Consider the following 60048-nt stretch of genomic DNA (forward strand, 5'->3'; position numbering starts at 1 on the left):
GCTAGATTTAGAAAGAGTTAGGCCGGCGTATCAGTAGATACGCCGACCTAACTCGGAATCTGCGCCGTCCTAAGTTTAAGTGTATTCTCAAACAGAGATACACTTAAACCTAGCTAAGATACGACAGCCTGCGCCGTCGTATCTTAGGGTGCAATATTTAGGCTGGCCGCTAGGTGGCGCTTCCATTGAGTTCGGCATAGAATATGTAAATGACTAGATACGCCTATTCACGAACGTACGTGCGCCCGTCGCAGTAAAGATACGCCTTTTACGTATGGCATTTTCAGGCGTAAAGTTATTCCATCAAATAGCTGGACTAGTCAATGTTAAGTATGGCCGTCGTTCCCGCGTCGAAATTTGAAAATTTTACGTCGTTTGCGTAAGTCGTCCGTGAATAGGGCTGGACGTAATTTCACGTCGAAACCAATACGTCCTTGCGGCGTACTTTGGAGCAATGCACACTGGGATATGTACACGGACGGGCTTACGGGTTCTAATCCCTCTCCAGTCTCAAAACAAGAAAGGAAAACCCTTTGCCTATAGTTATACCTTGGTGAGCACGGTAGGTGATTGTTACATTGTTGGTCCGTCATCTCTGACCTTAGCAACTTTTTATACTCAGATTTTCACTTTGTTGTCTCCTCTCCAGTGATTGGGTGAAAGATTTTCCATGAACAGTATTCATTTCCTCTTGGGGCCTCTGATTGGAATATAATGTCATTGTGACACAATAACAATAGTAAAATTCTCTACTAGTGAAGGAGGGAAGAAATGATCTTGGTGTTATTACCACAGGCAGCCAGCAGGTGACACCAGACATCTATAACCCTGTATTCCAGGGACGATTAATGCCTGGATGAGAGGCTTGGGATAGATTGGCACATCCTTAGTACATTGGGATGCCATTCAAGATGAGGTGATGTGCGTTCCTCCACATTTATATACCACATTTTAAATTCTTGTTATAATTTTACTGTGAAAGACGTCTTTTTATCAATTCACACCTTTGCTGTTCCATATTTCCATGTTTTCATTCTTCTCCATCCAGTGGTGGACTGTACATCAGACAGACAGGCTGTGTTAACAAAAATCCTACAGAACCCTGTACTGAGGGATATAGGAAGGTTGCCATTGCTGAGCATTTCCTGAAAATGAGACTTGCCAGGCTTCCTTTGGCTTCAGTGCTTTCTGAGCCACCGTCCTGGAACAAGCATGCAGCCAGTGAAGTCAGAATCCTTGGACTGCCTACTTGTTTTGCACCAGTCATTCAGTAAGGAAGAAAGCCATTGGATACCTAAGGCAGCCAGGCGATTTGTACTTTCAGATGGAGGAGGGGTAAGAGACCATATCTCTCTCTTCTTAACACACCGAGGTAGGAACAGTAAGACGGGGTTCACATATGTGAGGCCACGGGTCCGGTGCCTGGGGTCCGGTGCCTGGAGTCTGTTGACTGGGGTCCGGTGCCTGGGGTCTGGTGCCTGGAGTCTGTTGCCTGTTGTCCGGTGCCTGGGGTCTGGTGCCTGGGGTCCGGTCCGGTGCCTGGAGTCTGTTGCCTGGAGTCTGTTGCCTGGGGTCTGGTGCCTGGGGTCCGGTGCCTGGGGTCTGTTGCCTGGAGTCTGTTGCCTGGGGTCCGGTGCCTGTTGTCCGGTGCCTGTTGTCCGGTGCCTGGGGTCCGGTGCCTGGGATCTGGTGCCTGGGGTCCGGTGCCTGGAGTCTGTTGCCTGGAGTCTGTTGCCTGGGGTCCGGTGCCTGTTGTCCGGTGCCTGTTGTCCGGTGCCTGGGATCTGGTGCCTGGGGTCCGGTGCCTGGAGTCTGTTGCCTGGAGTCTGTTGCCTGTTGTCCGTTGCCTGTTGTCCGTTGCCTGGAGTCCGTTGCCTGGAGTCCGTTGCCTGGAGTCCGTTGCCTGGAGTCCGTTGCCTGGAGTCCGTTGCCTGGAGTCCGTTGCCTGGAGTCCGTTGCCTGGAGTCCGTTGCCTGGAGTCTGTTGCCTGTTGTCCGGTGCCTGGAGTCTGTTGCCTGGGGTCTGGAGTCTGTTGCCTGGGGTTCGGTGCCTGTGGTCCGGTGCCTGGGGTCCGGTGCCTGGAGTCTGTTGCCTGGAGTCTGTTGCCTGGGGTTCGGTGCCTGTGGTCCGGTGCCTGGAGTCTGTTGCCTGGAGTCTGTTGCCTGGAGTCTGTTGCCTGGAGTCTGTTGCCTGGAGTCTGTTGCCTGGAGTCTGTTGCCTGGAGTCTGTTGCCTGGAGTCTGTTGCCTGGAGTCTGTTGCCTGGGGTCTGTTGCCTGGGGTCCGGTGCCTGGAGTCCGGTGCGTGTCTGGTCACCGGTTCAGGTGCGATTCGGGTCCGAAATTTTGCCTGAATTCACACCTAAACTGGACCCAGAGAACGCACACGACCCGTCTGCAATCCAGACCACGGCCGCCCCGGAGAGAGGCGGTCACACTCGCCTGTCATGCGAATCGTATGCGAGGAATCCGATTCCCACATAAGTGAACCCGGCCTAGAGGACCATCACTGTATGAAGCAGATCCCGCAGATGTAATGAAGAAACATTTCCTCGCCTCATATACAGTTTATATACAAATCACAGCTAGAAAGAAGATTGAGAATAATCACCACTAAATCATATTCATTAATAACAGTCACTAAAAATGGAACAATGGTAAATTCCTTTATGCTGCGATCATCCATTTAACCCGCTTTCTATGTATTAACCCTCTCAGTGCCTGACGGGCCCGCTTTCTATGTATTAACCCTCTCAGTGCCTGACGGGCCTGCTTTCTATGTATTAACCCTCTCAGTGCCTGACGGGCCCGCTTTCTATGTATTAACCCTCTCAGTGCCCGACGGGCCCGCTTTCTATGTATTAACCCACTCAGTGCCTGATGGGCCCGCTTTCTAGGTATTAACCCTCTCAGTGCCCGACGGGCCCGCTTTCTATGTATTAACCCTCTCAGTGCCCGACGGGCCCGCTTTCTACCGTGTTTCCCCGAAAATAAGACCTACCCCGAAAATAAGACCTACCCCGATTTTCAGAAAAACCTGCAATATAAGCCCTACCCCGAAAGTAAGACCTAGTTTAAAGTGCTGGTGAAATACTAGTGTTATACTACAGTGTTATATAGTGTAGACTGCGTGTGTGTGTGTGTGTTTATATGATCTAGTTGTGCCAAATACCTTCGGTATATCGCTGACCTCCCGCTCCTCTCAGCTGATCTTACGCGGCTCTCCTCTTCTCCTCTCCTCTCAGCTGTCAGGGGGGATCTCGGGCCCCCCTCCCTCTGTATTCTTTAGAGCTGGGAAGAGACCTCCGGCGGGCCATGGAAGCGCCGAGCGAGCGGCGCTCAGCTGATGTCACGCTGCTCTGCTCTCTGCAAGCTGTCAGTGGGGAATTTGGGCCCCCCTCCCTCTGCATTCCTTAGAGCAGGGAAGAGACCTCCGGCGGGCCATGGAAGCGCTGAGCGAGCGGCGCTCAGCTGATGTCACGCTGCTCTGCTCTCTGCAAGCTGTCAGTGGGGAATTTGGGCCCCCCTCCCTCTGCATTCCTTAGAGCAGGGAAGAGACCTCCGGCGGGCCATGGAAGCGCTGAGCGAGCGGCGCTCAGCTGATGTCACGCTGCTCTGCTCTCTGCAAGCTGTCAGTGGGGAATTTGGGCCCCCCTCCCTCTGCATTCCTTAGAGCTGGGAAGAGTCCTCCGTGGGCCATGGAAGCGCCGAGCAGGGTTCAGCTGATGTCATGCTGCTCTGCTCTTCTGCATGCTGTCAGCAGTGCTCGAAGAGGGAAAGAGAGCTCCAGGGGGTTACAGATGCACCCAGCACTTGAAGAAGGTATGTGGCACAATTGAATTGCAGACATACACATTTTGCAATATGTGGTGCTGTGAATTTTAGGAATTTACAAGCTTTTTTACACAGTTCCACAGGGGATTTCTGACAGGCAGAAGGGAGAGAAGACAGCCCCCGGCATGATAAGACCTACCCCGAAAATAAGCCCTAGTGTCTTTTTGGTTGCCCAAATTAATATAAGACCCGGGCTTATTTTCGGGGAAACACGGTATGTATTAACCCACTCAGTGCCTGATGGGCCCGCTTTCTAGGTATTAACCCTCTCAGTGCCTAACGGGCCCGCTTTCTATGTATTAACCCTCTCAGTGCCCGCTTTCTATGTATTAACCCTCTCAGTGCCCGACAGGCCCGCTTTCTATGTATTAACCCTCTCAGTGCCCGATGGGCCCGCTTTCTAGGTATTGACCCTCTCAGTGCCTGACGGGCCCGCTTTCTAGGTATTAACCCTCTCAGTGCCTGACGGGCCCGCTTTCTATGTATTAACCCTCTCAGTGCCCGACGGGCCCGCTTTCTATGTATTAACCCTCTCAGTGCCCGATGGGCCCGCTTTCTAGGTATTGACCCTCTCAGTGCCTGACGGGCCCGCTTTCTATGTATTAACCCTCTCAGTGCCTGACGGGCCCGCTTTCTATGTATCAATCCTCTCAGTGCCCGACGGGCCCGCTTTCTATGTATTAACCCTCTCAGTGCCTGACGGACCCGCTTTCTATGTATTAACCCTCTCAGTGCCTGACGGGCCCGCTTTCTATGTATTAACCCTCTCAGTGCCTGACGGGCCCGCTTTCTATGTATCAATCCTCTCAGTGCCAGACGGGCCTGCTTTCTATGTATTAACCCGCTCAGTGCCTGATGGGCCTGCTTTCTATGTATTAACCCTCTCAGTCCCTGACGGGCCCGCTTTCTATGTATTAACCCTCTCAGTGCCTGACGGGGCCCGCTTTCTATGTATTAACCCTCTCAGTGCCAGACAGGCCCACTGTGTATGTATTAACCCACTCAGTGCCTGACAGGCCCGCTTTCTGTATATTAACCTTTTCAGTGCCTGACGGGGCCCACTTTCTAGGCATTAACCCTCTCAGTGCCTGACGGGCCCGCTTTCTAGGTATTAACCCATTCAGTGCCTGACGGGCCTGCTTTCAGTATATTAACCTTTTCAGTACCTGGTGGGGCCCACTGTCTATGTATTAACCCACTCAGTTTGTGACGGGGGCCCACCTTCTGTATATTAACCTTTTTAGTGCCTGACGGGGCCTGCTTTTTGTGTATTAACCCTTTCAGTGTCTAACAGGGCCCACTTTCTATGTATTAACCCTTTCAGTGCCTGACGGGCCCGCTTTCTATGTATTAACCCTTTCAGTGCCTGACGGGCCCGCTTTCTATGTATTAACCCTCTCAGTGCCTGACGGGGCTCACTCTCTATGTATTAACCCTTTTAGTGCCTGGAAACTGTCTCATTGCCTGATGGGCCAGTTTTCTATGCACTAACCCTCTTATCGCCTGAAGGGGCCTGCTTTCCATGTAATAAATGTCTCGGGTCCTGACAGGGCCCGCTGTCTATGTATTAACCCTCTCAGTACCTGACAAGGATTAATGAGAGCTGCAGATTGATGCCATTTGAAACAACCTCAGCATGTTGGGGCTTATATGAGATTTTACTAATTGGCTTTACTTATTTATCTACAGCTGCGGGCAAATGTGAGTCATTTATGTAATCATTTTTCAGTTCAGCCAGTGCAATTAACCGAGGCCTGCCTTTGTATTTACACACACCAGCTGAAAGCTGAAATCAGGCTTACAGTTGGAGAGCTTGTTCTGCGTTGCTAATGGACAGAAACAGGAACTACTTAGTTGGGCTTACCAGAGGGAGAGCTCAGGGAGGGTGTCACCAGCGTGGGGATATCACTACTGGTTCAAAGAGGAGATCAGAGCGGCGGGGCAGTGACACCGAGTCTGCAGAGCCGCAGTGACACACTGGGGTGGATTTACTAAAGGCAGGGCAGCCATCACAAATTTTGGGGCCCCTTACACGGCTTTAGGCAGGGCCCCCCTGGAGCAGAGAACCGGGGAGGGGGGGGGGGTGCTGGCAAAAAACAACAACTGTAATCTCTTCTCTCCTAATGCAAAAGATAATAAGCGGGGGGGGGGGGGGGTCATGGGGACCATCGGGCCCCTTGCATGTGTAATGAAAAAAATAAATAACATTTAAAAAATAAAGAAAAAAACAGGAGGGGAGCCAGCCAGGCCTGTAAGGGGCCCTGTGGACCATCTGGCCCCTTACAGGTCTAATGCAAAAATATATATATATATATATATATATATATATATACAACGGGAGGGGGGCCAGCTGGGGAACATCGGGCCCCTTACAGGTGTAATGCAAAAAATATATATATATATATATATATATATATATATATATAAAAAACGGGAGGGGGGCCAGCCGGGCCCCTGGGGACCATCGGGCCATTTACAGGTGTAATGCAAAAAAATATATATAGAAAAAAACGGGAGAGGGGCCAGCCTGTGCCTTCAAGGGGCCCTGAGGACCGTCGGGCCCCCTACAGGTGTAATGCAAAAAAATATATATATATATATATAAAAAAACGGAAGGGGGGCCAGCCGGGCCCCTGGGGACCATCGGGCCCTTTACAGGTGTAATGCAAAAAAATATATATAGAAAAAACGGGAGAGGGGCCAGCCGGGCCTTCAAGGGGCCCTGGGGACCATCGGGCCCCTTTCAGGTGTAATGCAAAAAAATATATATATATATATATATAAAAACGGGAGGGGGGCCAGCCGGGCCCCTGGGGACCATCGGGCCCCTTACAGGTGTAATGCCTGTACCCCCCTGACTAAAGGCAAATAGACTGCAGTTGCCCTCCAGAGCTTAGTAAATGAGGTACAGCTTCACATTGCAGAGAGCACCCAATTACCTGTAAGGAAAATGTTAAAAAAATATGTTTTTGCTTGCACATGATTGGATGATGGAAGTCAGCAGAGCTTCCCCTCATGTACTAAGCTCTAAGGCAACTGCACTGACAGACTGCACAGTCTCTTGCTTTAGTAAATCAACCCCAGAGTCTCCACCTTGTGAGAAATGTTGTCACTCTTTTTATTATATACTTCCTAGAAAGAGAACCTGTCACTTCCTATTGCACAGCATATCGGAGTTCACATTGTGCTCAGACATAAAGGTATCTGTACAATCAGATTGGAACATCTGTGGTGAGCGTTAGGTTTATCTCCAGGTCAATCCACCTACAGTATATCACACCTGAGGGGAAAGGAGGAGTGACCCTTTAAGAGAGGATGGAGCCAAAACTGCGCTATCTGGAAATCTGACCCCCCCACCCCCCTCTTCAATCAGCGGTGCCGAGACCTCGCCGTGGTGTGAAACGTAGACTCCAGATAGAATACTCGGCTCCACTTTCACAGGAGCGGCGAGGTGACTCATGAAACCCGACAACCCCGATCCACTTACCGGACCGGCGAGAAAGAAGAGTCGCTGGGAACTAGTGACCTTCCCGGCCAATAAACTGCCTTATAATGTGGAAGTAATTGGGTCATAATTCAGATTTGACCTTTTCTCTGAATCTCATCTTTGCACATTTGCTGTTCCATATTTCCATGTTTTTATTTATTTCCCACTTAGTGGCGGATTGTACATCAGACAGGCAGGCTGTGTCAGTGATTAAAGAGAACCTGTAATGAGGGATATATGAAGGTTGCCATTGCTGAGCTCCTCCTAAAAATAACACTTGCCGGAATACGTCACAAGCCGTCATCCTGGAACAAGCAGGTAGCTAGAGAAGTAAGAGCCCTTGAAGAACAAACACTGGGGGGGCGCCATCAGGGGGGTACAGGCAGTACACCTAGGGGGCCCAGAGGTTCCCAGGGCAAACCCCCCCCCCCCCCTCCGCTTCTTAATTTTCTCAATTAGCAGCGGTACTTCCCCCCCGCTTCTTAATTCGCAGCAGTGCCCCCACACTTGCAATATTTGCCCACTCTTCTTTGCAGAACTGATCAAGTTCGGTTAGATTTGATGATGACCGTTTGTGGACTGCAGACCTCAAGTCATTCAACAGATTTTCAATGGGGTTTAAGTCTGGGCTCTGACTAGGCCATGCAAGGATATTCACCTTTTTCTCCTTCAACCACTGTGTGCTCATTTTTGCTGTGTGCTTTGGGTCATTGTCATGTTAGAAGGTAAACCTTCTTACTGAGGCTGGCAACCCTGATGGGGCCCCCTAGTGGCATGGGGCCCTCGGGCAGTACCCGAATGGTCAGTCCGCCCCTGAATATATATAATGACACAGATGATAACTAGAATGAAGACTTTGACGTCATTAACAAACACTAAAAAACATACTCATTAACCACTTAAGGACCGCCCCCTGCACATATACGTTGGCAGAATGGCACGGCTGGGCACAAGCACGTACCTGTACGTCCTCTTTAAGTGCCCAGCCGTGGGTCGCGGGCACGCGCCCACGACACATATCGAAGCTCCGTGACTGCGGCCGTGAGACCCGCGGACCCGATCGCCGCTGGAGTCCTGCGATCGGTCCCCGGAGCTGAAGAACGGGGAGAGCCGTGTGTAAACACACCTTCCCCGTTCTTCACTGTGGCGCTGTCATTGATCGTGTGTTCCCTGATATAGGGAAACATGATCAATGACATCACACGTCCAGCCCCGCCCCCCTACAGTTATAAACACATATGAGGTCACACTTAACCCCTTCAGCGCCCCCTAGTGGTTAACTCCTAAACTGCAATTATCATTTTCACAGTAAACAATGCATTTATATAGCATTTTTTGCTGTGAAAATGACAATGGTCCCAAAAATGTGTCAAAATTGTCCGATGTGTCCGCCATAATGTCGCAGCCATTAATAGTAAAAAAAAAAAATATTAATAAAAATGCAATAAAACTGTCCCCTATTTTGTAAACACTATACATTTTGCGAAAACCAATCGATAAACGCTTATTGCGATTTTTTTTTTACCAAAAATAGGTAGAAGAATACGTATCGGCCTAAACCGAGGAAAACATTTTTTTTTTATATATTTTTGGGGGATATTTATTATAGCAAAAAGGAAAATATATTGCATTTTTTTCAAAATTGTCGCTCTGTTTTTGTTTATAGCGCAAAAAATAAAAAACGCAGAAGTGATCAAATACCACCAACAGAAAGCTCTATTTGTGGGGAAAAAAGGACGTCAATTTTGTTTGGGAGCCACGTCGCACGACCGCGTAATTGTCAGTTAAATCGACGCAGTGCCGAATCGCAAAAACCGGCCAGATCCTTTACCTGCATTTTGGTCCGGGTCTTAAGTGGTTAATAACATTCACATATAAAAGAAAAAGAAAGATGATGAATTCCTTTAAAGTGGAGGTTCACCCGAAAAGTAAATTTTTAACCTTAGATTGAGGCTCATTTTGTCAAGGGGAATCGGGTGTTTTTTTTAAAATCGAAGCTGTACTTACCGTTTTAGAGAGCGATCTTCTCCGCCGCTTCCGGGTATGGGCTGCGGGACTGGGCGTTCCTATTTGATTGACAGTCTTCCGACAGACTTCCGACGGTCGCATACATCGCGTCACGATTTTCCGAAAGTAGCCGAACGTCGGTGCGCAGGCGCCGTATAGAGCCACACCGACGTTCGGCTTCTTTCGGCTACTCGTGACGCGATGTATGCGACCGTCGGAAGCCTGTCAATCAAATAGGAACGCCCATTCCCGAACACCATACCCGGAAGCGGCGGAGAAGATCGCTCTCTAAAACGGTAAGTACGGCTTCGATTTTAAAAAACTACCCGATTCCCCTTCACAAAATGAGCATCAGTCTAAGGTTAAAAAAAAAAAATTCGGGTGAACTCCCGCTTTAATTCTCCATCATCTACCTGAACCTTGATTATGTGCTTAGGGAGGACTGATCCTTTAAGTAATCTCTGACCCCTCCCCCACTTTCTCCTTCTCTGTAATATGAATTTAATCTTTTGCCCTTGGAAGAGGAATTTGTTGTTTCCAAAATAGCAAAAAGCAGAAAGTGCAGAGCAGACTGTGCAACTTCAATGGGGCCCGGAAACGCCAATGGTTAAGGCAGCAGCAGTGTCCAGGACATACATTTTGGATAAAATGAATATATAGTTTGGGGACATCAATACGATTATTATAAAATTATTAGTACTCTGTACAATTAGATGAAATATCCTTTGAGATGGAGGTAGGGGAAATGGGGGGGCCCCCTAATAGTTTTTGTTGTGCCAATGCATTTAATATTCATTCAGCCACCATGAATAATCGTTGTGTATAATAGATCTGTTCCCCATGGTCATCAGATCCATCTAGTGGCCATAATGTGGTATTTTCCTGATTGAGGTATCTCAGGAAAAAACCTCTGCGCCGTCGTATCTTAGGGTGCAATTTTTCCACTGGCCGCAAGGTGGCGCTTCCGTTGATTTCGGCGTAGAATATGTAAATGACTAGATACGCCGATTCATGAACGTACGCTTGCCCGTCGCAGTAAAGCTACGCTGTTTCCGTAAGTGATACGCTGCGTAAAGATAAAGCTGCCCCCTAGGTGGCGTAGCCAATGTTAAGTATGGCCGTCGTTCCCGCGTCTAAATTTGAAAATTTTACGTCGTTTGCGTAACTCGTCCGTGAATGGGGCTGGACGTAATTTACGTTCACGTCGAATTTGGAGCAATGCACACTGGGATATGTACACGGACGGCGCATGCGCCGTTCGTAAAAAACGTCAATCACGTCGGGTCACCAAACATATACATAAAACACGCCCCCCCCATTCTCATTTGAATTAGGCGCGCTTATGCCAGCCCTATTTACGCTACGCCGCCGTAACTTAGGAGGTAAGTGCTTTGTGAATACAGTACTTGCCTCTCTGACTTACGGCGGCGTAGCGTAAATACGATACACTACGCCGCCGTAAAAATGCGTGGATCTACCTGAATCCAGCCCATTATACACAATATAATGATAATTCGTGTTTATTCTTAAAGCCTTCGCACAGAAAGTATTTTATCAGTAGACTCCCATAGTCTCTGCAATGATGCAGCAGTCATGATGCTAAGTGATTAGCTGATTCTGGGTGATAATAAAATATTTGCTTATAGGAATTTGTAATACAGGAGCTCCCATTACTGTATTGTATTGTATTGTATTGTATTGTATTGCTCCAGTGCCTCCTATCACTCACACTGGCCATACACGCAGCAATTTGATTGGTTGATCACATCTTTGATTCTGTTTTTGTGTTAATTGAATGCAATCAAACACATAAAGGGATGAATTCGATTGACTGTGAGGTGATGGTATTGAAAGAGCTCTAATCAAACCTGGTGAAAAAAACTGATCACTTTTGCCCACATTTATGTAATTTTTACCGTTTTTTAAGTTGACATTTAATAAAATTTGTTTGAAATTGTCGATTTATTGAGCAGTTTTGAGTTCTGATGGTCAAAGAACCTGATGTGCCGCCAACTGCTGAATGATGGGAGTCCAGAAATAAACTGAAATAATATTTATTTGGAGCCTGAAGGCTTCGTAAAGCTTTGGGAGGAATAAATGAACTCGTCCTGGATCCGTGTTCTGCCCACACTCAGCATCCTATGAGGTGGGTACTGGCGACTGGCTGGTCGGTTTACTGTCCTTCAGACTTTAAGGGTACAAGACTGTGTCCAGTGGGAGTAGAAAATGCCCCGGAATCAGTAGGAGTAAAAAGATTACACAGTGCCTGTGGTCAGAAGGAGGAGGAATAGTGCCCCATCATTGGTATTAGTGGGAGAAATTGTGCCCCATAATTGGTATCAGTGGGAGGAATAGTGCCCCATCATTAGTACCAGTGGGAGGAATAGTGCCCCATCGTTGGTGTCACATATACATATTCATATACACACAATGTTTAAATATAAAAAAACACAATTTATTTGCTGCATAAACACAGTGGCGACAGATTGGATGAAGCCACGAGCGAATCATTCAGATACAGCGACTGAAAAATTACAAAGCATTACAGGAAAGCAAAACTTAAAGGGTAACTCCAGACACGGGGCACATGTATAAAGCAGTGAGTGTGACATTCTCTGGTGAAGAACCAATCACAGTCCTATAACACACATGGACCTGGAAGATTCACCTGCAGAGAATGTGGAGTGAATGTCTGATTTTCTGCTTTATAACTCCGCCCCTGAATCATGTTATATGATGCGGAAGTTTTGTCAGGGGTATTTATTCATTATCACCCATAGGGGGCGCTTAGGCACTGATGGCTCCCCAATGTCATTTTCTCCTCAGATGGAGCTTTACCACCAACCGTGACTCGAATATGACATTGCCAGTGTCAGGCTGGGTGGGTCTCCAGGCTCTTGCCAGTATATATATAAGGGGCGGAGTTGGGAATCCGTGGCCTGCAGTCTCCAGATTGGGTGTTCCCAGAATCCCAGGAATGCAGAGGATTTTACACTGCAGCCCCGGGCAGGGTGACTCCACCCCCTATGGGCCTTTCCAAGGCGGAGTTTACTGACTGACTGAAGTTTACCCTTTAAGTGTCTTTTTTAAAGTCAGAATTAGTAGAAATGATTGTATCACACCAACACTCCCTCGTAGATCAAAGAAACATATAAATCTGGTTCTAGCTATATCATCTCTATATATAAATATAATATTAACATGCTGTATAGGCAGTACAAACAGTAATTGTGGCAGTGACCCGTGTGTCTGCAAGAAGGACTGTCTGTGCTGCTGGTGGGAAGATGAAAGAGGACTGGGTTGGGTAGGATGGGATGAGCATTTTGTGTGGTGGTGATGCAGGTTGTACACCCCTCATCTAGTCTGTGGTGCATCGGGTGGTAATGCAGGTTGTACACCCCTCATCTAGTCTGTGGTGCATTGGGTGGTAATGCAGGTTGTACACCCCTCATCTAATCTGTGGTTTATTGGGTGGTAATGCAGGTTGTACACCCCTCATCTAATCTGTGGTGCATTGGGTGATAATGCAGGGTGTACACCCCTCATCTAATCTGTGGTTTATTGGGTGGTAATGCAGGTTGTACACCCCTCATCTAATCTGTGGTGCATTGGGTGATAATGCAGGGTGTACACCCCTCATCTAGTCTGTGGTGCATTGGGTGGTAATGCAGGTTGTACACCCCTCATCTAGTCTGTGGTGCATTGGATGGTAATGCAGGGTGTACACCCCTCATCTAGTCTGTGGTGCATTGGGTGGTAATGCAGGGTGTACACCCCTCATCTAGTCTGTGGTGCATTGGGTGGTAATGCAGGGTGTACACCCCTCATCTAGTCTGTGGTGCATTGGATGGTAATGCAGGGTGTACACCCCTCATCTAGTCTGTGGTGCATTGGGTGGTAACGCAGGGTGTACACCCCTCATCTAGTCTGTGGTGCATTGGATGGTAATGCAGGTTGTACACCCCTCATCTAGTCTGTGGTGCATTGGGTGGTAATGCAGGGTGTACACCCCTCATCTAGTCTGTGGTGCATTGGGTGGTAATGCAGGGTGTACACCCCTCATCTAGTCTGTGGTGCATTGGGCGGTGATGCAGGTTGTACACCCCTCATCTAGTCTGTGGTGCATTGGGCGGTGATGCAGGTTGTACACCCCTCATCCAGTCTGTGGTGCATTGGATGGTAATGCAGGTTGTACACCCCTCATCTAGTCTGTGGTGCATTGGGTGGTGATGCAGGTTGTACACCCCTCATCCAGTCTGTGGTGCATTGGGTGGTGATGCAGGTTGTACACCCCTCATCTAGTCTGTGGTACATTGGGTGGTGATGCAGGTTGTACACCCCTCATCCAGTCTGGTTTTGAGGACCGTGCAGCACTCATTATGAGATTACCTACAATTTTAAATGTTTTAAATAAAAGGGGGCACTGTACTAAATTAAAGAAGAACTCAGCCCTAATCATATACTTATTTTTTGCACGGAGTAGAGGAGGGTTTGATCCCTTTTCAGGTCCCCCCCCCCCCCCCCCCGCACACATATGACATTGAGGGCTGGCACAGCTGCCCCTCTGATTTACAGTGCATTTCCACATATTCCTATGAAGCAGCCACTAGAGGGTGCTGTCACCATCCTAACAGTACAAGCACTGTGTTGTTAGAGGCCCCCTAGTGGATGTTTTATAGGAATATATTGGGATGTACTTCAAAAAGGGCGACAAGGAGGGTCCAACTCACGGCACCAACCTTGGATATCATGACAGTACATTTCATAGACGTAATAGAGACCCAGCAGGCATCAAGGCCCAGGATTGACCCATTCAAAAAAATAAATATGAGTTTAACTTTAAAACCCAACTATAGACATTTTTGTCTTATTTCTGCGGGTGTCCCAGTTGGGCTGATTCACCTCACTTCCTGTCCTGGTGACACACACAGGAAGTAAAGGGTAAATCTCCCCAGAGGAGGCAAAGGCAGCCGTTTTAAAGTTAAAGACACAAGCAGATTGGGTAAATCTTGATCCTCTTGAATATATATCCTGTCTGCTGCAAATTGTCTGAGATTCTTTGGGAAGAAATGTGAGTGGGGCAGAGGATCAGCAATCACACAATCATGCATGGAACAATAGACAAATGGCCTGTGTCGAGGGGCTTGTGGTAATGTCAGTCCTGTTTGCAGCAGGTCAGAAGGAGGTCAGTTGTACCCGTCAATGAATTATGAATGATCTCAGAGAGTATCAAACTGATGCCATTGACACAAGCTGGTAGCCCCTCGGCACAGGCCCTGAGGCAGGTTGTGGCCCCTGGGGCCCCCGGCAAAATGGTGAGTTTGGTCTGTTCTGCTTGTGAACGTTCTCCATGATGTCAGCACTTGAAGGACGCCTGCACTTTCCTGCCGTTCAGCGGCTGGGGTGGGCGATAATTGTTCACCATGTGGATCCGTTCTTGTTCCTCCTCTGCGTTAAAAAGCAGCGTTTTCCGAAATCGTTCCATCTGCCAAAATAAAGGACAGACCTTTCTTAAAGGAAATCAGACTTTCTGTAAAAGTTTAACTTCATCCAAAACATCCTGAGGTTTGGGACGGAGTGCTGAAGGGGTTAGGCCCTCTGTAGGGGATCTATTTCTGATTTGTATGTCTATGTCCCCATTAGAGAGATTTCCATCACTTCCTGTCTCTGTAAGTACCCAGTACCAGGGCAAAAGGAAATCTCCCCAATTGAGACACAGACTCAACCTTCCTTACTCCATTAACAGGAAACAATTCTCTAAAATCAATTTGTATATTGTATTGTACTGCACACCAGGAATTGGAGTCATCTTGGCCCTTCTGTTGATCATGGTCGTCACCTCAGCTCCCGGGGGGATGTCCTTCACCCCCCCAGTGCCTCCTATCATCATCATCATCTATTATCTACATTCTTTCAAACTTCTTCCCGTAGGTAAGAGTGTTGGAACCATAGTTTTATGTTCCCTCTCTGCCTGTTATAATCAACTACCATTGATTACATATTTATTACCCACTATAGGTACTCCCAATGTATAGCTGCTCCTGATGAGTGGAAACAATCCACGAAACGCGTCAAGCTCTCCTATTTGATGCTATGCCATAGCAATCATATTTATATCATGGATTTGACCAGTTTGAATCATCAATTAATTTTATATATTATCAATTATGTTTTTACACAGTTTGAGTGTACTGTGGGTTCTTTACTAATTATGTGCTACTATGTTATGCTATTTATTTTATTATGATATATATTAATCATGCTTACCATAATTCTGTATCATATATATTTAATTACCATTAATGTTACTTACTGCAGGGGTTGACAACTTTGCTTGGAATCTAGGAGCCAGCTAAAAAAGTTAGGAGCGCAGAAGCGAACACATACGTGAGCAGCGCCCGCATATGTAAACGGTGTTAAAACCACACATGTGAGGTATCGCCGCGATTGGTAGAGCGAGAGCAATAATTCTAGCCCTAGACCTCCTCTGTAACTCAAAACATGCAACCTGTAGATTTTTTTTAAACGTCGCCTATGAAGATTTGTCGGCATTCCACGAGCGGACGCAATTTTGAAGCGTGACATGTTGGGTATGAATTTACTCGGCGTAACATTATCTTTCATAATATTAAAAAAATGGGGATAACTTTACTGTTGTCTTATTTTTTAATTTAAAAAAGTGTAATTTTTTCCCAAAAAAGTGCGCTTGTAAGACCACTGCGCAAATACGGCATGACAGAAAGTATTGCAATGATCGCCATTTTATTCTCCAGGGTGTTAGGATAAAAAATATATATAATGTTTGGGGGTTCTAATTAGAGGGAAGAAGATGGCAGTGAAAATAGTGAAAAATTACATTAGAATTGCTGTTTAACTTGTAATACCAACGGCTCACCACCAGATGGCACCAGCTCACAAAAAAAAAAAATATATATATATATATATATATATATTTTTTGCCCCCCTTCCAAGCCAAGTCGCCAGGACCCTATTTCTAGTCGCCATGGCAACCTGGTGCCCGGGATTTGTCGAGCCCTGACTTACTGTACTATACTCGTTTGTGTCAGTAATAAACAATTTATTTATATTGATTGATTCAATCTACCTTAGTGTTGTGTTTCATTAAAAGTCCCCTTGCCCCCCCCCCTAACCCCGACTTGTTCATTCCCCGACTTAGTTGGGGTAGGCGATACACTTTGGTGGGGGTGGGTCAGTTACGCCCTGTGACCTTTGACTTCTGGGAACCCACCTTCTGACCTTTGACCTCTGGGGGAGGTCCCTGTTCCAATTCCTGAGTCCTAGCCATATTCTTCAATTGTGGAGGTGTAGCACCCCAGGGCCTTCTGAACTCCACCCCCTCTTCTAACTTGTTAAGTGTGGAAAGTGTCCTGGTGGTTCTGTCGTGGAACGTTCCCATTAAGTGCATTACCAGTATCTATAACTTTCACTCCCACTAAATAATCTCCAGCCCCCCCCCCCCACCACCACCGCCCATACTGTACACGGCAGTGACCAGCACACCATTTACACAGTAAGCGCAGATAATCTTTTGTTCCTTTCACCTCATCACCTCCTCAATCTGAAGGTAAACAAACCATTGCACATTACTTTAGTCATTAAATCACAATCTGGTACAAAGTTTAATCTTCTCACAGCTGGGAAGGAAGGGTGCAGAAGGGTTCAGGAGGAGCGTTTTATAACTACAACTCACCACTGGGGGTCCCCAATGGCCAATAACCCAACTGCCATCTCTGGTGCCTTCAGATTCCAGTCCTATATTTACAGTAGAGCGAAGAAGGGGCAACTCTGGCTGATATGAATCCAAGGGGTGTATTCAAAGCCATAACACACCATATGACTACTAAGGGGCCCAGAGCTGCCGGACTTCACAGTCATTTAGAAACAGCACCTGGCAAATACATTTGGATAAAATGAATGTATATAAAATTTCGGAAGTTGTATATGTTTGCCATGAAAGTACGTGGTATTCCATTGCAACCGAATTGCCTTTACGAAGAAGATTATAGAGATGGGGGCCCCCTGATATGGCCCTTATATGAACAATTACAGTCTCCATATTTTTCAGTGTTGTGGTTCTCCTGTAGCTGCCACATCCCATCAGTTGGGAGCCCTACCTGATCAATGATCCAATAGCCCTGTCATAGGCAAGAGTGGTGGAGGGGGGGGGTAAATCTGTCTCCAGTTTTTGCTTATGGCCAGGGCCACCATCAGGAATTTTGTGGCCCCTTACACAGCTTCAGGCATGCCCCCTGGAGCAGAGAACTGGGGGGGGGGGGGTGCCGCCTGAAATTGAGAAGCGGGGGGGCTGCCTTTACAAAAAAAGAGGAAATAAAGAAAAATATATATATATAAAAAAAGGGGGGTAGTCATCCGGGGACCTCTGGGCCCTTTAATAAAAAGATACCTCTGGGCCCTTTAATAAAAAATAAATATATATAAAAAAATAAACATTTATAAAAAATACATAAAAAAAGGGGGGTTGCCATCCGGGGCCCTGGGGACCTCTGGGCCCTTTAATAAAAAGATACCTCTGGGCCCTTTAATAAAAAATAAATATATATAAAAAAATAAACATTTATAAAAAATACATTAAAAAAGGGGGGGTTGCCATCCGGGGCCCTGGGCACCTCTGAGCCCTTTAATAAAAAAATATATATAAAAAAAAAAAGAATATATATAATAACAATGTAAATTTTTTTATAAAAAAGGTGGGGTTGCCATCTGGGGGCCCTGGGTACCTCTGGGCCCTTTAATAATAATAATAAATATATATATATATATATATATATAAAAATATATATAACATTTTTATTTTTTTGTAAAAAAAAAGGGGGGGGGGTTGTCATCTGGGGCCCTGGGGACCTCCGGCCCCCTAAGAGAGGGTTGCCATCAGGGCCCCTGGGGACCTCCGGGCCCCTTACAGGAGTACTGCCGGTACCCACTTGATGGCGACCCTGCTTATGGCCATGAGGGGAATGCTGCTAAGTGGGTTGAGTGGGCCCCTCAATCTGTACGTCTCAAGTCAAAGTCTTGCCACCCTGCAGCTGCCACCACTGTCTCCATTCTCTCCCATAATCCCCTGAGACTGGAACTGCTCCTGTGAAGTCACTTGACAATCCTGCAGGAGGATAAAATTGCTGAACCACAATGGCTGCCCCCCCCCCCCTCTCTCTCTCACAATCCCACTGCTGGAAACAATTAGCTCTATAAACGTCTGCCCATTCCCATTGTCCCTCTGTGGCGGCCAGTCATGGAAAGGCATGGTCGCTCTCACCTGTTTTTCTGATACACTGATGGTCTCTTTAAGAACAATCCAGTTCACGGTCTCGTTGAGCGGCGGGGTGGTCAGGGACCCGGGGTAGTTCCAGTAGTCCAGGCTCTGTGGCAGGAGGCACTTGGGGTTGAAGTTGTCGAACTGTGCTTTGGTCCCCTGCAAGAGAACTCAATGTTAAATGGAACCACATCAAAATGTGTGAGAAGGGTAGAACAGTGGTGGTCAACTCACCTACTGTGGGGGCCTCACCTGTGGCCCTCACCAAAGGTGTGGAAATAATATTCAGTGTAAGCATACTGTACATGCCAACTGTCCTAGGTTTGCTGGGACAATCTCGCATCTCAGACCTCTGTCCCGGTGATGTTGTGTCCTGGGCAATTACGGGCACCGATGAGGTGGCACTGATGGGCACCGATGAGGTGGCACTGATAGGCGGCGCTGATGGGCACTCATAGGCGGCACTAATGGGCACTGATGGGTGGCACTAATGGGTACATATGGGTGGCACTGATGGGTACATATGGGTGGCACTGATGGGTGGCACAGATAGGTGGGCACTGAGAAGTGGCACTGATGGAAACTGAGGGGTGGCACTGATGGACACTGAGGGGTAACACTGATGGACACTGAGGGGTGGCACTTGTTTATTTACAATTTTTCTAATCAGTGCCCATGTTGCCAGTCAGTGCCCATTTTTGGGCACTGATTGGCATCTATTGTGCATATTTTTTACATGTGGATGGCCATGGGGGATGTACCTGGCCATCCACATGTTTCCTCCAATCCCTGGTGGTCCTGGCGGCTTCCCTGTGGTCTAGTGTGGGCAACCGAGGGGGGGCTGCGCTGATAAACAATCAGCGTGAACCCCCCCTGTCAGGAGAGCCGCCGATCGACTCTCCTCTACTCGCGTCTATCAGACGCGAGTGAGGAAGAGCCGATCAACAGCTCTTCCCGTTTACATCGTGATTAGCCGTGATTGGACACGGCTGATCACGTGGTAAAGAGCCTCCGCCGGAGGCTCTTTACCGAGATCAGAGATGCAGGGTGTCAGACTGACACCCCGCACCAACGATCGCCGCGCTGCGCGCCCCCACGGGCGCGCGCCGGCATGAAATCCTGCAGGACGTCAATAGACGTCCAGTCAGGATTTTTACAACCACTTCCCGGACGTTAATTGTCCATTGACTGGGCGGGAAGTGGTTAAAAAAAGGGTATTGTGAGAAGGAGATTACATCTGCAAGTAGGTGGGTTTCAAGTGGGCGTGTCAAGCATAGACTATGGGCGGGGGTGACAGTGTCCCAGGGACTGGGACTGATATGTTAGTAAGTATGGTTTAGGCAGTGCAACACAAACTGGGCAGAGACTGTGGGCATGGTGCAAGATACTGGGGACATGACAAGAAACCATAGCCTATTGCATTAGGGTGTGCACCTCAAGGCTCCAATACATATGCATGTGCGACATATTTACTGGCCTCTTCCCCACTATCCATCCTGGGAGGGAGCAAGGGATGGATAAGGAGATGAAATAGGGAAAGGGGGGGTGGCGGCAGTGGCATATATTGGAACCGATCCCCTGTATTTTGCTCCTGTAGCAGCTGAATGTCGGGGAGAGGAGGAGAAGCCTACTTTCAGCTGCTGCAGAAAAATACAGATCGGTTCCACTTTATCCCACCCCGCGCTGCCCTTTCTGTCCAGATTCTGAAGCTGGGCAAGGAAGGATCACGGTTTACCTGTCACCTGTCCACCATCGGCAGGTAGATCATGATTGACGGTTTGCCAACCTCAGGATTAGGGTGTGCCCAGGCACACCTGGCACACCCCCTGCAAGAAACCTGATAGGGATCATTATAGTTCCTTTACAAGCCAGCGCCCCCTACTGCTTCCCTTAAATAATTACTGGCACCATAAAGTCTAGTACACACGATTGGATTTTCCGACAACAAATGTGTGATGGCGGGGTTTTGTTGGAAAATCCGACCGTTCTTGCGCTCCATCGGACAATTGTTGTCAGATTTTCCGACAACAAATGTTTTATAGCATGCTTTAAAACTGTCCGACAACAAATGTGTGCCGTCGGATTATCTGATCGTGTGTACTGAAAAAATTGAGAACCGGCTCTCAATTTTTTGCTGGCGGAAATTCCGACAGCAAAAGTCCGATGGAGCGTACACGCGGTTGGAATTTCGGTTCAAAAGCTCACATCGGACTTTTGCTGGCGGACTTTCCAATCGTGTGTACGGGGCATAAGAGAACTAGGATTCCCATACACACAGAAGAGTCCTCCCTTCCCTTTCTGTTGTCTTTATATTTGAATACATTAAAGAAAGGAATCTCAGATATTGATGATCTGATTTCATTGGAACGGGGTTCCCTTTAAAGGTGTGGGGAACAGTGGGCCAGATTCACGTAGCCCGGGCACAACGTAACTGAACCAATTTAGGTTACACCGCCGCAAATTTTCTGGCTAAGTGCCCGATCCACAAAGCACTTACCTGGAAATTTGCGGCGTTGTATCCTAAATCCTTCCGGCACAAGGCGGGCCAATTCAAATGGGGCGGGTACCATTTAAATTAGGCGCGCTCCCGCGCCGGACGTACTGCGCATGCTCCCCACGCAAATTTCCAGACGTGCTTTGCGCAAAATTACGACGCGCCAACGTTTTGTGAATCGCGACGTGAAAAAAAGACTTGTGCCGGTAAAAAAATAATTTTTTAAAAAAATTCAAAAGCGACGCGGGAAAGACGTGTATACTTTTACATGGTGTACTAATTTTACACTTTGTAAAAGGTGCCCTATCTTTGCGACGGCAAACTAACACTTGCGGCGACGTAACGACGGGAAAAAGTTTAGTGGATAGCCCTAACTGCTAATTTGCATACAAGACGCTGGTTTACGACGCGAATCCCCCCCCCAGCGGCGGCCGCGGTACTGCATCCTAAGATCCGACAGTGTAAAACTATTACACCTGTCGGATCTTATGGATATCTATGCGTAACTGATTCTATGAATCAGTCGCATAGATAGAAACAGGGATACGACGGCGTATCAGCAGATACGCCGTCGTATCCCTTTTGTGAATCTGGCCCAGTGAGTATTTCTCACAGACCTCTGCTGTAAGGAGTCCACCGGCATCTTCAAAAGAAAAAAAAATCCATGATGGCCGCAATTAACCTGCGATCAGTGCAAGGTCCTGGCAATTAGGTCGTGCTTTAATCACAGTAGCAGCTGATAAGAGTTCCATCAATCCTACAAGGAAATTTCTTCTGTATCGCTCAACAAGGTGAAAGATGACGTTTAATCTGCTTATGTCTTTGCTTCCATGCCCCCCACCCCCCTCCTTATCAACATGCTAATTAAATTAATAAATAAAACCTTTCTATTTTAGACACTGTGATGTCATCACTTCTGGGAGGGGCTGGCAGGGTGCTAAGTTCACAGGTCTGTACACCCGCTGTGCCCATTGCGAGGGGTCCCACCATCTTTGTGTTGAGCTCCCAGGTCTGTACACCCACTGTGCCCATTGTGAGGGGTTCCCACCATCCCTTTGCTGAGTTTCCGAGGCTGTACACCTGCTGTGCCCATTATAAGGAGTTCCCACCATCCCTTTGCTGAGTTTCCGAGGCTGTACACCTGCTGTGCCCATTATAAGGGGTTCCCACCATCCCTGTGCTGAGTGCTCGGGTCTGTACACCCACTGTGCCCATTATAAGGGGTTCCCATCATCCCTGTGCTGAGTTCCTGGGTCTGTACACCTGCAATGCCCATTATAAGGGGTTCCCACCATCCCTGTGCTGAGTTCCTGGGTCTGTACACCTGCAATGCCCATTATAAGGGGTTCCCACCATCCCTGTGCTGAGTTCCTGGGTCTGTACACCTGCAATGCCCATTATGAGGGGTTCCCACCATCCCTGTGTTGAGTTCATGGATCTGTACACCTGCAATGTCCATTATGAGGGGTTCTCACTATTCCTGGGCTGAGTTCCTGGATCTGTACACTTTAGGGTGACCACGTGTCCCGGATTGCCCGGGACAGTCCCGCATTTTGCAGGTCTGTCCCGGGCACCTTAATTCCAGGACAATACAGTGTCCCGGAATGAAACTGACACAGCCACCCCCCGGGCCAATCTGATGCCCCCCAAAAAAGCCGCCACATCACCACTTTACTCACTGACAGTACTTGTCCTGGCCGGGAATGCCTGGAGGAGCACAATCCCGCCCCCTGCTTGTGATTGGAGAAATCATAAGTCCCGCCTCTTGTGTCCAATCACTGTGCTGTGATTCGTTACAGCACAAGCTGATTTTTGGGAAGGGAGGGTGTCCCTGAATGGTAGTTTGGAAATGTGGTCACCCTAGTACACCTGCTGTGCCCATTATAAGGGGTTCCCACCATCCCTGGGCTGAGTTCCCGGGTCTGTACACCTGCTGTGCCCATTATGAGGGGTTCCCACCATCCCTGGGCTGAGTTCCTGGATCTGTACACCTGCTGTGCCCATTATAAGGGGTTCCCACCATCCCTGTGCTGGGTTCCCGGGTCTGTACACCTGCTGTGCCCATTATGAAGGGGTTCTCACCATCCCTGGGCTGAGTTCCTGGGTCTGTACACCTCCTGTGCCCATTATAAGGGGTTCCCACCATTCATGTGCTGAGTTCCCGGGTCTGTACACCTGCAATGCCCATAATGAAGGGGTTCTCACCATCTCTGGGCTGAGTTCCTGGGTCTGTACACCTGTTGTGCCCAGGGCCGGATTAACAATGGGGCTGATGGAGCTGCAGCTCCAGGCCCCTTTCTCAAGATAGGCCCATTTGCCCAAAAAAAAAAAAAAAAAAATTTTTTTTTTTTTTTTTTTTTAAGATTTTTTTTTTCTAAGATCGAATTTGGGGGGTTGTAGCTCGATGACCAGAGGTCACAGAAACCCTACATTTGGGGGTAGGCATGGGAAGAGCTACCCCACAACTGGTTAAAATATGGGATGGCTATCATTTATGGTTGCGGAGATACAGGCCTGCTTGCACAGCCTGTCAGAAGCTACATTCAGAGCGGCCAATATAAATACAAGCTGACACACTACAGCAGACTGATAGGATCACAGTGCTTATAATAATTATTTGTATATTACTCATGGTAATTAACCCCTTGCCACCCAGGCCAATTCTGACACTTCTCTACTACATGTAAAAATCATCATTTGTTTTTTGCTAGAAAATTACTCTATGGTGGTCTTTGCACTTTTTATGTTGCAGGGTATAGAGCTGCACGATTCTGGCTAAAATGAGAATTGCAATTTTTTTGCTTAGAAGATAGATCATGATTCTCTCACGATTGTTGCGGCGTAACATCATCTTTCACATAAAAAAAAAAAAAAACTGTTTTGTTTTTATGGTTTTTATTATTCATTGAAGTGGGCAAATGCAGTGTGACATAACATATTGCAGCAATAGCCATTGTATTCCCTAGAGTCTCTGCTAAAATATATATAATGTTTGGCAGTTCCAAGTAATTTTCTAGCAAATAATATTGCTTTCTAACTTAAGAAACAAGTGTTGGACTTTAAGTGGTTAAATTTAGTTACAATGTTAGTTAGTTACAATGTTTCATTTTGTTTACAAACTTCGCAGACTGCCCAGATTTGTTCTTTAGGGCTCTTTCACACGTCCGTTCCGTTCGTCCGTTTTTTGGACGTCCGTTAACGGACCGCAATGCTTCCCTATGGGCTAGCGTCCGTTAGCGGATGAGCATCCGCTAACGTCCGTTAGCATCCGTCTGCGTTCAGTTCCGTTTTTTTGGACGGAAGAAAACCCTATTTTTCTTCCGTCTAAAAAACGGAACGGACGAAAAACGGACGTTAACGGATGATCCGTTTATCATCCGTTCCGCTAACATCCGTTTTTCTATGTAAAAAGCCCCAAAAAAAAAAAAAAAACGGATGGAAAAACTGATGCAAAAACTGATGCAAAAACTGATGAAAAACTGATGAAAAACTGACGAAAAACTGACAAAAAACTGACAAAAAACTGATGGAAAAACGGATCAACTGATGAAAAAAAAACTGATCTGAAAAACTGAACGGACGTGTGAAAGAGCCCTAACACACAGAAGTGTATCCCTTTGATCTAAGAAGGAAGTGTCAGTTACAATGTTTCCTGTTAAAAATTTGGCAGACTGCCCAGATATTTTCTTTTGACAGCTGAAAGTCTCTCCACTTGTTATATGAAAGAATCAGCAAACTCTGCATTGAAGATCGTCAGGGGGGTTGAATCGAGATCACGATTTTTTTAACGATTAATTGTGCAGCTCTAGCACGGTATTTGCACAGCAATTTTTCAAACATGTTTTTTTGGAAAAAAATGTTACATTCATTAAAAAAACAGTTAGTTAGTTAAGTTAGCACAATTTTTTTTGGTATCCTAAGCGATGCTTTACATTTTTTTAGGTTACATGTTTAGAGTTACAGAGGAGGTCTAGTACTAGAATTATTGTTCTCGCTCTAACGATCGTGGCGTATGTAACCTGTGTGTATCTGGCTCTGATACTACCAGTGCCTACCCAGCCACTGACTAGTATCTCTCCCCAGCCTGTCCCCACACACCCTCTTACCTGCTGACCTGTGGATGGGGGAATCACTCCTGCAGTGTTATTGTGTTCTGCCAGTGCGTACAATGATCAGTGTTGCTAACTTTAGCTGGCAGCACTGATTGTTTTAAGAAAAAAAAAAAAAAAAGGCTGGTTGTACTCAAGTTGATTAATAGATTGACTTGTGTAAAACCAGCTAGCCCATACATAGATTGACTATGGCTGGTCTCTGCATAATTGGCGTAATTTCAATCCATGTATGACCTGCTTAACCACTACTCAGTCCCTAAATATCCTTCCACTCCTGTACATAGTGCTCACTGTCATACTCTCCACACTCCTCTCCTGTACATAGTGCCCACTGTCATACTCTCCACACTTCTCTCCTATACATAGTACCCACTGTCATACCCTACACACTCCTCTCCTGTACATAGTGCCCACTGTCATACCCTCCACATTCCTCTCCTATACATAGCGCCCACTGTCCTACCCTTCACACTCCTCTCCTGTACATAGAGCCCACTTTCATACCCTCCACACTCCTCTCTTATACATAGAGCCCACTTTCATACCGTCTACATTCCTCTCCTGTACATACTGCCCACTGTCATACCCTCCACACTCCTCTCCTGTACATACTGCCCCATCAACAGTGCCTGCTGTCATACACTTCTCTCCTGTACTTAGTGCCCACTGTCGCACCCTCCACACTCCTCTCCTGTACATACTGCTCACTGTCATACCCTCCACACTCCTCTCCTATACATAGTGCCCACTGTCATACCCTCCACACTCCTCTCCTATACATAGTGTTCACTGTCATACCCTCCACACTCCTCTCCTATACATAGAGCCCACTTTCATACCGTCTACATTCCTCTCCTGTACATACTGCCCACTGTCATACCCTCCACACTCCTCTCCTGTACATACTGCCCTATCATACCCTCCACACTTCTCTCTGGTACGTACTACCCTCTGTCATACCCCCTCACTCTTCCTGTACATACTGCCCATTGTCATACCCTTCACACTCCTCTCCTGTACATAGTGCTTTTTTCCGTACCCTTTGTACAGGAGTACATAGTGCCCACTGTTAGACCCTCCACATTCCTCTCCCTCACCTGCACATACTTCCCACTTATATACCGTCCATACTCCTCCCCTATGTCGCTTACCCACAAAAACAGTTCTTTAAAATTATACTGAATATCCTCAATGTTACCAGCTCTAGATTGGACACACTTTTGTTAGTTCAACTAAAGGAAATATCAGTTCTCATATTTGTTCTGCCCCATTATTAGTACTCATTTAATTTTGTGATTACTACTATGATGTATAGAGGAACATCGGGGATCTCAGCTACTCTAAATATAGCACTTATATAAAAAAGTGGCCCTGAAAATATTTTTTAAATGTTGGCAACTGTGCACTTAGGCACTGCCCAAGGGCCACCGTCCACCGGGTCAGTAGGGGGCCCCATGAGAGGCTCCTGGGATCCTGTGATAATAAAGCTGTAGTAAACTTTCCTGACATTACTACTTTTTAGAGGCCCTGGGGTAGGTTATGCCACAACGTACAAGTATGCACAGCATATTAGAACATTAGTGTACACTTCAATTTTCAGACTGAGCCCTCCAGTGCTGCGATGAATCAGGCGGGGCCTGGACACTTCCATCTTCACCCGGTCTTCCTTCTGGGTTCTGTGCCTTTGGTCACTTGCCTTGGCTGGGCTGCGTTCATGTCATTCCCACACATTTATTTATTATTTATTACACCCCATTCACACCTCCGCGACCAAACGCCTGACGCCGGCCGCTCGTGCCGCTGGAGGGGAGAATTCCCATTGCTGTCTATGAGATGGTTCACATCTCATAGACGCCATACACCTGCGGCATGAAAAAAAGTCCCGGACCCTTTTTTTCAGGCGGCATTGGCTATCGGCCATACAAAGCAATAGGAAGGATTTGTAAAAAAAAAGTTACACTATTCGCTGCAAAATACGCCGCGTACGCGGCGTTACTTGTCGCGGAGGTGTGAATGCAGCCTAAAAGGCCCCACCAAAATCCTCAGCACCAGGCCCATGATGTTCTTAATCTGGCCCTGGTTGTGCCCATTAGTAACAGGACCTACATACAACAAAAATGCCTCTTCTGCCTGTCCCTCAGCCCCCTTATGACCATTCCTGTCCTAGCAGAGCCGCCACGCTCGGCTGATGACAATACAGAGAACAATGTATACATTGAATATAAATCCCGCTCCTTCTTCCTATGCCCCCCCCCCCCCCTCTATATGTGTCACCTGAGATGTATGGGAGTTGTGTTCCTCCGCTCACACACAATGTCTTTCACAGAAAACGACAAAGAATGGACTTTCCGTGCAGAAGACAATTCTCTGTAATGTTAGCAAACCATCAGAACAAAAACTCCCATTTATCGCAAATACCGTCCATGGAGCGCACAATGCGGCGCGCACAAAGACCCTGACATCACCCGATTGTTCAGGGCGGGGGGGGGGGTGAAATCAGAGACGGGAACATCCAATAAGAGGAAAGTTGTGAATTCTCTTCTATATGTTTCCATACACAGAGCAGTATAGAGAACACGGCTCACATATCAGCTCCATCTATAGCTGAACCTGGAAGGCTGGAAGTGGTGGAAGGTTTACAATAGGCGGATTTCATGGATAGTGACTCAATGCTGCTATCACCGGCGGCTCCCAGTGTAAATATCACTGACCCAGCTGAGATTAGAAGATTTACCTTTCCTGCCGAGATATGACGAGGTGACAACTCACAGCCAGGTGTACCGGCGGCCATTGTCCACTCACTGCCCACCTGACCCCACCGCTCCGGAATCCAATGTCTTTATAAAAAATAGACCATTAAATCTGATCTTCGGCCTTCCCTTCAGTCTTGCACAGTTGTACCGGCTCCTTTCCTGGTCTGAAGTGGCTTCCTCTGATGTAGGGTTGCCACCTTTTCTTCAAGTCAAACCCGAACACTTTAGCGGCCCACGGTATTTTTTTTATAGTATAACCAATACATATATTTTGCTATTAAACACCATTTATGATCATATGAAGTTAATACCAAGAGTCCCCCTTTACATCAGAGTCCTCAGAGTTCCCCTTTTACATCTGAACTCACAGAGTTCCCTTTCAATGTAAGGGGGGACTCTGCAGACTCTGATATAAGGGGGAACTCTGGGGGCTCCAATAGAAGGGATGCTCTGGAAACCATGATCTAAGGGGGAACACTGGGAACTCCGATATACAGGAGGACTCTGATGTAAGGGGGAACACTGAGAACTCTGATGTACGGAGAAGACTCTGATGTAAGGGGGAAAGCTGTGGCCTCTGGTGTAAAGGGGAACTCCGATGTAAGGGGTGCTCTGAGAACCCTGATTCACCTTTGTGTACTCAATCAGAGGCAGGAGAGAAAAGGGAGAGGGGGGGAGACATTCAAAGACAGGGATGGATGGTGAGCTCACTCACCCCCTGGCAGTCAGCACCTCTCATCCAGATGTATCTGAGGCTGCTGGACTTCAAATTTCCAGCCCCAACTTTCCTTTTCTGAGGCACAGCACTGAGGATTGGAGTGTGGGCAGACACAGAGGGGACGGGGTGGGGGAGGGGTAAATAGGTGTAGATCGAGCCCTCTCTCAGGCAGTGTGAAAGAGACAACTGTAGCCATAAACCCTGCTGGCAAGCCATAGTCCAGGCTAAATAATGTGTCTGGGTTTCAGGCTTTCTGAAACCCGGACACTTGATTCCAAACCCGAACTGTCCGGGTGAATCCTGGACAGGTGGCAACCCTACTCTGATTTCACTGCACACTGTGAGCTTCTCACAATGTACATTAGAAGCTGTAGCAAGTCAAAAAGAGCCCGCCTCATTTCCTGGCTGGTGGACATCCAGCATCCTCTAGATCAGGGGTGTCAAACTCAATTTCATTGTGGCCCACATCAGCATTAGGATTTCCCTCAAATGGGCCGGTTGTATCTGTAAGATTAGATGTCCAGCATATCCCCTCCCCTTACATTAGATGTCATGAGCCACCCCACCATGAGAAGATGATACCCCCACTCTCCCTTACATCACAGTGCACCCCCCTTTCCTTATGCTGCTGCTGGGAAGAAGCTGGATGCATTGCTTGAAAGCAGAAAGTAAGGGTCTGGAGGAGGACCAGAGGAGGGCTAAAAGCTCTCCTGCGGCTGCAGGAGAGGTGCGAGGGCCACATGAAATGGCCTAGAGGGCCGGATGACAACCCTCCTTTTTTTTTATAAAAAAAAAATCTTTTTTTTTTATATAGTTTTTTTATTTATATTGATATTTTTATATAGATAGATAGATAATTATTATTAAAGGTCTCAGCGGTCCCCAAGGCCCCATGTGGAAAACCCCCTTATATATATATATATTATTAAAGGGCTCAGAGGTTCCCAGGGCCCCAGATGACAACCCTCCTTTTTTTTTATTCATTTGTTTTAAAAAATATATATATATTTTTTAATATATTTTTCTTTTATTTTTTATTAAAGGGACAATTTTTTTTTCTTTTATTTTTTAGAGGTCCCCAGGGCCCCGGATGGCAACCCCCCCTTTTTTTTTATTTATTTTGTATTAAAAAATATATTTTTTTTTTAATATATTTTTATTTTATTTTTTATTAAAGGGCCAATTTTTTGAGAGATCCCCAGGGCCCGGGATGACAACCCTCATTTTTTTTATAAATATTTTTTTATTTCTTTTTATTAAAGGGCCCAGGTGGCTACCCCCCATTTATTATATATTTTTTTGTAAAGAGCCCCCCCGCTTCTCAATTAGATTCGTGGCAGCCCCCCCCCCCCCGCTTCTCAATCAATCCCAGGTGGCAGCACCCCCCCCCCCCGGTTCTCTGCACCAGGAGGGCCCATGCCTGAAGCTGTGTAAGGGGCCCTCATAATTCCTTATAAAGAAAAATTACCAATTTGCTAAATTTTATAACAGACATAAAGAAAAAATTGTTTTTTTCCCCCAAAATTTCAGTCTTTTTTTTATTTATAGCGCAAAAAAAAAAAGGTGATCAAACACCACCAAAAGAAAGCTCTATGCTAACCATAAGACAACATTAGCAGAAGTTGCCCAAAGGGTGGCGCTAAAGAGCAGAAAAACCACATAGTTTAGTGTATGTTGGCTGAAAAAGTTCTGCCGTCTGTATGCATACCAAGTTCGCGGCCAACGCACTTCGGACAAAATTCCACATCTTTGTCCGATGGAAATCCGATTGTGTGTATGAGGCTTAAGGCTGAATTAACATCGAAGCATTCTGTGAACGTGAGCGAATGTTTTATGGAACATGTGAAAAAGGCCGATCACGCTTGTGGTGCCAGTCATCGTTAAAGGTGCCCTAATAGATGCACGGATAAAAAAAATGTATGAGGCTCAAACCCCCAAAAGGTACATGAGCTTCTTTGGCGCATCCTAGGTGTGAACCAAGCCTTAGTCGTCTCTTCTGAACATTTCCTCCAACTGTGTCATCTGATTTACAGATCTATTGCTAAATTGTGCCGTGTGCCTGAAATTCCATTTTAAAGGACCAAAAAAAAACACCACTCACCTTAAATCTCACCATGTAGAGCGCGTCGGTGAGCCGGTTCAGGCTCGGGTGCTCCTCCCCTATCTGAAAACAAGAGAAGTTCTTTATTAGATCTCGGCGTTTAACAGAAGTCATCTGTCTGTGTGTCCTGTGATTGGACAGAAATACTCACTTCCAGGAAGACCCCGATGACAACCAAGCCGTCGGGCGCACCGGCTGCGTCTGCGAAAGTGGGGTACGATTTTGCGTTCCAGTGAACCAGGTGGAGCTGCGGGAGAGAGGATCAAACCAGGTCAGTCTGATGTGCGTCAGAGTCCCGTCCAATCAGACGACAGCTTGAAGTAGTAAGTAAACCCTCACTTTTCTAAAACAACCCATTCCGTTTAAAATAGAAATGAAAGGCAAAACATGTGTGTATAAACATGAATACAGATTTTTTTCCCTTTAAAAAAAAAAAGTGATCACATTCCCTCTGTTCTCAGCTGCTTAAGGAGCTCTGAGAGCTGGGGAATGAGAACCAGCAGCACACTGATCTTCCCAGTGATTAGCTGTGCAGGGGGGCATGTCAGCGCAAGTCTGATCTTTGGATAGACTACGGGGTAGATTCAGGTACGAGATACGACGGCGTATCTCCAGATACGCCGTCGTATCTCTGAGTGTGCGGCGTCGTATCTATGAGCCTGATTCATAGAATCAGTTACGCATAGGTTTGACTAAGATCCGACTGGCGTAAGTCTCTTACGCCGTCGTATCTTAGTTGCAAATTTTACGCTGGCCGCTAAGTGGCGTTTCCGTATATTTACGCGTCGAATATGCAAATTAGGTAGATACGCCGATTCAGAAACGTACGTTTGCCCGGCGCATTTTTTTACGTCGTTTACGTTCGGCTTTTTCCGGTGTATAGTTACCCCTGCTATATGAGGCGTATCCTATGTTAAGTATGGACGTCGTTCAGTTTTGAAAATTTTACGTCGTTTGCGTAAGTCGTTCGCGAATAGGGCTGGACGTAATTTACGTTCACGTCAAAAGCGGCGGAATTTCGAGCATGCACACTGGGATTTTTTCACGAACGGCGCAAAATACGTCAAATACGTGGGGTCACAGTAAATTTAAATAAAACACGCCCACACCATCCACATTTGAATTACGCGGGCTTACGCCGGACCACATACGTTACGTCGCCGTAACATAGGGCGCAAGTTCTTTCTGAATACAGAACTTGCGCCCTAAATTACGGCGGCGTAACGTATCCGTTACGCCGGGCGGAGAGATACACCAATGTATCTGAATCCGGCCCTGAGTTCTCAGCAGAGCCAGAAAACTGACCCCGCTGTGCTTTCATGCCTAGTGTGGTCAGTTTTTAATAGGAAAACTGAGGGGCTGGCAGGAAGATCAAGGATTTTACACAAAGGAGGCAATACAAAGAGAACAGGAGACTTTCTCATACAAGTACATGGTACAGTAAGGAACATATCAGGAATATTAAAATGTTGGATTGACATATTAATCAACTGTGACTTTGTTGCCAATTGGGAATGAGTGAAAACTAACCAAAATATTTCACCGTTTTGGCCAAAGGCCAAATCAAGGGATTTGAAGGAGGAGGTAAGTTAGAGGGCCAGTGGGCAGCAAATGACTCCTGGAGGTTTTTCCCATGTAATGTTTTAAATGTTTTTTGTTTTTTTTTACATTTTTTGTGGACACAAAAATCAAATATCTATAATATTTATGAATAAACAAGCAATAAATATATATAAATGAACTTTTAACAAAGCAACTTCATACTTGCACACACTTCAATCCTGGTCCCCATGGGCAGAGTTAGTCCTCCTCAAGTCCTCCCCTAAGGACCGACTCAGACCCCACCTACCTACTGAAAGACCCACCTAAACCATGCCTCTAATTGTGCTGGGACCACCCACTCACAGCCCTTGATCACTGTGGGCCAGATTCTCGTAGAATCGCCTATCTTTAGGCGGACGTAGCGCATCTGAGATACACTACGCCGCCGTAACTTAGAGCGGCATGTCCCGTATTCTCAAAGAACTTGCGCTTTAAGTTACGCCGGCGTAGTGTAACTGGGCCAGCGTAAGCCCACCTAATTCAAATGTGGAAGTGGTGGGCGTGTTTTATGGAAATTAATCGTGACCCCACGTAATTGACGCTTTTTTAGAAACGGCATGCTCAGTATCACGTCGAATTTTCAAATTAAATTGCGCTCGCTCAATGCCTAGTCGACGTGAACGTAACTTACGTCCAGCCCCATTCACGGACGACTTACGCAAATGACGTAAAACGTGAAAAATTCGACGTTGTTCCGACGTCCATACCTAACATTGGTACGCCTCATTGAGCAGGGGTAACTTTACGCCCAAAAAAGCCTAACGTAAACGACGTAAAAAAAAGCGCCGGCCGCACGTACGTTTGGAGAATCGGTGTATCTAGCTCATTACCATATTCAACGTGTAAATCGACGGAAGCGCCACCTAGCGGCCAGCGTAAATATGCAACTTAGATACGACGGCGTAAGAGACTTACGCTGGTCGGATCTAAGACAAATCTATGCGTAACTGATTCTAAGAATCAGGCGCATAGATACGACGCCTCAAACTCAGAGTTACGACGGTGTATCTGGAGATACGCCGGCGTAACTCCTACGAGAATCTGGGCCTGTATGTGCAGTACCTCACATAAGGGTGACACTGTGATCCCGGGACATGGCCCGAGACACGCATCATTGGGATTGAGATCAGAGATTGTGGGACTGTCCCAGCAAATGTGGGACATTTGGCATCTCTGGGCCAGATTCAAGAAGCAATTGCGCCCGTGTAACCATAGGTTACACAGCGCAATTGCTTACTTGCCCTGGCATAGCGAATGCTCCTGATTCAGGAACATCGCTACGCCGACTGCAGCCTAAAATCTGCGTGGCATAAGGCTCTTATGCCACGCAGATTTTTGGTTGCATTCTTGCGTTGGCCGCTAAGGGGCGCTCCCATTGTGATCTGTGTATAGTATGCAAATTGCATACTAACACGATTCACAACGTTGCGCGAGCCCTGCGTACGCAAATTACGTAGTTTGCGTACGTCGGGTTTCGCATAAGGTTACACATCCTAATAGCAGGCGCAGCCAATGCTATAGGATAGCCACGTTCCCGCGTTGCGAGATTTAAAATCTACGTTGTTTGCGTAAGTGAATCGTGAATAGCGCTGGACGCCATTCACGCTCACTTTGAAGCAAATGACGTCCTTGCGACGTCATTTGCCGCAATGCACGTCGGGAAAGTTTCCTGACGGAGCATGCTCTCTACGCTCGACGCGGGAGCGCGCCTAATTTAAATGATTCCCGCCCCCGGCAGGATCATTTACATTGCGCGCGCTTACGCCGGGCAATTTTGCCGGCGCGCCCTCGCAATTTACGGAGCTACTGCTCCGTGAATCGAGGGCAGCGCAAAATATTTGCGGGGCGCAGGGCAAAATCGTTGCCCTGCGCCTCCGCAAATAGAGCGCAGATCTCTTTGAATCTGGGCCTATGCCTCTACTCATCCCAACCAAGGGGTGAAGGATTTGTGTTAGGGGGGACATTTTTTGGGGGAGGGGGTTTATGCTGAGGGCATATGGGGAGAGAAAGGATTTGAGCTGGGGGGGGGCAAATATTTGTGCCAGGAGAAGGGGTTTCAGCAGGGGTGAAGATTTGTACTGGGAGGAAAGGGGGATTAGTGCTTAGGGGGAGCATGAAGATTAGTGCTCGATTTTTTTGATTTTTTTTTTGGGGGGGGGGGGGGGGTTGTCCCAGAAAATCATAGTACATACATACAGTTGGTATGTATGTACTAAGAGAGAAGCATTTATTTTTCCAGTGTTTATAGCAAATTCTTTAGCCAATCACAGCCATCCCCTCCCGCTTCCATCAGTGCCTAGTAGGGGTCAGAATTTTGCCCGTTCCTCACCTCACAGGGGTAAGACTTCCCATCCACCGTATGTTCCGATCCCTCATGGCGCTGGGTGCCCCAGTGGAAATGGAACTGCTTCAGCCTATACGAGTCATTAAGGGGTCCTCCGCTGAGCACTGCATGAAAAAAAAAGAAAAATTTAAAGTTGCAAAATATATATATATATAAAATCTGAGGAGGTTTCTTGATGTAACATCGCGCCCAGATATGTGTGTTTGACTCGTTGGTTTCCCTTTGCAATGAGAGGGCTAGATTCAGATAGCCCGGCGTAATTTTCTGCGGGCGTAACGTATCTCAGATACGTTACGCCGCCGTAAATTAGGGCGCAAGTTCCGTATTCAAAAAGAACTTGCGCCCTAAGTTACGGCGGCGTAACGTATGTGGTCCGGCGTAAGCCCGTCTAATTCAAATGTGGATGACGTGGGCGTGTTTTATTTAAATTAATTGTAACCCCACGTATTTGACCTTTTTTACGAACGGCGCATGCGCTGTTCGTGAAAGAATCCCAGTGCGCATGCTCGAAATTACGCCGCAAATCGTCAATGCTTTAGACGTGAACGTAACTTACGTACAGCCCTATTCTCGAACGACTTACGCAAACGACGTAATCGACGGAAAATTTGACGCTGGCCCGACGTCCATACTTAACATAGGATACGCCTCATATAGCAGGGGTAACTTTACGCCGGAAAAAGCCTAACGTAAACGATGTAAAGAAATGCACCGGGCGGACGTACATTTCTGAATCGGCGTATCTACCTAATTAGCATATTCCTTGGGTAAATCGACGGAAGCGCAACCTAGCGGCCAGCGTAAATATGCAACTAAGATACGACGGCGTAAGATACTTACGCCATTCAGATCTTAGCCAAATTTTGGCGTATCTTACTTTCTGAATACAGAAAGAAGATACGCCGGCGCAGCTTTGAATTTACGCTGCGTATCAATAGATACGCCAACGTAAATTCTTTCTGAATCTAGCCCATAGTGTAACACAATGGTGGAGCTGTACTAAGACTGGAGCACTCAGAGTCTGGTGAAGCTGTGCATGGTAGCCAATTGGCTTCTAACTATCAGCTTATTCAATAAAGTTTTGGCAATAAAACATGGAAGCTGATTGGTTTCTATGCAGAGCTGCACCACATTTTGCACTCTCCAGTTTTGGTAAATCCCCCCCGATGACAGGGAGGGAAGGTGGAGGCTGCAGTCTATGGAGAGCTGAGAATGAGGACAGCACTGGATCCACCCATAACTGAAATACCAGTGTGATTGGACATATGGGCCCGGATTCACAAAGCACTTACGCCGATGTATCTCCAGATACGCCGCGTAAGTGTAAGTTTGCGCCGTCATATCTATGCGCCGTGCCCATAAACTGAGATACGCCTGAAAATAGGCTTCATCCGACCGACGTAACTTTCCTACGCCATCGTATCGTGGGCGCATATTTACGCTAGGCGCATTTGCCGCTCCCATAGATTTCCTATGCACATATGCAAATGAGGGAGATACGCCGATTCACAAACGTAGTTGCGCCCGGCGCATAATATACGCGGTTTGCGTAAGTCGTACGTCCGGCGTAAAGTTATTCCCCATATAGGAGGCGCAACTCATGCAAAGGTATGGACCAGGGAACACAAGCCGTCATATCTTTTGTCGTTTACGTTGTACGTGAATAGGGCTGGGCGTAGGTTACGTTCACGTCGTAGGCAGTGATCCGTCGTATCTTAGGGAGTAGTTCCGACGTGATTCTGCGCATGCGCACTGGGATGCGTCCACTGGACGGCGCATGCGCCGTACGTTATTCGTATCTTTATGACGCTCAATTCATCATTTGCATGGGGTCACGCCTCATTAGCATGGCTCACGCCCACTTCCACCTACTCTGGCTTACGCCGAGGAAACCCAGCGCATAAATATGCGCCGATGTATGTGAATGCGGGCCATGTTTTCTAATGCTGTAATGGCTCTGTGACATGTGATTGGTGACTGGTCCCAGGCAGTGATTATCTTCCTCCAATCAGAAAATACAAATGAATCAAATCTTGTTCAGCTCTGTGGTTTATCCACCCGTTGGGTAAATAATGGGCTCCGCGGTGAATGTAATCAGTCTTGGCGATCTCTGGATAAAGTGACTCAGGATTTGGCGATGGCGTTTTTCGCTGTGGATGGAGGCGGCGTCTCCGGGTGTGTGAGATAACAGCGCTCATACTGTGCGATATACTATGGAAAAACGTGAAAATTCACAGCGGCATCACACGAGGCCAATGCCGCTTACCATATAGACGCCGGCCAAACTCTGGAATAACAAAGGCAGAACAATCTATCTGTAATGATTTAACTAAAGTTTACCACAGTTATAGTCTTGGGGCCAATCTATTACCGCCGCACACCGAGGCATTGCATAATGATGCATTGTTGCAAAAAATTTGCAGGACAGCTTGGTGTGTCGGAAGCTCATTGATTTCATCTGATAATTAACTTGACTGTCACTTGGATCTGTCATAATGCCTTGATTTTTGGAAATGTCCTCCCCTCCTGTGCTCTATGTTGGATTAATTGGATCCTGTCTAAATTGGTCCTAATATGCGTGTGTATGAATGTGAGCAAGGAACCTTAGATTGTAAGCTCCTTGAGGGCAGGGACTCATGTGAATGTACAATATATATATGTAAAGTGCTGGTGCTATATAAGTACCTGTAAAAAAAAAAAAAAAAAAAAAATAGCAAGTAACAGACACACCCCTAATCACAAGGGTCCTCATTGAGATGTGCAATGCTGGGGGAGAGGGGGCGTGTCTGACCAGAGAGGGGGGTGTCTAACTAGAGAGAGGGGGTGGGTCTGACCAGAGAGGGGAGTGTCTAACTAGAGAGGGAGGTGTGTCTAACTAGAGAGAGGGGGGTGGGTCTGACCAGTGAGGGGAGTGTCTGACCAGAGAGGGCAGTGTCTAACCAGGTCTGTTAGGTTCCAGGACTCTGGTTCCTATTGGACTTCCTGCTCTCCACTCCTCTGCTCTATGTTGGTACACAAGTAACAGACTCACCTCTAATCAAGAGGGTCCTCACTGAGACATGTAATGCTGGGAAAGAGAGAGAGCATGTCTGACCCGAAAGGGGGTGTGTCTTACCAGAGAGAAGGGGCAGGTCAAACCAGAGAGGGGAGTGTCTGACCAGACCTGTTAGGTTACAGAGTGCACTGGGCAGTATGGTCAGACTCTGGTGCCTATAGGACTTCCTGCACTTCCAGCTCTCCCTTCCTGTGCTCTATGTTGGCACACAAGTAACAGACTCACCTCTAATGACAAGGCTCCTCACTGAGACATGTTGTAATGCTGGGGTGTAATCCTATGGAAGAGAGGGAGCATGTCTGACCAGAAAGGGGTTGTGTTTGAACACAGGGGGGTGTGTCTGACCAGATAGAGGGGGGCAGGTCTGAACAGAGAGGGGAGTGTTTGACCAGACCTGTTAGGTTACAGAGTGCACTGGGCAGTATGGTCAGACTCTGGTGCCTTTAGTACTTCCTGCCCTCCCCTCCTGTACTCTATGTTGGCACACAAGTAACAGACACACCCCTGATCACAAGGAACCTCATTGAGATGTGCAATGCTGGGGAAGAGAGGGTGTGTGTTCAACCAGAGAGGGGGTGTACCTGACCAGAGAGTGGGGGTGGGTCTGAACAGAGAGGGGAGGGGATGGGTCTGAACAGAGAGTGGAGTGTCTGACCAGTGAGAGGGGGTGTGTCTGAACAGAGAGGGGAGTGTCTGACCAGAGAGAGGGGAGTGTCTGACCAGAGAGAGGGGGTGGGTCTGAACAGAGAGGGGAGTGTCTGATCAGTGAGAGGGGATGGGTCTGAATAGAGAGGGGAGTGTCTGACCAGTGAGAGGGGATGGGTCTGAACAGAGAGGGGAGTGTCTGACCAGAGAGAGGGGGTGGGTCTGAACAGAGAGGGGAGTGTCTGATCAGTGAGAGGGGATGGGTCTGAATAGAGAGGGGAGTGTCTGACCAGTGAGAGGGGATGGGTCTGAACAGAGAGGGGAGTGTCTGACCAGAGAGAGGGGGTGGGTCTGAACAGAGAGGGGAGTGTGATCAGTGAGAGGGGATGGGTCTGAATAGAGAGGGGAGTGTCTGACCAGTGAGAGGGGATGGGTCTGACCAGAGAGGGGAGTGTCTGACCAGGCCTTTTAGGTTCCAACTGGACTTCCTGCACTTCCTGTTCTCCCCTCCTGTGCTCTAGTTTGGCACACAAGTAACAGACTCACCTCTAATTAGGAGGGTCCTCACTGAGACATGTAATGCTGGTGAAGAGAAGGGTCCTCACTGAGATATATGTATGTTGGGATAGAGATGGGCGTGACTGGCCAGAAAGGGAGCTGTCTGACTAGAGAGGGGGTGAGTCTGACCAGAGAGAGGGGGCAGGTCTAACCAGAGAGGGGAGTGTCTGACCAGAGAGAGGGGGGCAGGTCTGACCAGAGAGGGGAGTGTCTGACCAGACCTGTTGGGTTACACAGTGTACTGGGCAGTATGATCAGACCCTGGTTCCTATTGGACTTCCTGCACTTCCTGCTCTCCCCTCCTGTGCTCTATGTTGGCACACAAGTAACAGACCCAACTCTAATCAGGAGGGTCCTCACTGAGATATATGTATGTTGGGATAGAGATGGGCGTGACTGGCCAGAAAGGGAGCTGTCTGAGTAGAGAGGGGGTGAGTCTGACCAGAGAGAGGGGGGCAGGTCTGGCCAGAGAGTGCACTGGGCACTGTGGGCAGTATGATCAGACTCTGGTGCCGATAGGACTTCCAGCAAAAAGGATTGGATCTCCCGAAACCTTCTCTCGAAATATGGACTGTCAGTGCAAATATAAACAGTATGAGACCTCGGCCAATCATTGGTCTGTGTGTGACTTCGCTATGTTGCAGTATGAAGGAGGTATATGATATTAAACATAATATTTTAGGTTATCTTCTTCTGTAAGCCCTGATGAAGGGAAGTGTTGAGCCCCGAAATGCGATGGTCTTGTGAAAACTTTTCATCTGCATCCATGAAGGTGATTGGCCCCTCTGATTTCATGATATGGGGTGGCCCTTTAATCAGCGGTCCTGTGCTCTCACCTGTCTTGTCATCATTGTCATCGAACTCCACCATGACAGAGTGGCCATTGTTGGAGAGGCTGATGGACGTGGACTGGTCATAGGACACCACCAGAGGTTTCAGGCTGGGGTTGAAGACGGCCTGATTGGCCACGATATTGATGGGGGACTGGCGGTTTCCCTGGGCGATGGGGAAGTAGCGGTGCCACTCAGAGGGACCTGGAGATGGGGAAAGGTAGACAGTTAGTGACAAATCCACTCTACAAAGGCACCAGTATTATTATAGCTGCTATCAGTTTCTTCTCTAGGGATCCCAGCTCCGCCTCCTGACTAATGTCTCAACTCAACCTGATTTGTCACTCAAGTGATGTCATCACTGGGTCTCTGTGCTTCTCTATCCAATGCAGGCAGACGGTCTGAGTCGCCGAGAGGGTGCTGTACATAGCTTCCTGTAAACATCACAGCCTTAGTAGTGTCTGATGTAGGCAGTGGGCTGGCTCTTAGGAGGAGTTATGCAAATACCAAAATGCCTTAATAGATGGGTGTCAGTCACTCTGCTCTCTCCGCCTATCAGCATCCTTCTTGTCAGCCCATAAACTGATTGGCTCCTTGTACTGCTTCAACCCTCTCCCAGTCAGAGCTCTAATGTACAGGGACTTCAGGAGGCTGATACCAGCTCACATTCAGGTACTAAGGCCCGGATTCTCAGTGGAGATACGATCTCCAGATACGCCGTCGTATCTCTGCGTTGTGCCGTCGTATCTATGCGCCTGATTCTTAGAATCAGTTACGCATAGATATCTGTTAGATCCGACAGGCGTAAGTCTCTTACGCCGTCGGATCGTAACTGCATTTTTACGCTGGCCGCTAGGGGCGTGTACGCTGATTTACGCGTCGAAATATGTAAATCAGCTAGATACGCGAATTCCCGAACGTACGCCCGGCCAACGCAGTAAAGTTACGCCGTTTACGTTAGGCTTTTCCCGGCGTATAGTTACCCCTGCTATATGGTGGCGTAAGTGCGGCGTAACAATGTTAAAGCGGGGGTTCACCCTAAAAAAAAAAACATTATTTTTTTCTAGCATGCCATCAAGCATACTAACGCGATCTACAGTACGCCTTTCTTTTATTTTTTGGCGCCATACTTACAGTTTTCTGCCGAAGTGAAGTTTCAGACTCCCCGCGGGGAATGGGCGTTCCTATGCAGAGGGAAGATGATTGATGGCCACTATGGCGCGTCACGCTTCCCGAAGATAGCCGAAATAGGACTTGCCTCTTCACAGCGCCTGCGCAGTCAGCTCCGATTTCTGTGCGCAGGCGCCGTGAAGAGGCAAGTCCTATTTCGGCTATCTCCGGGAAGCGTGACGCGCCATAGCCGGCCGTCAATCATCTTCCCTCTGCATAGGAACGCCCATTCCTCGCGGGGAGTCTGAAACTTCACTACGGCAGAAAACTGTAAGTACGGCGCCAAAAAATAAAAGAAAGGCATACTGTAGCTCGCGCTAGTATGCTTGATGGCATGCTAGAAATTTGTTTTTAGGGTGAAACACCGCTTTAAGTATGGCCGTCGTTCCCGCGTCGAAATTTGAAAAAGTTACGTCGTTTGCGTAAGTCGTCCGTGAATGGGGCTGGACGTCATTTACGTTCACGTCGAAACCAATGACGTCCTTGCGGCGTACTTTGGAGCAATGCACACCGGGAAATTCCATGGACGGCGCATGCGCCGTTCGGGAAAAACGTCAATCACGTCGGGTCACAGAAGATTTACATAAAACACGCCCCCCTGATCCAAATTTGAATTAGGCGGGCTTACGCCGGCCGATTTACGCTACGCCGCCGCAACTTACGGAGCAAGTGCTTTGAGAATACAGCACTTGCCCATCTAAGTTGCGGAGGCGTAACGTAAAGCGGATACGTTACGCCCGCGCAAAGTTACGCGATCGTACGAGAATCTGGCCCTAAGTCTTATGACAGGTCAAAGAGCAACGCCGACTTTGTGGTGCAGCACCGATTTGAAAAAGTAGTTCTTGCACTGCTTGAGACGAATTCCAGTGCGACTTGCATAGACGTCTGTGCATAAAGTCACACAGATGTCAGCCAAGTTACACCTGAAGTCGCACTGACGCTGTCGTGCGATTTCAAGTGAAGTTGCAGGATTTTAAAGCCGCATTCAGTGTGAATCAGGGCTTACGCTGCTTGTATATAAAGTTACAAACTGAGGTATTCATGACTACAGCTTTGCATTATTTGTGTCTCATATCTGCCTGGGTTCAGAACAGGAATCGCATGTGATTCTTTGCAGTGCAATTTGAGCCCATTCATTTTGTATGGGCTTAATTCGCACCGCGCCGCATGAAAAAGGTGCAGGCGTCTTTAGTGCAGGAAATGCTCAGGATTTGCTGCAATCCCTCATCTGCAATCCCGAGTGCTTTCACACTGAGGCCCCGCGCTGGCAGGGCATCAAAAAAAGTCCTGCAAGGAGCTTCTTTGCAGCGCTTTAGGAGCGATGAACACACCGCGCCTAAAGCACCCCTGCCCATTGAAATCAATGGGAAGCGCCTGCAAAGCGGCGCTTTGTGGGCGCTTTTAACCCTTTATTCGGCCACTAGCAAGGGTAAAAAGCGCCCCACTAGGGCTCGAAAACGCTGTTAAAGCGCCGCTAGTTTTAGAAGCGCTTTACCAGCGTTTTTTGGGGCACTGGCAGTGTGAAAGGGCTCCTAAGGTAGAAACAAAGGGGAACATTGGGTTTAATTTACTAAAACTGGAGCACTCGGAATCTGGTGCAGCTGTGCGTCTTGGCTGCCTTCTGGAAACTGTGGGCCAGATTCAGAGAGAATTTACGACGGCGTATCTATTGATACGCCGCGTAAATTCAAATCTGCGCCGGCGTATCTTCTTTCTGTATTCAGAAAGCTAGATACGCCGAAATTTGCCTAGGATCCAACTGGCGTCTCTTACGCCGTCGTATCTTAGTTGCATATTTACGCTGGCCGTTAGGTGGCGCTTCCGTCGATTTTTGCAAGGAATATGCTAATTCGGTAGATACGCCGATTCACAAACGTATGTACGCCCGACGCTTTTTTTTACGTCGTTTACGTTAGGCTTTTTCCGGCGTAAGGTTACTCCTGCTATATGAAGCGTACGCAATGTTAAGTATGGACGTTCGTAAAAAACGTCAAATACGTGGGGTCACACTAAATTTGAATAAAACACGCCCCCATCATCCAAATTTGAATTAGGCTGGGTTCACACTACGATTTTCCCGTCCGTCAGCCGCATACGATTTCAGTATTGAAAACGTACGGGCCCGGACGGGAAAACGTATAGATAGACAATGCATTGCAAATCGTATGCACTCAGATGCATCCGGGTGCGTACGATTTGCTGGCAAAACGTTTTTTAAACGTACGCAAAACCGTGTTCAACCACGGTTTTGCGGCCGTTTTTAAAACAGTATGGCAAACGCATACGTTTTTCTTTAACATTTACGTCAATGGAAAACGCACATATGTGCGGTTCCATACGTTCCCGTCCGTTTCAGCCGCATACGGTTTTTCATATAAATCGTATGCGGCTGACGGACGGGAAAATCGTAGTGTGAACCCAGCCTAAGGCGGGCTTACGCCGGACCACATACGTTACGCCGCCGTAACTTAGGGCGCAAGTTCTTTCTGAATACGGAACTTGCGCCCTAATTTACGGCGGCGTAACGTAGATACATTACGCCCGCACAACATTACGCAGGGCTATCTGAATCTGGCCCTGTGTGTATCCCAGAAAGCAGCCGCCCATTCACGAGACTCGCACATGCGCAGAAGGGAACGGGCAGTGAAGCCGCAAGGCTCCGCTGCCTGTTTCCCTCAGTAAGGATGGTGGTTCCCGGGATATGCCAGGATCAAGTGATCGGCCTCGGGGGGGGGGGGCGACATCGCGGGCGCCTAGGACAGGTAAGTGTCCTTATCAAAAGTCAGCAGCTACAGTGTTTGTAGCTGCTGACTTTAAAAGAAAAAGAAAATGGCGGGTGGAACTCCGCTTTAAGGTGTAAAATGCGGCCACACACCTGTAATCAGCGCAGAGGAGTCACAGCAATAAAATATAAAAATATATATTATAAATATTAAATATAGTAATAAAAAAATATAATAATAATAATAACAACGATAGCAAAATAATAATAAAATAATAATAACAAACAAAATAATAACAATAACAATAACAACAGTATAATGTATTAATAATAATAAAAAAAAGCAATATAATAATAAAATAATAAAATACAGTTAATGGCAGTAATAAATTAGGACAATGTGCATGATGCTCTTTGTCTCATTATATATATATATATATATATATATATATATATATATATATATATATATATATATATATATATATATATATATATATATATATATATTATACATATTGTTATTTTGTGGGGGGGGGATATAGGGAATAGATAAAGGAAAAGATAAATAATGTTTCCCAAACTGCACCTTGGGTAATGCAAATGTTGCGCTGACATTATATATTGGGATGGCCGCTGATGGAAGGCGATAAACAAATCACTCTTCAGGAGGTTTTATTATAGGTTTACAAGTTTGCATGAGTCTGTTATGAATTTTATGGCGTATGACTTCCTATTTTCCGGCGGAGCGCCCGCTGTTATCGTCGCTCACACCTGTGCAGGTGAAATTCGCGTTCTGCGTGTCTGTATAAGAAAATCGCCGCGGTCGTTCACCGAGGACGTAATATCATCCTCTGCCCAGGGTGAGAAGAGGAGCAGAGGAAAGTCTCATTTCCTGAGCTCCTCAGATCGGATATCGTGGTGTAAAGGGATCTCTTATGGGGTCATCCTACGAAGGAGGACAGGAAAGTGTTCGGGGAGACAATACGCAGAACTCCCATCCCCCGTCTTTAATACAATAAATCGATAGAAATAATATATAATCAGTTCCTATAGAAATACACAGTATCCCCATCAATGAGAAAATCTTCCTAACACATACCAGAGACTGCTGCCTTGTTACAAGAGACTGTTGGAGGCTGCTACCATGCCAGAGAAGACCACTAGAAACTTCTGTCTTATGACAGGTGACTGTTACAGTGATACAAGAGAAGGCTTTAGACTGCATGGGGCAGATTCACGTACAGCCGCGCAAAATTGTGCGGGCGTAACGTATCTGATTTACGTTACGCCACCGCAACTTACACGGGCAAGTGCTGTATTCTCAAAGCACTTGCTCCGTAAGTTGCGGCAGCGTAGCGTAAATCACCCGGCGGGATTCAAATTCGGCGGGTAGGGGGCGTATATCATTTAAATCAAGCGCGTCCCCGCGCTGAACGAACTGCGCATGCGCCGTCCATAAAATATCCCAGTGTGCATTGCTCCAAATGACGTCGCAAGGACGTCATTGGTTTCGACGTGAACGTAAATGACGTCCAGCCCCATTCACGGACGACTTACGCAAACAATGTAAGTTTTTAAAATTTCGACGCGGGAACAACGACCATACTTAATATTGGCTGCGCCTCATATAGCAGGGGCAACTTTACGCCGGGAAAAGCCTAACGTAAACGTTGTAACTTTACTGCGTCGGCTAATTTGCATACTCGACGCGGAATTCGATGGAAGCGCCACCTAGCGGTTAAAAAAAAATGCAGTTTAGATCCAACGGCGTAAGAGACTTACGCCTGTCGGATCTAATGGATATCTATGCGTAACTGATTCTAAGAATCAGACGCATAGATACGACGGCGCAACGCAGAGATACGACTGCGCAACGCAGAGATACGACGGCGTATCTGGACATATGCCGTCGTATCTCGGTTGTGAATCTGGGCCCTTGTGTCTATAAGAGGCTGCTACTATGCCACAGAAGACTGCTAGAGACAGCTGCCTTGTTACAAGAGGCTGTTAGAGGCTATTATTGAGTCAAAGAAGACTACTGGAAACTGTTGCTTTGTTACAGGAGACTGTTGAAAGCTGCTACCATGTTATAAGAGAAGGCTAGAGACTGTTGGCATATTTAAGGAAATTATTAGAGTCTGCCATCATGTCACAGATGACTGCTAGAGACCAAGGACTTGCTACAGGAGACTGCTAGAGGTTGCTATCATGTCAAAGAGAATTAAAAGCAACTGTTGCCTAATGACAAGAAACTGTTAAAGAAGTTACAAAAGAAAGCTAAAGACCACTGTTGTGTAAAAGGAGACTATTAAAGGCTGCTGCCATGTTACAAGAGAAGGTTAGAGACTGCTGTCATGTTTAAAGGATACTATTAGAGCCTGCTGCCATGTCACAGAAAACTACTAGAGACTGCTGCCTTGTTACAGAAGACTGTTAGAGGTTGCTATCATGTCAAACTGTTGCCTTATGACAGGAAATTGTTAGAAGCTGCTACCATGTTGCAAGAGAAAACTAGAGACTGGTGGCATGTTAAAGGTGACTATTAGAGGATGCTACTATGTCACAGAACACTACTGGAGACTGCTGCCTTTTGACAAGAGACTGCTAGAGATTATTGCCATTTTACAGGAAAGTGATGAAGATTTCTGATATAATATGAATAATGTGATTGTTAGAGATTGTTGTCATTCTGCAGGAGACTGCTAGAGATTGTGTGCTTGTTACAGGAGACGGCTGAGTCTACTGACATGTTACAGGAGAATGTTAGAGACAGTTGCCGTGTTACAGGAGACTGCTGGAGACAGTTTGCTATGCTAAAGAAGACTTTGAGAGATTGCGATCATGTCAAAAGAGACTGCTAGAAATGGCTGTCATGTTACAAGAGACTGATAAAAAATGACTACCAAGTTACAGGAGCCTGTTAGAGACAGCTGGCATGTTACAAGAGACTATTAGAGACCAATGAAATTGCATGAAATCCCTAGAGACGTATGTCAAGTTACAAGAGACTGTTAGAGATGGTTGCAATGTTACAGTATCTGAAATTGTTAGAGACTTGTGTTAAGGTAGAAGAGACTGCTAGAGACTGCTGCTATATTGCAGAAAAAATTGGAGTTGTTGGAAGAGACTGCCTCCAAGTTACAAGAGCCTGTTAGAGACTGCTGCCACATTACATAAAACCTTAGAGACTTTTGACATGTTATAGGAAAGTGTTAGAGATTCATGTTAAGTTACAAGAGACTGCCTGCAAGTTAGCTGTTAGAGACTGCTCCCACATTACATGAAACCCCTAGAGACTGTTAGAGACTGCTCCCACATTACATGAAACCCCTAGAGACTGTTAGAGACTGCTCCCACATTACATGAAACCCCTAGAGACTGTTAGAGACTGCTCCCACATTACATGAAACCCCTAGAGACCGTTAGAGACTGCTCCCACATTACATGAAACCCCTAGAGACTGTTAGAGACTGCTCCCACATTACATGAAACCCCTAGAGACTGTTAGAGACTGCTCCCACATTACATGAAACCCCTAGAGACTGTTAGAGACTGCTCCCACATTACATGAAACCCCTAGAGACCGTTAGAGACTGCTCCCACATTACATGAAACCCCTAGAGACTGTTAGAGACTGCTCCCACATTACATGAAACCCCTAGAGACTGTTAGAGACTGCTCCCACATTACATGAAACCCCTAGAGACTGTTAGAGACTGCTCCCACATTACATGAAACCCCTAGAGACTGTTAGAGACTGCTCCCACATTACATGAAACCCCTAGAGACTGTTAGAGACTGCTCCCACATTACATGAAACCCCTAGAGACTGTTAGAGATTGCTACCATGTTACCGGAAGCGCTAGAGATTCATGTCAAGTTACAAGAGACTGCTCCCACATCTCTATCTGCACATCACACAGCTCAGATCTTCACCTTTATCCCCGTTGTCTCTTCTCCCCTGTCAGTGATGGTCACGAGTTCCTTCCTTCAGATTTATACAACAAGCTTTATTTGTGTTTTTTGTGGATTGTAAATATCTTTTTATTGGGATACAAATGTGTTTACAATCCACAAAAACACAAACGGGGCAGACATTGACCTTTCTCCTCATTATCACATCATGAAACTCGGCTATTAACCTGCAGCAAAGTTTACATTGCAACCTGCAGAATGTGGTGTGAACATCGCGATCCACAGAGCCATGTATGGGGTGAGCACCGCCGCCCGCTACCGGGGACTTAACCCCTCGCCGACTGCGTGCTGAAGGAGTGACTTCACTTCACTGCTTCATCCAATCAATGGGATACTAGAGGGATCACCGGCAGGAGGAAGAAGGTCCTGATTCCTCTATATAGATCTTCATGTCACTAGAGGGATCACCAGGGGGATGAAAGAGGTCCAGATTCCTCTATAGATCTTCATATCACTAGGAGAAGGTCCTAATTCCTCTATATAGATCTTAATATCACTAGAGGGATCACAAGCAGGAGGAAGAAGGTCCGGATTCCTCTATATAGATCTTTATATCACTAGAGGGATCACCAGAAGGAGGAAGGAGGTTCTGATTCCTCTATATAGATCTTTATATCACTAGTGTGGTCACCAGGGGGATGGAAGAGGTCCAGATTCCTCTATAGATCTTCATATCACTAGGAGAAGGTCCTAATTCCTCTATATAGATCTTCATATCACTAGGAGAAGGTCCTGATTCCTCTATATAGATCTTTATATCACTAGAGGGATCACCAGCAGAAAAAAAAGAAGGTCCTGATTCCTCTATTTAAAAATGTAACTATCTCCTTCCTCTTGCTGGTGACCCATCTAGTGATCTAAATAGGAGGATCAGGACCTCCTTCCTCCTGTTGGATATCTTTCTAGTAATTTAAAGATCTATAGAGGGATCCCGGAAGGAGGTCCTGATTACTATATATAGATCTTTATATCACTAGAGGGATCACCAGCAGAACGAATGAGGTCCCGATTCCTCTACATATGACTTTAGTGATCTCCTTCCTCCTGCTGGTGACCCCTCTAGTGATATAAAGATCTAGAGGAATCAGGACCTCCTACCTCCATTAGGTGATCCCTCTAGTGATATAAAGATCTATATAGAGGAATCAGGACCTCCTACCACCATCAGTGACTCCTCTGGTGATATAGAGATCTATATAGAGGAATCAGGACCTCCCCTCCTGCTTGTGATCCCTCTAGTGATATAAAGATCTAAATAGGGGAAACAGGACCACCTTCCTCGTGTTGGCGATCTAAAGATCTATATAGAGGAAGTATCTCCTCCTTCCTCATGCAGGTGATCCTCTAGCGATATAAAGATCTAAATAGAGGAATCAGGATCTCATTCCTCCTGCTGGTGATCCCTCTAGTGTTATAAAGATCTATATGGAAGAATCAGGACCTCCTTCACCCTGCTGGTGATCCTTCTAGTAATATAAAGATCTATATAGAAAAATCAGGACCTCTAGCCTCCTGCTGGTGATCCCTCTAATGATATAAAGATCTATTCGGAAAAATCAGAACAATTTTCTCCTGCTAGTGATCCCTCTAGTTATATAAAGATCTATAGAGGGTTCCCCTAAAGAAGAGTTCTGGTCCTGGTTCTATATAGATCTTTACATCACTAGATCACCAGAAGGATGAAGGAGCTCCTAATTCATCTACATAATTCATCTACATAATTCATCTACATAAGACTTTAGTTATCTCCTTCCTCCTGCTGGTGATCCTTCTAGTGATAAAAAAGATCTATATTGAGGAATCAGGACCTCTATCCTCCTGCTGGTGATCCCTCTAGTTATATAAAGATCTATAGAGGGTTCCCCCACACAGGAGGTCCTGATTCTATATAGATCTTTACATCACTAGATCACGAGAAGGATGAAGGAGCTCCTAATTCATCGACATAATTAATCGACATAAGACTTTATTTTTCGCCTTCCTCCTGCTGGTGATCCCTCTAGTGATATAAAGATCTACTGTATATATGGTAACCAGGACCTCTTTCCTCCTGCTTGTGATCCCTCTAGTGATATAATGATCTAGAGGAATCAGGACTTCCTACCTCCATCAGGTGACTCCTCTGGTGATATAAAGAAAAATCAGAACCGCTAGCCTCCTGCTGGTGATCCCTCTAATGATATACAGATCTATTCAGAAAAATCAGAACTATTTTCTCCTGCTAGTGATCCCTCTAGTTATATAAAGATCTATAGAGGGTTCCCCTACAGAGGAGGTCCTGGTTCTATATAGATCTTTATATCACTAGATCACCAGAAGGATGAAGGAGCTCCTAAGTCATCTACATAATTCATCTACATAAGACTTTAGTTATCTCCTTCCTCCTGCTGGTGATCCCTCTAGTGATATAAAGATCTAGAGGAATCAGGACCTCCTACCACCATCAGTGACTCCTCTGGTAATATAAAGATCTATATAGAGGAATCAGGACCTCTTACCTCCATCGGGTGACTCCTCTGGTGATATAAAGATCTATATAGAGGAATCAGGATCTCTTCCCTCTTGTTTGTGATCCCTCTAGTGATATAAAGATCCATATAGAGGAATCAGGACCTCCTTCCTCCTGCTTGTGATCCCTCTAGTGATATAAAGATCCATATAGAGGAATCAGGACCTCCTTCCTCCTGCTTGTGATCCCTCTAGTGATATAAAGATCTATATAGAGGAATCAGGACCTCCTTCCTCCTGCTGGTGATCCCTCTAGTGATATAAAGATCTATATAGAGGAATCAGGACCTTGTTTCTCCGGCTGGTGAGCCCTCTAGTGATATAAAGATCTATATAGAGGAATCAGGACCTCCTTTCTCCTGCTTGTGATCCCTCTAGTGATATAAAGATCTATATAGAGGAATCAGGACCTCCTTTCTCCGGCTGGTGATCCCTCTAGTGATATAAAGATCTATATAGAGAAATCAGGACCTCCTTTCTCCGGCTGGTGATCCTTCTAGTGATATAAAGATCTATATAGAGAAATCAGGACCTCCTTTCTCCGGCTGGTGATCCCTCTAGTGATATAAAGATCTATATAGAGGAATCAGGACCTCCTTTCTCCTGCTTGGGATCCCTCTAGTGATATAAAGATCTATATAGAGGAATCAGGACCTCCTTCCTCCTGCTTGGGATCCCTCTAGTGATTTAAAGATCTCTTTAGAGGAATCAGGACCTCCTTCCTCCATCAGGTGATACATCCCAGAATTATTTTCACTTTCCCCATTGCCGGGACACCCTGTTTTGCTCATTTTGCAATCATCTGAAATAAGCCCCCCAAGTCTTTTTTCTCTGCAGCTCTGGCCAGCACCGTACCCCAATAATCATGGGATTATTTTCCTCTAGTTGCATTCTCTTTTTCAATGTCTAAGCGCCACTTTGTGAGCAGTTTTTGCTCCCCGCAGCTGCGCTGTACCCCCCTTCTACAAAGTGAATGCCGTTGGGGCTTAGCACGGGGTGACAGCCGCGGTGCCTGGCACGTTGGCGTCCCCCGGTGCTGGGATGAGGATGATAAGAAAGCGGAATATGGAGTGTGAATGTTGAGCCTTGTGTGCTCCTAATACACTGAGGAATGTGCAGAAGGAGATTATTCTGATCAGAGTATTACCGTCCTCCTCGCCGTATCCCCAGCAGTGATGTCCCGTCATTGTCACACGCTGCAGGTGAGTTTCCCGTATCGTCCTGGCTGCACCTCACCTGCAGCTTTTATACCGCACACTCCAGTTGTCAATCAAACTCTTAAAGGGACAGAGGGAGGGGGGAGCAGCCCAGCTGATTTATAGGAGGGACATAGGAACTGCCCAACTTCTTCTCACCCCACCTCTTCTCCTTACTGTCAAGGACGGACAGTACAAGCAATCACCAGACATAATCCACCATTTAAAGGACAACTACAGACTATTCACTCTCACCTTATCCCTAAAGCTGCCCATAGATGAGTAAGGAAACAATGAAAATTCCCCAAAAAATGTAAACGTTCTAACATTCGATGTCGCAATAATTGTATTCGAATGTTTCCAGTGAATTTAAACATTTTTTTTTTGGTTATTTTTTTTTTTTTTACATTAAATGTATTTTTATTTATTTTTTTGATCGATTTCTACTTTTACACCTATTGGGCCAGATTCACAGACAATTACGTTACACCGCGGCGGCGTAACGTATCCCATTTACGTAACACCGCCGCAGGTTTACAGCGTAAGTGCCTGATTCACAAAGCTCTTACCTGTAAACTTGCGGCGTGTGTAACGTAAATGCGCTCGGCACAAGCCCGCCTAATTCAAATGGGGTGGGCACCATTTAAATTAGGCGCGTTCCCGCGCCGAACGGTTTGCGCATGCTCCGTTAGGAAATTTCCCAACGTGCATTGCGCGAAATTACGGCCGCCCCGATGTTTTTTTTTAAATGCGACGTGCGTTACGGCGTTTCGTATTCCCGGGCGTCTTACGCAAAAAAAAAAAATCTAAAATTTGACGCGGGAACGACGGCCATACTTTAACATGGCTGATCTAAAGGTAAGCCATGTTAAAGCAGGTGTAACTTTGCGACGGGTAAAAACGACTAGCGACGACGTACGGGATTGCGACGAACGCGCGGATCTTCGTGGATCGCCGTAACTAGTCATTTGCATATTCTACGCCGACCGCTATGGAATCGCCACCTAGCGACCGGCATAGAATTGCATCCTAAGATCCGACGGTGTAAGTCAATTACACCTGTCGGATCTTTTGGCTATCTATGCGTAACTGATTCTATGAATCAGTCGCATAGTTAGGACTGCCGGATCACAGAGATACGACGGCGTATCAGGAGATACGCCGTCGTATCTCTTCGGTGAATCTGGCCCATTGTTCCTGCGCATTTAACCACTTAAGGACCTTGCCTGTTTTTCAGACTCTGTGTTTACAAAATTAAAACAGCAAATTACTTAGAACCCCCAAACATTATATATATATTTTTTTCTAACACCCTAGAGAATAAAATGGCGGTCATTGCAATACTTTTTGTCACACCGTATTTGCACAGCGGTCTTACAAGCGCACTTTTTTTTGGAAAAAAAACACTTTTTTTAATTAAAAAATAAGACAACAGTAAAGTTAGCCCAATTCTTTTTTTATATTGTGAAAGATAATTTTACACCGAGTAAAATGATACCCAACATGTCACGCTTCAAAATTGCGCCCGCTCGTGGAATGGATGGCGTCAAACTTTTACCCTTAAAAATCTCCGTAGGGGACGTTTAAAAAATTCTACAGGTTTTATCTTTTGAGTTACAGAGGAGGTCTAGGGCTAGAATTATTGCTCTCGCTCTAACGATCGCAGCGATACCTCACATGTGCGGTTTGAACACCGTTTTTATATGCGGGCGCTACTCACGTGTGCGTTCGCTTCTGCATGCGAGCTCGTCGGGACGGGGCGCTTTAAAAAATGTTTTATTTGTTTTCTTATTTATTTTAATTTATTTTATTCATTTTTACAAAAATGGGTCACTTGTATTCCTATTACAAGGAATGTAAACATCCCTTGTAATAGAAAAAAGCATGACAGGTCCTCTTAAATATGAGATCTGGGGTCAAAAAGACGTCTGATCCCATATTTAGACTAAAATGCAATAAAAAAAATAAAAAATTGTCATTTGAAAAAATAACAACAGGAAAATGTGCCTTTAAGAAGCATGGGCGAAAGTGACGTTTTGACATCGCTTCCGCCCTACTATGCTATGGAGATGGGTGGGGGCCATCTTGCCCTCACTCGTATCCCAGCCAAGCAGGAGACAGGACCCGATCGCCTCCGCCGCTGCCGACGGCTCCGGCGGTGGGCGCGGGAGAGCGGCGGGAGAGGGGGGGCCCTCTCCTGCTGCCGATAACGGTGATCTTGCGGCGAATCCGCCACGCAGACCACCATTATCGTTTAAAGGACCGGCGCCTGAAGAGATGGATATTGGTTGTGGCAGCAGCTGCTGCCGTTTCCGAGATATCCCTCTTCAAAAATAGGACGTATATAGTCGTGCGCAGGTCCTTAAGTGGTTAACTTCATTTTTTTTTTTTAAGGACTGGCCTAAAAGAAATTAGGAAATCAGTCAATATCATTTTTCCAACATGTTTGTTCATTTTTAATCTTAAATAGGAAAATCGACTGTCGACTGTAAAGAGGAAACTCAAACAATCGGTCTACCAACTCCTTTATCTATTCAAATTTTCTATCCATCTAACCCTTTAATGCCCAGAGTTTTGGAGGCTTATACCACGTTTATCAGCCATGATATGCGCCAGTCAACTTGACAATAACTCCCTGACTCCCTGACTGACAGCGAGTCTGGAACTAGGGGCCAGATCCACAAAAGGTGGATCGTTGTCGTATCTCTGTGATCCGCCCGTCCTAACTATGCGGCTGATTCATAGAATCAGTTACGCATAGCTAGCCCTAAGATCCGACAGGTGTAATTGAATTACACTGTCGGATCTTAAGGATGCAATTCTAGGCCGGCGGCTAGGTGGCGAGGCCATTGCGGCCGGCGTAGAATATGCAAATTAATACTTACGGCGATCCCCGAACGTCCGACCGGCCCGTCGATCTAAATGTACGTCGTTTCCGTCGAGTTGCGTCGCGTAAAATTAGGGCTTAGCCCTAGTTGTCCAAAGCCATGTTAAGTATGGCCGTCGTTCCCGCGAACGAAATTTAAAAAACAACGTCGTTTGCGTAAGACGTCCGTGAATGGCGCTGGACGCCATTTACGTTAACGTCTAAGCAAATGACGTTGGTGCGACGTCATTTAGCGCAATGCACGTCGGGTAATTTACCCGACGGAGCATGCGCAGTACGCTCGGCGTGGGAACGCGCCTAATTTGAATGGGGCGGGCTTGCGCCGAGCGCATTTACGATACACCGCCGCAAGTTTACAGGTAAGTTTTCTGAGAATCAGGCACTTACGCTGTAAACCTGCGGCGGTGTAACGTAAATCACATACGTTACGCTGCCCAGGAGCAACGTAATTGTATGTGAATCTGGCCCTAGGAACACACACAGTTGCACATACCTGTTTTCAGCAGCAAGGTCTATAAGCATTCTCACAGCAAGGACCATTTTACATTGGGACTTGTGTCCTAGTGTCCTGGACTAAGTGTGTTGCAGTCACAAAGGGGTTAATGTGTCTTTTTCACACTATAACGCATGTGCTGTCCCATATTTCCAGGAGCGATTGTCACAGACAATGGTCTGTAGTTTCTGTAGACCACAATAACAATGGATAATTCAGGACGTGGGGAGGCTGAGTACACTGATCAGCACTGACACAGAGGAAGGGTAAAGAGCAATCACTGTGTGATAGAGATGGTCCCGACGTTCGAATCGAACGTACGTTTTAGGACCACGGCCCGGCAGCCATCGTGTGATCCTGAGAGAGACAGAACGGAGGTCAGTCGATGTAAACAGACTGATCTCCGTTCTGTCAGGAGAGAGGAGACAGATCTGCTGTTCATACTGATTATGAACGGCGATATGTCTCCTTCTCCAGGCAGTCCCATAAAAATGCCATAAATCTATCTTCTATTTTGTAGACGCTATGGGCCGGATTCACAGACAGCGGCGCATATTTCTGCCGGCGTAGCGCATCTCATATGCGCTACGCCGACGTAACACAGAGAGGCAAGCACAGTATTCACAAAGCACTTGCTCCCAACGTTGCGCCGGCGTAAAGTAAAATCGTAGGCGTAAACCGCCCTAATTCAAAGTAGGTGGAAGTGGGCGTGCTTCATTTAAATGAACCGTGACCCCATGCAAATGATGGGCCGAATGAACGGCGCATGCGCCGTCCCGTGGACGCATCCCAGTGCACATGCGCAGAATCACGTCGAAACTACTCCCTAAGATACGACGGATCACTGCCTACGACGTGAACGTAACCTACGCCCAGCCCTATTCACGTACTACTACGTAAACGACGTAAAATACGACGGCAGTTCCCAGGTCCATACCTTTGCTTGAGTTGTGCCTCATAGATGGGGAATAACTATACGCCGGACGTAAGCCTTACGCAAACCGCGTATATTATGCGCCAGGCGCAACTACGTTCGTGAATCGGCGTATCTCACTCATTTGCATATTCAAATCGTAAATCAATGGGAGCGCCCCTTGCAGGCCAGCGTAAATATGCGCCCAACATACGACGGCAGCGGAAACTTACGTCGGTCAGATGAAGCGTAATTTCAGGCGTTTCTAGTTCTGAGATGCAGATGCGCGTGCCTGGCGGCCGCAGTGTCCGCCAAGCACCCGCGATCGGCGGTTACACAGACAAGGACGTGGATCTGTGTGTGTAAACACACAGATCCACGTCCTGTCAGGGAGAGAGGAGACCGATCTGTGTCCCTTGTACATAGGGACACAGCATTGGTCACCTCCCCCAGTCAGTCCCCTTCCCCCACAGTTAGAAACACTATGTAGGGTACACATTTAACCCCTTCCTCACCCCCTAGTGTTAACCCCTTCCCTGCAAGTCACATTTATACAGTAATTAGTGCATATTTATAGCACTGATCGCAGTATAAATGTGAATGGTGCCAAAAATGTGTCAAAAGTGTCCGATGTGTCCGCCATAATGTCGCAGTCCCAATAAAAATCACAGATCACCGCCATTACTAGTAAAAAAAAAAGAATAAAAAATAATAATAATTCCGTCACCTATTTTGTAGGCGCTATAACTTTTGCACAAACCAGTCGCTTATTGCGTTTTTTTTTTACCAAAAATATGTAGAAGAATACGTATCGGCCTAAACTGAGAAAAAAAAGTTTTTTAAAAAAAAAATGGGCTATTTATTATAGCAACAAGTAAAAAATATAGATTTTTTTTTTTCAAAATTGTCGCTCTTTTTTTTGTTTATAGCGCAAAAAATAAAAACCGCAGAGGTGATCAAATACCACCAAAAGAAAGCTCTACTTGTGGGGGAAAAAAAGACGTCAATTTTGTTTGGGAGCCACGTCGCACAACTGCGCAATTGTCAGTTAAAACGACGCAGTGCCGGAAGCTGAAATTTCACCTGGGCAGGAGGGGGGTATATGTGCCCAGTAAGCAAGTGGTTAATAATATCATCCCAGTAGATTGTCGATTGTAGATTGTCTGTGAGCGCCTGCTCAGGATTACACAGCAGGAAAATGATCGATTTGCTTTCTTTTCTTTACATTTCGCACCAAACGTCTAATTGTAGGTCAAGTGAAGAACACGGCGACTTTCATCCCCCGCAATAATATCGCTGACATGACCGTGGCCACTCATTGTTTGGACTCAAACACAAAGGAATCTGTAAACATGAAACTGGATGATTGGGACGCTTCACTCCCATTTTCTCTGTTTTGCCAGCAATCTAATGACACCAGACGAGGGACAATCTCCATTGTGTGCAGGCAAGGAGGGGGGGATCAGGAGGACAATACAGGGGCAAATAAGGAACAATTAGTGGTAGACAGTTTGGAGAATTGCCTGTCGTGTAAGGGTTAAACAAACATGGCAGCTGTAAAATACATTCTCAATCAATTAAGACAAAACAGTTGGAGTGCGAAAGTGAGATCTCCGAACATAGAAAGTGAATGCCATTTACCATATCAGGGCGTGCCTCCACCTCCGCCCATACCTAGAAAGTAGTTCACCATAATGCTGCGTACACACACTTGGGATTTCCGACAACAAATGTTTGATGGGAGATTGTTGTCGGGAAACAGGGGCGTACTGACAACTCATGGGGCCACCGGCAAAAGGAGATTATGGGGCCCCTCGGCAATAGGAGATTATGGGGCCCCTGGGCAATAGGAGATTATGGGCCCCCCCCCCCCCCGGCATTGGAGATTATGGGGCCCCCAGGCAATAGATTATGGGGCCACACAGTATACACACACATACAGTATACACACACAGTGACACAATATACACACATAGGGCTAGATTCATAAAGGACATACGACGGCGTATCTCCAGATACGCCGTCGTATGTCCGAATGAGCGCGTTCGTATCTATGTGCCTTATTCATAGAATCAGTTACGCATAGATTTGGCCTAGATACGAGCGGCGTAAGTCTCCTACGCCGTCGTATCTTAGTTGCATATTTACGCTGGCCGCTAGGGGCGCTTCCGTAGATTTACGCGTAGAATATGCAAATGAGCTAGATACGCCGATTCAGAAACGTACGTCCGCCCGGCGCATTGATTTACGTTGTTTACGTAAGGCTTTTTTCGGTCGTAAAGTTACCCCTGCTATATGAGGCGTAGCCAATGTTAAGTATGGACGTCGGGACAGCGTCGATTTTTCCGTCGTTTGCGTAAGTCGTGCGCGAATAGGGCTGTACGTAAGTTACGTTCACGTCGAAAGCATTGACTATTTGCGACGTGATTTCGAGCATGCGCACTGGGATAGGTTCACCTACGGCGCATGCGCCGTTCGTTAGGAGCGTCAATTACGTGGGGTCAAGGCTCATTATAATACAACACGCCCACTGCCTGGACAATTTGAATTAGGCGGGCTTACGCCGGCCCATTTACACGACGCCGCCGTAACTTAGGACGCAAGTTCGTTGTGAATACGGTACCTGCCTCACTAAGTTACGGCGGCGTAGTGTATCTGAGATGCGCTACGCCCGCCTAAAGATAGGCAATTCTATCTGAATCTGGTCCATAGTATACATACACAGAGAATACACTTACACACACTGAAAAGGTACTGGAGAGGCGGAGCAGCTATAATCTTGGGATTTTTAAAAAACATAGATTTTAACATACTGTCCCTGGTTTTACTGAGGCTAGCAACCCTGATGGGGCCCCCTACTGGCATGGGGCCCTCCGGCAGTGCCCAAATGGTCAGTCCGCCCCTGTATGTGGCTGGTAGTGGTGCCTGGGGTGATGATTTTGTGAACTAGCTGCCCCTTTAAAATATAACTAAATGCATAATAAAACAAAGGTAAAGGTGAGAATTATAAAAATCGCAAACATAAAAAAAAGTCCAAATGTGACAATCGCAATACCGTAGATATTAATGGATTCTTCTGATTTAAGAATTCTTCAAAAACTTCATAACGAGCGCTCAAAGGGTAAATGGCAACTCACATATGGGACCCGGAAATGACACAATGGACACAAAAGAGAGCTCTTATGGTGTAGTAAGTTTTATTAACCACTTAGGACCCGGACCTTTAGGCAGGTAAAGGACCTGGCCAGTTTTTGCGATTCGGCACTGCGTCGTTTTAACTGACAATTGCGCGGTCGTGCGACGTGGCTCCCAAACAAAATTGGCGTCCTTTTTTTCCCACAAATAGAGCTTTCTTTTGGTGGTATTTGATCACCTCTGCGGTTTTTATTTTTTGCACTATAAACAAAAATAGAGCGACAATTTTAAAAAAAAATCAATATTTTTTACTTTTTGCTATAATAAATATCCCCCAAAAAAAGATATAAAAAAAACATTTTTTTTTTCTCAGTTTAGGCCGATACGTATTCTTCTACATATTTTTGTTAAAAAAAATCGCAATAAGCGTTTATCGATTGGTTTGCGCAAAATTTATAGCGTTTACAAAATAGGGGATATTTTTATTGCATTTTTATTAATATTTTTTTTTTTACTACTAATGGTGGCAATCAGCGATTTTTTTCACGACTGCGACATTATGGCGGACACATGGGACAATTTTGACACATTTTTGGGACCATTGTCATTTTCACAGCAAAAAGTGCTATAAAAATGCATTGTTTACTGTGAAAATTACAATTGCAGTTTGGGAGTTAACCACTAGGGGGCGCTGAAGGGGTCGAGTGTGACCTCATATGTGTTTCTAACTGTAGGGGGGCGGGGCTGGACGTGTGACATCATTGATCGTGTTTCCCTATATCAGGGAACACAGGATCAATAGCACTGCCACAACGAAGAACAGTGAAGTTGTGTTTACACTCACCTCTCCCCGTTCTTCAGCTCTGAAAGGACCGATCGCGGGACACCGGCGGCGATCGGGTGTTGCGGGCGCGGTCACGGAGCTTTGGACCGGGTCGTGTGCACGCGTCGGCGGCGCACGCGCAACCCCATGGCTGGGCTTAAAGGGCCATGTACAGGTACGTGGATGTGCCCAGCAATGCCATTCTGCTGACGTATATCGGCGTGAAGGGGTCCTTAAGTGGTTAATGTAGCACTACCCCCGCAGGAGCTGCTGGTTATATTTTGGGTGGCACGTTACCTCTGTACTCTCACTGTCCAGGGTGAAAGAAGAGTCTGAAGAATTTCAATGTCCACACAATGCACGTCTTTTTCTTGGATTTATTTGGGAGAACTTC

At 46.6% G+C, this 60048-nt stretch overlaps 1 protein-coding gene across 1 annotated transcript; it reads right to left on the bottom strand.

The window, feature by feature from the left end:
• Nucleotides 1-11758: 11758 nt before the first annotated feature.
• On the bottom strand, nt 11759-51461 carry CA7 (carbonic anhydrase 7). The gene is made up of 7 exons (XM_040329365.1): nt 51355-51461; nt 39836-40033; nt 34727-34845; nt 30947-31042; nt 30796-30858; nt 18621-18776; nt 11759-14810 (listed from the first exon to the last, which is right to left on the bottom strand). Exons 1-7 carry the CDS (start codon nt 51392-51394, stop codon nt 14682-14684), a joined length of 801 nt encoding a protein of 266 aa, XP_040185299.1. The 5' UTR covers nt 51395-51461; the 3' UTR covers nt 11759-14681.
• Between the last annotated feature and the right edge of the window lie 8587 nt (nt 51462-60048).

Source organism: Rana temporaria, chromosome 11 (assembly GCF_905171775.1).
Source record: "Rana temporaria chromosome 11, aRanTem1.1, whole genome shotgun sequence".
Classification (NCBI taxonomy): domain Eukaryota; kingdom Metazoa; phylum Chordata; class Amphibia; order Anura; family Ranidae; genus Rana; species Rana temporaria.

Coding starts and splice junctions, on each gene's coding strand:
- CA7 (XM_040329365.1), bottom strand. CDS start 51,394: ATGACGGGACATCACTGCTGGGGATACGGCGAGGAGGACG. Junction 40,034..51,354: donor GGGATACGGCGAGGAGGACG/GTAATACTCTGA, acceptor CCCCATCTCCAG/GTCCCTCTGAGTGGCACCGC. Junction 31,043..34,726: donor GGAAGTCTTACCCCTGTGAG/GTGAGGAACGGG, acceptor TCTCTCCCGCAG/CTCCACCTGGTTCACTGGAA.